This window comes from Panulirus ornatus, chromosome 2 (genome assembly GCF_036320965.1).
Source record: "Panulirus ornatus isolate Po-2019 chromosome 2, ASM3632096v1, whole genome shotgun sequence".
Classification (NCBI taxonomy): domain Eukaryota; kingdom Metazoa; phylum Arthropoda; class Malacostraca; order Decapoda; family Palinuridae; genus Panulirus; species Panulirus ornatus.
In genome coordinates, this window is record NC_092225.1 from 14,738,629 (window position 1) to 14,810,717 (window position 72,089).

Sequence of the window (72,089 nt, forward strand, 5' to 3'; positions counted from 1 at the left end):
GAGAAAAACTGGAGGAAGTAAAGTGTTTTAGATATCTGGGAGTGGATCTGGCAGCGGATGGAACCATGGAAGTGGAAGTGAATCATAGGGTGGGGGAGGGGGCGAAAATCCTGGGAGCCTTGAAGAATGTGTGGAAGTCGAGAACATTATCTCGGAAAGCAAAAATGGGTATGTTTGAAGGAATAGTGGTTCCAACAATGTTGTATGGTTGCGAGGCGTGGGCTATGGATAGAGTTGTGCGCAGGAGGATGGATGTGCTGGAAATGAGATGTTTGAGGACAATGTGTGGTGCGAGGTGGTTTGATCAAGTAAGTAATGTAAGGGTAAGAGAGATGTGTGGAAATAAAAAGAGCATGGTTGAGAGAGCAGAAGAGGGTGTTTTGAAATGGTTTGGGCACATGGAGAGAATGAGTGAGGAAAGATTGACCAAGAGGATATATGTGTCGGAGGTGGAGGGAACGAGAAGTGGGAGACCAAATTGGAGGTGGAAAGATGGAGTGAAAAAGATTCTGTGTGATCGGGGCCTGAACATGCAGGAGGGTGAAAGGAGGGCAAGGAATAGAGTGAATTGGATCGATGTGGTATACCGGGGTTGACGTGCTGTCAGTGGATTGAATCAGGGCATGTGAAGCGTCTGGGGTAAACCATGGAAAGCTGTGTAGGTATATATATTTGCGTGTGTGGACGTGTATGTATATACATGTGTATGGGGGTTGGTTGGGCCATTTCTTTCATCTAATTCCTTGCGCAACCTCGCAAACACGGGAGACCGACAAAAAAAAAAAAAAAGAAAAAAATATATGTATATATGGGGATAAGGGAGAAAGAATACTTCTCACGCATTTCTCACGTGTCATAGAAGGCGACTAAAGTGGACGGGAACGGGGGGCTGGAAACCCTCCCCTTCTTGTATTTTAAACTTTCTAAAAGGGGAAACAGAAGGAGTCACGCAGGGAGTGCTCATCCTCCTCGAAGGCTCAGATTGGGGTGTCTAAATGTGTGTGGATGTAACCAAGATGGGAAAAAAGGAGAGACATGTAATATTTGTTTGAGGAAAGGAACCCAGATTTTCTGGCTCTGAGTGAAACAAAGCTCAAGGGTAAAGGGGAAGAGTGAGACAGGTAATATGTTTGAGGAAAGGAACCTAGATGTTTTGGCTCTGAGTGAAACAAAGCTCAAGGGTAAAGGGGAAGAGTTGTTTGGGAATGTCTTGGGAGTAAAGTCAGAGGTTAGTGAGAGGACAAGAGCAAGGGAAGGAGTAGCACTACTCCTGAAACAGGAGTGGTGGGAGTATGTGATAGAGTGTAAGAAAGTAAACTCTAGATTAATATGGGTAAAACTGAAAGTGGATGGAGAGAGATGGGTGATTATTGGTGCATATGCACCTGGGCATGAGAAGAAAGATCATGAGAGGCAAGTGTTTTGGGAGCAGCTGAGTGAGTGTGTTAGTAGTTTTTATGCATGAGACTGGGATATAGTGATAGGTGATTTGAGTGCAAAGGTGAGTAATGTGGCAGTTGAGGAAATACTTGGTGTACATGGGGTGTTCAGTGTTGTAAATGGAAATGGTGAAGAGCTTGTAGATTTATGTGCTGAAAAAGGACTGGTGATTGGGAATACCTGGTTTAAAAAGAGAGATATACATAAGTATACATATGTAAGTAGGAGAGATGGCCAGAGAGTGTTATTGGATTACGTGTTAAATGATAGGCGCACGAGAGACTTTTGGATGTTAATGTGCTGAGAGGTGCAACTGGAGGGATGTCTGATAATTATCTTGTGGAGATTTGTAGCAGTTTTCAGAAAAGAAGAGAGAATTTTGGGGTGAAGAGAGTGGTGAGAGTAAGTGAGCTTGGGAAGGAGACTTGTGTGAGAAAGTACCAGGAGAGACTGAGTTCAGAATGGAAAAAGGTGAGAACAAAGGACATAAGGGGAGTGGGGGAGGAATGGGATGTATTTAGGGAAGCAGTGATGGCTTGCGCAAAAGATGCTTGTGGCATGAGAAGCGTGGGAGGTGGGTAGATTAGGAAGGATAGTGAGTTGTGGGATGAAGAAGTAAGATTATTAGTGAAAGAGAAGAGAGAGGCATTTGGATGATTTTTGCAGGGAAATAATGCAAATGAGTGGGAGATGTATAAAAGAAAGAGGCAGGAGGTCAAGAGAAAGGTGCAAGAGGTGAAAAAGAGGGCAAATGAGAGTTGGGGTGAGGGTATCATTAAATTTTAGGCAGAATAAAAAGATGTTTTGGAAGGAGGTAAATAAAGTGCATAAGACAAGGGAACAAATGGGAACTTGAGTGAAGGGGGCTAATGGAGAGGTGATAACAAGTAGTGGTGATGTGAGAAGATGGAGTGAGTATTTTGAAGCTTTGTTGAATGTGTTTGATGATAGAGTGGCAGATATAGGGTGTTTTGGTTGAGGTGGTGTGCAAAGTGAGAGGGTTAGGGAGGATGATTTGGTAAAAAGAGAAGAGGTAGTAAAAGCTTTACGGAAGATGAAAGCCGGCAAGGCAGCAGGTTTGGATGGTATTGCAGTGGAATTTATTAAAAAAGGGGGTGACTGTATTATTGACTGGTTGATAAGGTTATTTAATGTATGTATGACTCATGGTGAGGTGCCTGAGGATTGGCGGAATGCTTGCATAGTGCCCATGTACAAAGGCAAAGGGGATAAAAGTGAGTGCTCAAATTACAGAGGTATAAGTTTGTTGAGTATTCCTGGGAAATTATATGGGAGGGTATTGATTGAGAGGGTGAAGGCATGTACATAGCATCAGATTGGGGAAGAGCAGTGTGGTATCAGAGGTGGTAGAGGATGTGTGGATCAGGTGTTTGCTTTAGAGAATGTATGTGAGAAATACTTAGAAAAGCAAATGCATTTGTATGTAGCATTTATGGATCTGGAGAGGGCATATGATAGAGTTCATAGAGATGCTCTGTGGAAGGTATTAAGAATATATGGTGTGGGAGGCAAGCTGTTAGAAGCAGTGAAAAGTTTTTATCAAGGATGTGTAAGGCATGTGTATGTGTAGGAAGAGAGGAAAGTGACAGGTTCTCTGTGAATGTCGGTTTGCAACAGGGGTGTGTGATGTCACCATGGTTGTTTAATAATTTGTTTATGGATGGGGTTGTTAGGGAGGTAAATGCAAGAGTTTTGGAAAGGGGGCAAGTATGCAGTCTGTTGTGGATGAGAGAGCTTAGGAAGTGAGTCAGTTGTTGTTCGCTGATGATACAGCGCTGGTGGCTGATTCGTGTGAGAAACTGCAGAAGCTGGTGACTGAGTTTGGTAAAGTGTGTGAAAGAAGGAAGCTGAGACTAAATGTGAATAAGAGCAAGGTTATTAGGTACAGTAGGGTTGAGGGACAAGTCAATTGGGAGGTAAGTTTGAATGGAGAAAAAGTGGAGGAAGTGAAGTGTTTTAGATATCTGGGAGTGGATTTGGCAGCGGATGGAACCATGGAAGCGGAAGTGAGTCACAGGGTGGGGGAGGGGGCGAAAGTTCTGGGAGGGTAGAAGAATGTGTGGAAGTCGAGAACATTATCTCGGAAAGCAAAAATGGGTATGTTTGAAGGAATAGTGGTTCCAACAATGTTATATGGTTGCGAGTCGTGGGCTATAGATAGAGTTGTGCAGAAGAGGGTGGATGTGCTGGAAGCGAGATGTTTGAGGACAATATGTAGTGTGAGGGGGGTTTGATCGAGTAAGTAATAATAGGGTAAGAGAGAGGTGTGGTAATAAAAAGAGTGTGGTTGAGAGAGCAGAAGAGGGTGTTTTGAAATGGTTTGGTCACATGGAGAGAATGAGTGAGGAAAGATTGACCAAGAGGATATATGCGTCAGAGGTGGAGGGAACGAGGAGAAGTGGGAGACCAAATTGGAGGTGGAAAGATGGAGTGAAAAAGATTTTGAGTGATCGGGGCCTGAACATGCAGGAGGGTGAAAGGCGTGCAAGGAATAGGGTGATTTGGAACGATGTGGTATACCGGGGTCGACGTGCTGTTAATGGATTGAACCAGGGCATGTGAAGCGTCTGGGGTAAACCATGGAAAGTTTTGTGGGGCCTGGATGTGGAAAGGGAGCTGTGGTTTCGGTGCATTATACCTGACAGCTAGAGACTGAGTGTGAACGAATGGGGCTTTTGTTGTGTTTTCCTAGCGGTACCTCGCGCACATGCGGGGGGGGGGGGGGGTATTTCATGTGTCGCGGGGTGGTGATGGGAATGAATAAAGGCAGACAGTATGAATTATGTACATGTGTATATATGTATATGTCTGTGTGTATATATATGTATATGTTGAGATGTATAGGTATGTATATTTGCGCGTGTGGAAGTGTATGTATATACATGTGTACGTGGGTGGATTGGGCCATTCTTTCGTCTGTTTCCTTGCGCTACGTCGCTAACGCGGGAGACAGCAACAAAGTAAAATAAGATAATAAATATATATGTGTGTGTGTGTATGTGAATGGACCTGTGTTTTTTCATGTTTCGTGGTACTACCTCACTAACGCAAGAAAACAGCGATGATGTATGAAAAAAGGTGTCCTAGAAAGAAGTGAAAAATACATGATTTATGTATGATAACTCATTGGATTAAAGAATTTTTTCGTACCCAATTGTTTTTCTTGCTTTAAGACACAGTATGAGGAACAAATGAAAAATACTCCATTTGTGCACACTTTTTCGCTACTTTGTGTACTGTACTTGAAACAGAGCCTATCATGTGTGATCAAGACTTCTATACAATATGTTCATTCCATTCATTCTGTTCAGTGTATATCTCACCCTCCTGAATGATCTGCCCTAATACCTCAGTCTCCCCTCCAACCTTTCATCACCTTTGTCTCTTCATACCGCTGCTTCCTCCAATTCTAACAAGCATTTTCATCATCACTTTTCATTCATTCTCTTCATATGTCTAAACAATTTCAGCACACCCTGGTTGACTAACAGTAAGATTGTGCTAGCCTGTCTGACTGACACACTGTCATTCCTTATAAGATCATCCCATCTTGCACCAAACATTGTCTAGACATTTCATTTCCGAAACATTCACCCTCTTCTTTCCTTTTGAATTCAAGACTCGAAACACTTTATAAAACGTCATTATTACTGTACCTTCAGATATACTAATCTTTGTCTTTACAACTGACCAATTCTTTCAAAGTTTTTTAAATGCAATTAGGACCTTTTCCCCTCTTCATCCTGACTTATTTCAGTCCCCATGGTTTCCTCCACTCCCATGTACAAAATGCTCTCCATTCAATTACTCCCATGTACAAAATGCTCTCCATTCAATTACATCCTCTGCATCTAAACTCCCTCTAGACCACCATTTCTTATGTCCCTGTTGCACCTCATTACATTACTTTGTTTTCACCTTTCTCCTTTTGTACATCCTCCCATACTATGTGATTACCTAAGTGTATTGTACAGGGAGGGAGTTTTACACTCAGGGGACCCCATTTCTTGAACATTCTCAATTATCGTACAACTTGACTTTATGTGTTGTCTACTTGAACCATGTCCTCAGTCATTTATTCCCTTCATCTGAAAAATAAATACATGAAGTTCTTGCACAATTTTATGTTATAGTATCCCTGGTTGCTTTATCCCTACATCTCTCAAAGAAATGATCTGTCATTAGTCTGTTTTAAAAACTTCAAGGTCATCCCTAACTCATCATTCTTTCAAGGTGAGCAAATTTAAAGTTTCAAGCATTCCCCTTAATCCTGGTACCATCTTTGTTGTACTCCCCAGAACCTGATTTAAAAGCAAGTTTTTCCATAGGAAATGTTCATTTCTTCGGGAAATATATTTCACTTAGAATCACGCTGAATAAGATTCTGGGGTCTTGTAATGAAGCTTCAAAATATGTTTTATCTACCTATATCTTTGATGCCCTTTCTCTATGAGAACTCCCTCTGGGGATGAGGGGGTTCACAGCAAAAGTCTTCATAACTTTTGAACTCCAGTTCTGCTCTTTAGCGCCTCACCTGTAACAGGCCACTGAGAGAGGGCAACACTAACGCATTATTTTTAGAGGTTTCTTCTAAAAATTCCTACCAACTACTTCTACCTAATTTGTTTACGTAATATTCCTGCCAAATGTTACAACTTACTACTTTTACGTAATGCTCCCAGCTCGTTTCTACCTCCTCCTCCTACCTAAAGTTCATTTAATGCATTTTGAGATAATTTGCTTTTCATAACTATTCACAAGCTCTCAGCCCTAGAAAGCATTATAGAATATTTTTAAGCTAAAGAAGCATTTCATTTTGTAATACTTCAACTTTAACACATTTTTTTCCTAATAGATAACGAGTCTGGCCATTTTTTCTTGAAATAATGTCCTTGAAAATCTCGAAATAGGTCATATTTAATCAGGCTTAACTAAGCTTGTGGTGTCCAGATGTTGCTTTGGAACCAATTAGCTGTGCATATTACTGAGCTGTGATATAATTCTTGAGTATGTTTCATAATTATTGGCCATTCCTATTTATTTACTACCTGGCAGCCCATGGAAAATTAAAGATTGTTCAATGTTATTTAAAGTAAAGTAGCCTTTCAGTGATATACTACAATTCTGAACAAAAATCCCTTAACAGGTATTTACCTGCAGGGTGAGAATGAAGGCCATAAGGGGAGAGGAATGGGATGTATTTAGGGAAGCAGCGATGGCTTGCACAAAAGATGCTTGTGGCATGAGAAGTGTGGGAGGTGGGCAGATTAGAAAGGGTAGTGAGTGGTGGGATGAAGAAGTAAGATTATTAGTGACAGAGAAGAGGGTGGCATTTGGACGAGTTTTGCAGAGAAATAATGCAAATGACTGAGAGATGTATAAAAGAAAGAGGCAGGAGGTCAAGAGAAAGATGCAAGAGGTGAAAAAGAGGGCAAATGAGAGTTGGGGTGAGAAAGTCTCATTAAATTTTAGGGAGAATAAAAAGATGTTTTGGAAGGAGGTAAATAAAGTGCATACGACATGAGAACAAATGGGAACATTGGTGAAGGGGGCTAATGGGGAGATGATAACAAGCAGTAGTGATGTGAGGAGATGGAGTGAGTATTTTGAAGGTTTGAGTATTTTGAAGGTTTGTTGAATGTGTTGGATGATACAGTGGCAGATATAGGGTGTTTTGGTCAAGGTGGTGTGCAAAGTGAGAGGGTTAGGAAGAATGATTTGGTCAACAGAGAAGAGGTAGTAAAAGCTTTGCAGAAGATGAAAGCTGGCAAGGCAGCAGGTTTGGATGGCATTGCAGTTGAATTTATTAATGAAGGGGGTGACCTGTGTTGATGACTGGTTGGTAAGGATATTTAATGTATGTATGACTCATGGTGCCTGAGGACTGGCAGAATGCATGCATAGTGCCATTGTACAAAGGCAAAGGGGATAAAGGTGAGTGCTCAAATTACAGAGGTATAAGTTTGTTGAGTATTCCTTGGAAATTATATGGGAGGGTATTGATTGAGAGGGTGAAGGCATGTACAGAACATAAGACGGGGAAGAGCAGTGTGGTTTCAGAAGTGAAAGAGGATGTGGGGATCAGGTGTTTGCTTTGAAGAATGTATGTGAGAAATACTTAGAAAAGCAAATGGAGTTGTATGTAGCATTTATGGATCTGGAGAAGGCATATGACAGAGTTGATAGAGATGCTCTGTGGAAGGTATTAAGAATATATGGTGTGGGAGGCAAGTTGTTAGAAGCAGTGAAAAGTTTTTATCGAGGATGTAATGCATGTGTATGAGTAGGAAGAGAGGAAAGTGATTGGTTCTCAGTGAATGTCGGTTTGCAGCAGGGGTGTGTGATGTCTCCATGGTTGTTTAATTTGTTTATGGATGGGGTTGTTAGGGAGGTGAATGCAAGAGTTTTGGAGAGAGGGGCAAGTATGCAGTCTGGTGTGGATGAGAGCTTGGGAAGTGAGTCAGTTGTTGTTCGCTGATGATACAGCGCTGGTGGCTGATTCGGGTGAGAAACTGCAGAAGCTGGTGACTGAGTTTGGTAAAGTGTGTGAAAGAAGAAAGCTGAGACTAAATTTGAATAAGAGCAAGGTTATTAGCTAATAGTACAGTAGGGGCAAGTCAATTGGGAGGTAAATTTGAATGGAGAAAAACTGGGGGAAGTGAAGTGTTTTAGATATCTGGGAGTGGATTTGGCAGCGGATGGAACCACAGAAGCGAAAGTGAGTCACAGGGTGGGGGAGGGGGCGAAAGTTCTGGGAGCATTGAAAAATTTGTTGGTCGAGAACATTATCTCGGAAAGCAAAAACGGGTATGTTTGAAGGAATAGTGGTTCCAACAAATGTTATATGGTTGTGAGGCGTGGGCTTTATATAGAGTTGTGTGGAGGAGGGTGGATGTGTTGGAAATGAGATGTTTGAGGACAGTATGTGGTGTGAGGTGGTTTGATCGAGTAAGCAATGAAAGGGTAAGAGAGATATGTGGAAATAAAAAGAGTGTGGTTGAGAGAGCAGAAGAGGGTGTTTTGAAATGGTTTGGTCATATAGAAAGAATGAGTGAGGAAAGATTGACAAAGAGGATAAATGTGTCAGAGGTGGAGGGGACGAGAAGTGGGAGACTAAATTGGAGGTGGAAAGATGGAGTGAAAAAGATTTTGAGTGATCGGGTCCTGAACATGCAGGAGGGTGAAAGGCATGCAAGGAATAGAGTGAATTGGAACGATGTGGTATACCGTGGTCAACGTGGATTGAACCAGGGCATGTAAAGCGTCTGGGGTAAATCATGGAAAGTTTTGTGGGGCCTGGATGTGGAAAGGGAGCTTTGGTTTCGGTACATTATACGTGACAGCTAGAGACTGAGTGTGAACGAATGTGGCCTTTGTTGTCTTTCCCTAGCGCTATCTCACGGGCATGCGGGGGGAGGGGGTTGTCATTTCACGTGTGGCAGGGTGGCGACGGGAACGAATAAAGGCAGCAAGTATGAATTATGTACATGTGTATATATGTATATGTCTGTGAATGTATATAGGTGTACATTGAAATGTACAGGTATGTATATGTGCGTGCGTGGATGTGTATGTATATACATGTGTATGTGGGTGGGCTGGGCCATTCTTTCATCTGTTTCCTTGCTCTACCTCGCTACGTAGGAGACAGCAACAAAGTATGACATAAATAAATAAATAAATCTTTAAAATACAGATTTTCTTCAAAATCTTAGAACAGATCTTATTTTTCATGTTGAATAAGACAGCAAGATCCAAATTTTGGTTTGGGACTACTTCTACCTAATGCTCCAGCCTAATATTCCTACCTATTACTACTAGTTATTAATCCTGACATTTTGCCAAAAGGCAGGGGTAGCGCATAGTGTTCAGCAGGAAAATCTAGAGTTATGAAGAATGAGCTACGTGTCAAGTGTTATGTAAGATATGGAGAGAATGTATGTTTGTGATCCGAATGCCTGGTTTATGGGATGGTTAGTGACAGCTGCATAGTGAGCCAACACTTCAGTGGTTGTCAAGATCAATTCCTCTGGTCCAGGTAGCTGTCTTTTCTTTCTACTTCATCCACACGTAGACTTTTAGCATTCAGTCCACAGATATACAATTTCTTGTCACATGAAAATACTTAAGTCACATAACTCATTTTTTGTACCTACATTTTCCTGTGGTAAGTGTTGATGTGGTAGCCCTGCCTTCTGGGAAAATGGAAGGAGCAACAGATAGAAGTAGAGAGTAGGAACATTCGGTAGAAGTAATAGGTTACAACACAGGTGGACACAATAGGTAGCAGTAGACAATAGGAACATTGGGTAGGAGCCTTTGAAAACACAGCTAAAGTTGTCTCCTGCCAGTGGCTGTTAAGGGTGAGGAAAGGCTAATAAGTGGTCCTGGAGTTCACCAGTTATGGATACTCTTATACTCCCTAGAGGGAATTCACAAAGGGAACAGGAATCAGAGAGATAGGATAGAAAGCTTGTGCAAGAAAAGTGTTTGGTTGCTTAAGATGAGAGGTGAGCAGGTGAGAAAGGGTAGTTAGTGAGGGAATTATGAAGTAAAGGTGCAAGTGAAAGAGATGCATCTTCGAATTGTTGGATGTGTTTAATGGTAGAGTAGCAGATGTAGGATGTTTTGGTCAGGGAGATATATGTAGTGAGAGAGTTATGACAAGTGGTTTAGCAAAAAGAAAGAGGTAGTGAAAGCCCTCTGTAAGATGAAATGTGGCAAGGCTGCTGGAGTGGATGGTATTACAGTTGAATTTCATGAGAAAGTGGATGACTTGTGTTGTTGATTGGTTAGTTAGGATTTTCAATATATGGATCATGGTAAAGTACTTAAAGATTGGCAGAATGCATGTATAGTGTCACTGTATGCATTCATAGGGGATAGAGGTAAATGTTGAGTGTACCTGGAAAGCTGTATGGAAAAGTTGTGATAGAGAGGATGACATATACAAAGCATCAGATTTGGGAGGAACAATGTGGTTTCAGGAGTGGTAGAGGATGAGAGATTAGGTGTTTGCTTTGAAGAATGTGAGTGAGAATTTCTTAGAGAAACTGATTTGCATGTGCCATTTATGAATCTGAAAAAAGCATATTATAAGCTTAATAGAGATGCTGTGTGAGGGGAAAGCTATTAAATGCAATGAAGTGTTTTAATGAAGAGAGTGAGGCATATGTGCAAGGGGCTAGAGAGGAAAGTGAGTGATTACCCGTGAAGGGGGTCTGCGGCAGAAATGTATGATGTCACCACGGCTGTTTAATGTGTTTTTGGATGGGATGGTGTGGGAGGCAAATGCAAGGGTCCTAAAGAGAGGAGCAGGTATGCAGCCTGCTTTCTGTGGTCGTGGTGGTGGGGGGATTAAGTCAGTTGTTTGCTGGTGATGCAGTAACTGGTGGCAGACTAGTGTATATGCAGAATCTGGTGTATGAGTTTGGGAGAGTGTGTGAAAGAAGAAAGGTGAGAGTAAACATAAATAAAAGCAAGGTTATTAGCAATAGAAAGAGAGAGGTTATTTGGAGTATGAGTTTGAATGGAAGGTTATTTTGAGTGTGAGTTTAAATGGAGAGAACTTGGAGGAAGAAGAGTGTTTTGGATACCTGGCAGTGAAAGAAACCATGGGAGTTGAAGTGAGCCTGAAGGTGGATGAGGGGGCAAAGGTCCTGAGTGTAGTGAGGAATGTGTGGAATGAGAGGTCAACGTCTTTGAGAGAAAAGATGGTATAATAAGTAGCCCCATTGGTGCTGTATGGATGCAAGGCATGGGCTTGAGACGAAAATGCAAAGGATGCAGTCAGTGTGTTGGAAATGAAATATATGAAGAAAATATATGTAAGGAGGGGTGAATGAATAAGAAATATTTGGGTAACGGAGAGGGTTGGTAGTATGTAGGAGAAAGTTGAAAAGGGTGTGCTGTAATGAGTTGGACAGATGGATTGGATGACTGAGAAAAGGATGACTTAAGAGGGCATAAATGTGAAAAGTGGAGGGAACATTGAAAGTGAGGGGAAACCAGGGAGGAAGTGTAAGGTTGGAGTGAAAGAAGCTTTGAATACTAGGCCTGAACTTGTAGGAGGGTGTCAGGCATGCAAGGGATAGAACAAATTGGAGCAATGTAATTTTCAGGGGAAAACTTGATGTCACTGGGATGAACCAGAGCATGTGAAGTGGTTGAAGGAAAAACAGAAAGATTGGTGGGGGCCTGATTGTGGTTAGAGGGCTCTGGTTTCAGTGCATTATACATCACAACTAGAGAGTAGATGTGAGCAAATTAGGACATTCCTTCATATTATGAACACACACAAAAATATGTTCATATTTATAATTATTTGCCGTGTGCCAAGCTTAGGAAGAATTATAGAATGTAGAAAAATAAATTAATTCATAATTATGTGCCCTGTCAAACTTGGGAAGCATTTTAGAATATTACTTATAGTAAAGAAATTTCGGTATGTTATATTCCAATTTTGAAACAGTTTCTTGGCTCTAAAATATTTTAATATTTTGACTCAAAAACTTTTCTTTAAAATTTTGGTACATCACATTTGTCATGCCTGATAACATTCTCAAGCCCATATGTTTCTTTGGGACCATTAGGTTCTGTATTTAAAATAATCATATCTTTAATAAATTTCATTATTATATGTTAATCATTCAGTTCCAACTTTCAGTGCATTAAATATAGTTGGTGTGTGGATGTGAGCAGACGAGGCCATTTCTTTTTTTTTCTTAGTGCAACCTTCTGATGTTGGAAATGGCGAACATTTACGGAGAAATTAAATAATTACGATTTTATGCACTATCTGCCAGCCTTAAAAAGCATTACAGAATACTTAAGGTTATTTTTCAAGGGATAGAAGCTTTCATTAAATTATATTCCAATTCTGAAAGAAATTTGTTTTGGTATGAAAACTGCCTTGAAACTCTTAAATTTTTGAACATTTTGCATAAGAAAAAAAAAAATAATCTCAGCATGGGACATACTTTTCATGCTGATTGTAAGGTGAAAATGGTGCTTTGGGACCATTAAGTTCTGTAATTAAGGTTTGAAATGATTGAGTTTGACACTTCATAATTATTTGCTCTTTACCATCCATCCCATGAAGTATTATAGAATATCTCAGATTTTCTTTCAAAATTAAGAAGCCTTTCATTAAGTTATATTCTTATTCAAAATCAGAATGTCTTTTGGTCTGAAAAATACCATGAATTTCTTGTAATCTTTTTAATAAGTAGAGTAACTTTAAAATTCCAGTATGTTGTATATATGATGCTAAGATTCTGGCATCCAAACTTTCCTGTAGAAGTATTATATTCTGTAATTTTGAGATAATTGCATGTTTAATAACTTATAGTAATCTATTCATAAATATGTACTAGATGTCAGTCTTAGGAAGACTTAGATAATATTTTACATATTATTGTTGTAAAGAAGGCTTTGCTTATATTCCAATTTTGAAAAAAAAAATACCCTGAAATGTTATTAACTTACATGTCTTTTATCGTTCCTCAAAAATTAAATTCCTTCTAGATATAAATTCATAATTTACATGATCAAAATTCTAGAGGCCATCTCTTCCTTTTGGATGATAAGGTCACCGATTAAGCATTGACCTAGTTAAATGTTTCATAAATGTTTATCATTTATAATTATTTACTATCTACCAACCCTGGCAAGCATTATAGAATATTATAGATTATTGTTAATAAAGAAAAAAGCTTGTTATTTTCCAGTTTAGAAAGAACAAGAATTTTTGCCAGGAAAATACCCTACAATTTTAGCCTGTTTTCCAAATATACTTCCAGTAAAATATCAGGATGTCTAATTTTTCATAATAAGATTTCAAGTTACAAACTGTTACTCTGGGATCATTAGGGTCTGTGATAGCCCTTTATGCACATAAGATTTTTCACATATGGGAAACGTTGCTTCCATAAATCACTTGCCTGTGTTTACATCATGAATGAAAAGGTCATCTTCAGCAGGGCCCATCATCTGTTCACCAAAGGGAATACAGTCTCGTCCAGGAACTTTTCACGCTAGAGGAGTCTCAAATTTCCATAAGCAGCCTTGTTGCTCCAAAAGCTCATGGAAAAGGAGTCCTGGAAAAACACGAAGATCTTTTCAAGAAAGGGATCCTGGGGAAATTGCAAATTCAATATCGGATATTGTATCATAATGAAGATATTGTATAATAAAAAGTCAACCAAAAATCATTATAGATTATTTTGATATTCAAGATTTTATATAAGACTTTCATTATGTTATTTCAATGTGAAACAAAGCCTTGACCAAAAAACACCCTGCTTATTTTTGTCCTTTATATTGAACAACCAGAAATCCCTTAAAATCTCAGGACTGATCGTACTAGGTTCTGAAGCCAAATCTTCCTTTATGACGATTTAAGGTCAGGCAGTAAGCTCTGAAATAATGTGTATTTCATGCATATTCGCTCCTCATAATCATTTACAATCTACCGTAATTAGCAAGCATTGCAAAACAAACTTACTCAATATTTAAAGTCAACAGCGATGGTAGATTAATTCAATTGCTTATACACCGGTGATATGAGGCGAACGAGTTTTCTAAATTATTTGTGTTCTTTCATGGAATTATTGTAGCCCGTGTAAAGAGTGATCTACGAGTGTGAGATTTTCCTCTCATTTAAAACATCTTTTACTTAAAAGCGTTGATGGCAGGTTATGGGGTGGGGGAAGTGTTGGATTCCATGATATCTAATACTGTGCAATACCAGTAGGTACAGAAACCTAAAGATAACCTGTCAACTTCATTCGTGAAATTTCTTCATCAAAACATATGCTCCACTTCAAAGTGCCTGAATTCGTTTCGTATAGAAGTTAAAAAGTGAGTCCACATATCTATAAACATGTGATTTAACCTGTGTGGAACACAGATGAACATTGATTCAAGTCCTAAATTCACATAGCCATCAAAACTCGCACAACATATTTGCAAAACTGATTCAGTGCAATGAATAAAAATACTGGCTAAGCTATTTATATATTGTCGACATGCGTACCGAAAAAAGCATATATATTCATTTTATGCCTTCATCACATGTATACGTTTATTTATCAGTTTCATTCATTCATCAAAACGTAGTTAATCCAATTCTAAATCCGCTTAAAAAAAATATACTTTAGTAGTCATCGGATGTGCCCATGTACCCCAATCGTTGTTATCCACAGGTATCCAACGATGTTGAAAAGTACTTATTTTACAACCTTCTGGCAAGAATTTCCAAAAATTTGAACGTATGTTATAATTTTCAAGAATGAGAATTGTTAACACAGATAACAGATACCTTTAATAAGCACGTGATATGTGTAATTAGCTCAACTTTATCAGTTCTCAACACTTGTCACTAGTTGTTGGAAGGTGGCTCGAACAGGTTCACGTGCCGGCCGCTTGTCCAGTAAGGCAGTCTACTCCTATACCACAGTAGCTACAGGATATCATCTTTCCAGTTGCTTCCTGCTCTCTACACGAGATTTTTTCCGTTCCCTAATCCCGATTTTAATTGGACAGCAGGCTCGCAGCTGTGTTAGCAGACCCACCTAGCCGACAATAAACACAGGTATACACGTCTGAGGAAGCGAGGGTTAGGGTTGGTAAACAGACTCGCCCACGGCTGGCAGACCTCCCGTTGGAACCCCGTTGACTGCTGAGGGTTTCTGTCATTCAAACCTGCTGGTCTTTGTGGATTTATCAGACACTTTACCTCTGACAAATTAAAAAGACTTATAATCCACACAGTCAGCAGACAACCACCGCAGCGAAAAGTACTCTCTCTAGCTCTAGCCACCCTACGCGCTCTCTCGCCCCAGCACCTAACCCAAGCCAACCCCGGTTGATATCGACAGCAGGCTCGCCGACAGTCTTTTATCCCTGGGCGAGCTCTTGAGTGCGCGTTGTCAGTGGAAGTTCACCTCAGCGAGACTAGCAGGTCATCCCGGCTGACATCGGACAGCAGGCCGAGATATCGTCGACTCTAAGTCGACAGTTACGTTGGATATGTCTGAGAAGCAGGGGTAGAACTGATATACAGAGACTCTCCTACGGCATTAGGACCTCCCGTTGGAACCCCTTCTGCTGCTGAGGGTTTCTGGCATTCAAGTTTGGCCCTGTGAAATTTTATTCAGACTTCTTTCTCTCTCACTAATTTCTTTATCTTCCGCTGTCGTGTAGGGGCCTACTGGATCCTACGGTGGAAGTAGGGTCTGTATTCGCTCCGAAGCGCCCGGAGTGACGTGCACCTCACTTAGAGTGGGTTCGTGTGCGCACAAAGGGTCAGCAGCAGCCTACCGAGTCGCCGTGGGAGTCTGTGATCGTGCAGAAGCGCCCATGGTTGAGGGTCGTAGGAAATTAGGGCTGTTAGGGGAGGCTCTTCATAAAGCCTTCGAAGTAGGGTTCTATTTCAAAATGGGGGGCTCATGCTCTCCCAACCGCGACTCGTATATACCGGCGTGAGGATGACGGTGGGGACAGCTTGCGGACAAGGAAGATGGAGGAGCTCAAGCAGCTGAATTATCAGTTGAAGGGCAATCACGCTTCCACCGACACCGCCTCCACCTGCATTTCCTCAGAAAACGCCTTCTTCATCCGTGTTTCCTCAGACGACGCTTCCTTCACCTAGGTTTCCTCCGTCGCTGCTCCTCGAGTCTCCTCCGACGATACTTCCCCTGGTTCCTCAGACGCCAGTGGTGACGAGAAGGAGCTCTGGACAAGAGCCGAGAGCAAAAGAGACGTCGCACATCGGGAAACGCAGGACAAGAAGCTCCGAAGGCTCCCGTACCAGGCAACAACTCCCCGGCAGCACTTCTAAAGTACAGGATTGGGAAGGCAAAGGAATCAACCTGCGCGACAGTATTGAAAATAGAAAAAAAAAAAGAATCCCACAAGCCAAATTTACAGTTTGACCGCACTTAAAGGGGGAAATGATAATTCACCCCAAAAATGGACACTCCGCCCAAGCCCAGGAGATCCTACTTGAAATACTCTCCACAGGGTAGATGCCGCAAAGCTCGATTCGGCCTTGAAGGAAACCAAATAGGTTATCCTGAAATATCCGAAAGAACTTCCCCTCGAACGCATCACAAATCACCCCTAAGTTCTAAGAGCAGAGAGGTGCTCTCCACAGGCAGACAAGATCACCACAAGACAAGCAGTGATAATGCACTACGGACCATCGCCAGCCTCCACAGATCAGAAGATTTGGGCAAATACGAGGTACGGCCCTACGTACCAGAACCCCTCCGATGCTACCGTTGCCAAAAATACTTGCACTATCAGAGCAAGTGCACATACGAGGAAACATGTGCTACTATGCCCTAAACACAAAACAGAGCTGTGCTAAAAGAAGCTGCAGGGAGGGGGAAAAATCACGGCCAAATGTCCGAACTGCGAGGGCAAGCACCACACATGGAACCCCACCTGCCCAGAAAGAACAAAACGGATACGAGTCGTCCGACTCCAAAGAACATATTAGCCACCACGACTACATGCCAGCCAACCCCTGCAGGCACCTTCGTATGGGGCATGCAGAAAAGGCACCAGGAACATCAACGGCAGGCTCGGCACACAACAAATACAGGAAATACGGAACAGTTTCCCTGTCTTCCGACCACCTCCCACGTAGCAGAAGCGGACACACACACACAAAAGAATTAACCCAACCGGAACGAAGAAACCTACAAGCACCAAAAGGAACCATCCACGTGTCGGACCTTTCCAGGGTAATGACAAGTTGCTGGGCTACAAGATACAGGCCAACCACCTCTCTGCCTTCATGAGCGACCATCTGGATCAAGTTACAACTCCAGCCCCAGCTCAAGCCTGAGCCCCAGTTACCCAAGAGAAGACGGACCACAAAAGAAAAGAACACCAGGAACGAACAGAAGGTAAAAACTGCTCTAAGAAGAAAACAGTTTCACCCGCACCCGTTAACCGCTGTGTGGTTAACAGGCCCAGCACACCAAAGAGGATAGGACTGGACCACTCCACTTCCTCGGCAGTAGAGGTCATGGACTTCATTGAACCTAGTGAACTGCTAGGTGACACGAAGTCTCCGGACAAGAATGCCGGACTTTCAAGAGGAAGACCACGAAATACCAGCTGTTGCATTGGTACACAGAGCCCAGAGCAGGCATTGCAGCACTTGCTGTACATCATCCAAAGACATCCACCACCTTGATAGACAGATCGTCCAGTCCGATTCCCCCGTCATGTCTTTTGTAAAATTGGCGAGGGAACTCCTCCCCTTGCCTGGAATAAGGGTGGGAGGGATGAAGTGGCGGAGAGCAGGTAGTGCCTTCCTGTTTCTCTGCCGTGGTGCGGGATCTAAGGTACCAACATGCACACGGGAAGGTATTTCTGTGGCCTTGTCTGCGGACAGGCTCTATCAGCGGGCAGCATTGGACAGAAAACCAGCCGACCTCAAAATCTCAAGTGCCGCCAAGAAAGGCACCAGTGCATAGATCATCCAGGCCGGTTCCCCTGGGGTTCTGGAGATGCTCCTCTAACCGGTGCCACGGTGCGGGATCAATGCACACACACACAAGACACACAGTAACCCTACTCCGGTCCCGCAATCTGACACACAGAACCTGCCACCTACAGGCAAGAGCCCTTGTCGTACTGCTGTGCGACTATCAACAACAACAACAATCTCAGTCCTATTATTTTCCCCTGTCGTGGAGGGGCCTACGGACCTTACGGTGAGAGTAGGGTCAATATTCGCTCCAGAAGCGCCTCTGGTGCCGTGCATCTCAGGTTTGTGCACACGTCATGGGTTGCAGCAAACTACTGACTGAGTCACTGTGGGATCTCGTGATCGTACGGGAGCACCCACAGTTGAGGGTCGTAGGAGATAGGTTTTGTTAGGGAGAGATCTTTATGAATCTCCCACAGTTAGAAATTTCCCGCTGCCATGGAGAACTCTTGCTCCCCAAACCGTGATTCCCGCATCCATTGTTTCAGTCCGCACCGAGAACGACGACAATTGATTTGTGCCGATGTCCCCTGTAAGTATATTGTGCACCCTATGTTCATCCTGTGAGCCGTAGCGCAAAAGGATTACAGGGGTCACGAAAGGTCTTAGTCAGACCTCAGTGTGTTGATATTACATATATTACAATTCGTATTTCAGTACATACGTTACATAGTTTCATATGGTAACTTTTACCAAGATGCAAAAAGTGGATACAAACAAAATTTCAGGTATGTTATTAACAATAAGGTGTTGCAACATTTCTCGCAGGGTTTGTTTAGATATATTCCTAAAAGGCACTATTTTTTCACATTCTAAGACATAGTGTTCTAGTTTGTGTCTAAATTTTTTACCACAAACTTTACAATTCACACGGTTAACATCTCCAGTTAAGCAAAGCGCCAATAGTACCTATAGCCTAGCCTTAATGGCAGTTACACCATCATGTAATCTGATGATTTTATTACTTCTTCCAGTACATGTTTTACTTGATACATCTCACTGTGATGGAAAATGTCTCTACTTATGCTTACCTGAACTCGTCTCCGTGCTTCAAAGAGGTCAATTAGTTGTTCTAATTGCAGTTCCGAGGGTTCTTATTAACAACCCAACGTTGTTTCCAACATCACCTTTACTAAGTGCAAGTTTGGTTAAAGCATCAGCTTTGTCATGCTCACGGAGGCCTTTATGAGAAGGACGACGACGACAAGCTTTGGACCAGGAAATTGAAGGAGTTCCGACAACTAAACGACACAAGACGTAATCACCCTGTTAAACAGCGGTGATCCACCGACGCAAAGGATGGATCACAGGAGGAGGATGGATCCCAGTGTACTACAACCCTCAGCCTGCTGGCATGTACATCCACCTCGAGCGATTGATCACTCTGCGACGCTGACCACACTCACGATGATCACGCTCTTCAAGAAGCGTGTGGAGGAGCGGTATGCAAAGGAACAGAAGGCAGATATACCATACATCCAGACGAGGGAACTCTGCATAAAAGACTGTTTTGAGGCCCTCCAAGTTTCCGATGTCGCCATTTCCAAAACCAAGCCCACATCCAGAAAACACAAGGGCCGACTGGTACTACTATACAGCAGAGTGAAGGAAAATTAAAAAGTAAACGTGGCTAGAAAAAAAAAACTACCGGAGTAATATTTGATAACGAAAATCTGCTACTAATGAATTATAGAACGGAATTATGTGATATACCGTACACAGGAATAAACTGTACCCCCGAAATGTAAAACATTATTAAATACTACCATTCAAAGAACTCTCAAAGACATTTTGATAATGGTTAAAATAAGAATGGCCAAAAAAAGAAAAATTGTAGTTTTATTTGTATATAACTGAAATGAACAAGCCATGGTGGCGCGGCCATATACATACAGAGTGGAAGTTGCGGAGTATTTGAAGTGGACCAATGCAAGGAAACGTTCAGCAGGACGTCCTTGAATGAAATGGATTTAAGGGCATCAAGAGTTCGCTTGAAAGAAGAGGGAAAACAGTGGAGGGAGATGAAGAAAACTGGCAGTGTAAGCTATGAAAGATTTGGAATCTGAAAGCCGACAGAAATGAATTTTCAATGGCATCTGACGGAAAAATACTTTTCACTAAATCTCGGTAATTGATTATTTGCTTGTCCTGCACTATTAAAGCAAGAAAGATGTAAAGGTTGATTGATTTCAGTGGAAGTTCATATGACATATAACAAAAATACTGTATAAAAAAGTCTTATAAGATACCATGTACTTCAGATGAATAAAATCCGTGGATTACGTCAATAAAAAGTTAAGGACATTTCTACTATGGTCCATTGTATTGCTCAAATACAAGGCTATCTGGTAAACTAGCCTCTATAACATGCGGAAAACTATGTTCCTTCTGATGAAAAGGAGTTAAAGTAAACCACAATCGTATTCTCGTGTGATTATCGACAACATCTTCATATTTGTATTTCTAATGTGAATCCATAGCTAATTAATCGAGATATGCAAGCAAATCCAGACCTTAGTGCAGGAAAGTGAAACTAGATGGCAGTGTGGTGGGGGTTTTCACTTCTCGTAGGTTGTAAGGACAGTTTGTTGTCTTACTAACGGTAGTGTCTTGTCTTACTAACATTCGTTCTCGGAAAAATAAACATTCCCACACCCCAGGAAGTAATATCAGTAGCAGTGACTGCAGTGTCACGGTGACGACGCAGGTACATACCAAACTACCAGTCATCAGAGAGTCATTGAGACTGAACCTATAAACCACGATGACCGTGCTGGAGAAAATAGCTGACAACATTGTCAAAAAGGCAGACACGAAAGAGGTTTGTTTATTAATAATCTTGAAGTTGACGGAATATAATATGACGTATGGATACCATCGGTACAAAATTGATGTATGTAATACGTCCCCATCGCAGTTAAATGTGAATAACTGATAGTGTCATGCAGTGCTAGTGCAGGGATTTGAAAACAGTAACTGTTGGGAGCTTGATTTCGAGCACAATGTCCTGTTTATTAATTTTAGACGATAAACTCAGACAGTACACCTGAGCAATACTGTTCATCTTGGTCATACCTCGCAATTAAAGCAGCAAAAAATAAAAGAAAATTGAAATGAAAAGAAAACTGCCATGGTTTAGTCATAATTATGTAAAGATCCTGAAGGTCTAAGCACTTCCTGAATATATTTTTGTATTTATTCCATACAATATTTAGTGTACATATTTGTTATGCATACCAATTACTGTACGTCTTTGCTCTGGGTACTGCTCGTCGTCTCTCTTCATAACACAAGTTGCACTACTGCATATCATTGTCTCATACACTTGTAGCATGTTCTTATTCCAAGTATTTACCATTGCATGTCTTTTTTCCCCATCACTTAAGGCATGTTTTTGTTTCATATTAATTACAGTATTTCTCTGCCGGCTAATATTTACCGTAAGTTTAGTTTATGATAGTAGACTGCTTGTATGTAAGAGTCAAAAGACCATATAGCCCAAGAAAATTACCATTAGCCACTGCTTTTTCCATATTTTAGGTTTGCTTTTTTTGTATACCTTTTTAAGAAATGTCAGAAGGTACAAAACATGTACCATATATTTGCATAGTATCCTTAGGGATAGGGGAGAAATTACTTCCCACGTATACTCAGCGTGTCATGGAAGGCAACTAAAAGGGGTGGAAGCAAAAGGCTGGAAATCATCCTCTCCAGTTTTTACTTTTCCAAAAGAAGGAACAGAGAAGAGAGCCAAGTGAGGATTTTCCTCTAAGGCTCAGTCCTCTGTCCTTGACGCTATCTCAGCAACATGGGAAATCCATCCACTTTCTAGCTGTCATGTATGATACACCAAATACCAGATTTCCATACCTAAAGCTGAACACCACAAACCTTTTCATGGTTTTCCCTGACTGTTTGATATGCCCAGCTGTCATAACTTAATCCTCAGAAAGTTGCCCGAGAATTTACCCAGAGGCCTCTTAACTATGAAGATACTGTATGGTATATTTCTACCCTAGAACTTTCATTTCATACTTCTTACTACCTGATCTTTATTGAATTATTTGTACTAACAACCCTATTCCTTTAATGTTTTCAATTCAGCTTCATCTTTACACTTATCTCGCATGACCAGTTCTGAACAGAAAAGCATGTCACTCAGTTTCTTTTTTAATTGTTTTCTTAGTCCCAGAAATTTGTTTAGAATTGCACTAGATTTGCTTTTTATGTGGTATGTTAGTGGATTTGATTTAATTTAAATAAGGTGAAAACTGTTTGCCTCATTTATTTCCTAAATGGACACTTTAAGTTTTGATAGTTTAATTTCTGCCATCTTTCTTGAGAATTTGCCATGTGTGATTTTACTTGAATTATGAACCTTCTTCATGAGCTGTTCATTGACTGTTTATCATTCTAACTTCTCTTTTTTAAACTCACTGTAAACACACTTTATTTTGAATCATGCCTAGTGGATACTCATAACTTATCTTTAGATTTATATTAAGAAATGTAATATTTGCAGGAGGTGAGATGAGATCTTTAGATTTATATTAAGAAATGTGATATTTTCAGGAAGTGAAGATGAGCAGTTTCTGGTCAGAAGGGGGATGCATTTTGTTCTTCATGCGACGGTTTGGATGAATGTTCTGCAGGGTGGCTGCTAAAGAGTTAAGTCTCTTAGCGCCACAGCTTGCTGAGGCTCAAGTCCGACTTATTGGCATTGGTCTCGAAGAAATTGGCTTAGAGGAATTTATGGCTGGCAAGTTTTTTGAAGGAGGTGAATAATCCAAATCGTTATTTGTTTAATCATATGTGATAAGTATGGTAGATCATGCCTAATACTGAATCATAAACTCTCCCTGTGTGTAGAAATGATTAGTTTTCCCTTACAGATTATGCACATAATAACCATAAGTAAATACGCAGAAACTATTATACTTTCCTCAGTAATCCTTGAAGTACAGTTTTGAATGAACTGTGTTGAGGTGGGAGGCTGGCCAAGGTATGATCAGTCCATTGGCTGAAGCAGGGGTAGTGATGCTGTTTCCTGTAGGATGGGATAGCACCAGGGATGGATGAAGGCAAGCAAATATAAACATGAATATGTACATGTATATAAAAAGAGCGTGGTTGAGAGAGCAGAAGAGGGTGTTTTGAAATGGTTTGGGCACATGGAGAGAATGAGTGAGGAAAGATTGACCAAGAGGATATATGTGTCGGAGGTGGAGGGAACGAGGAGAAGGGGGAGACCAAATTGGAGGTGGAAAGATGGAGTGAAAAAGATTTTGAGTGATCGGGGCCTGAACATGCAGGAGGGTGAAAGGCGGGCAAGGAATAGAGTGAATTGGATCGATGTGGTATACTGGGGTCGACGTGCTGTCACTGGATTGAATCAGGGCATGTGAATAGTCTGGGATAAACCATGGAAGGTTGTGTGGGGCCTGGATGTGGAAAGGGAGCTGTGGTTTCGGGCATTATTACATGACAGCTAGAGACTGAGTGTGAATGAATGGGGCCTGTGTTGTCTTTTCCTAGCGCTACCTCGCACACATGAGGGGGGAGGGGGATGTTATTCCATGTGTGGCGAGGTGGCGATGGGAATGAATAAAGGGCAGACAGTATGAATTATGTACATGTGTATATATATATATATATGTCTGTGTGTGTATATATATGTGTACATTGAGATGTATAGGTATGTATATTTGCATGTGTGGACGTGTATGTATATACATGTGTATGGGGGTGGGTTGGGCCATTTCTTTCATCTGTTTCCTTGCGCTACCTCGCAAACGCGGGAGACAGCGACAAAGCAAAATAAATAAATAAATATATATAAATGTATGTATATGTCTGTGTATATGAGCGGATGTGCCATTCATCGTATGTTTCCTGGCTCTGCCTCGCTGACACAGGGAACATCAATTAAGTATAATAGATATAAGTAAATGAATTATATATATTATTTATATTTATTTTTGTATTATACTTAATCATTGTTTCCCACATCAGCGAGGTAGTGCCAGGAAACAGATGAAGAATGGCCCAACCTCTCATATAAACATATATATACATCATCACCCAGACACGCACATATACATACATATACATATCAACATCTACATTCATATACATACACGGACATATATATGTATATACTATTATCATACATAATCACTGTTTCCTGCATCAGCGAGATAGCACCAGGAAACAGACAAAGAATGGCCCATCCACTCATATACACACATATATATATACCCCAGATGCTTCACATGCTGTGGTTCAGTCCATTGACAGCAAGTTGACTCGGTATGCCACATCATTCCAATTCACTCTGTTCCTTGCATGCCTCTCACCCTCCTGTATGTTCAAGCCCCAATCACTCAAAATCTTTTTCACTCCATCCTTCCACCTCCAATTTGGTCTCCCACTTCCCCTTGTTCCTTCCACCTCAGACACACATATATCCTCTTTGTCAATCTTTCCTCCCTCATTCTCTCCATGTGTCCAAACCATTTCAACACACCCTCTTCTGCTCTCTCAACCATACTCTTTTTTTTATTCCCATACATCTCTCTTACCCTGACATTACTTACTTGATCAAACCACCTCATGGCACATATTGTCTTCAAACATTTCATTTCTGGTACATCCACACTCCTCTGTACAGCTTTATCTATAGCCGATGCCTCGCAAGCATATAACATTGTTGGAACTACTATTCCTTCAAACATACCCATTTTTGCTCTCCAAGATAACGTTCTCTCCTTCCACACATTCTTCAACACTCCCAGAACCTTCGCCTCCTCCCTCATCCTGTGACTCGCCTCTGCTTCCATGGTTCCATCCACTTCTAAGTCCACTCCCAGATATCTACAACACTTCTCTTCCCCCAGTTTTTCTCCATTCAAACTTACATCCCAATTAATTTGACCCTCAACCCTACTGTACCTAATAACCTTGCTCTTGTTCACATTTCCTCTCAGCTTTCTCCATTCACACACTTTTCCAGTCTCAGTCACCAACCTCTGCAGTTTCTCACACAAATCAGCCACTAGAGCTGTGTCATCAGCAAACAACAACTGACTCACTTCCCAGGCCCTCTCATCCACAACAGACTGCATACTCACCCCTCTGTCCAAAACTCGTGCATTTACCTCCCTAACCACCTCATCCATAAACAAATTAAACAACCAAGAAGACATCACACACCCCTGTTGCAAACTGACATTCACTGGGAACCAATCTCTCTCCTCTCTTTCTACTCATACACATGCCTTACATCCTTGGTAAAAACTTTTCACTGCTCCTAACAACTTACCTCCCCCACACAGCTCATTCTTGGTAACTCTAGATTTTCCTGCGGTGAGCACTCTGTGCTAGCCCTGCCTTCTGACAAAATGGTAGAAGCAATAGATAGAAGCATTAGGCTGGAACATTTAGATAGGAGCATTAGGTAGAAGTAGTATGCAGAAGCATTAGGTAGACACATTAGGTAGAAGTAGTCAGAAGGAACATTAGGTAGGAGCCTCTGCAAACACTGCACTAGAGTTGCCTTCTATTAGGCTCTGTTAAGGGTGAGGCATGAAGGCTAAGAAGAGGCACGAGTTCTTTGGTTATGGAGACTTTACTGCCAAGGCCACCCCCTGAGGGAGTTCCAGTTGGAAGAGGCATCGAAGATATAGATAGTTAGATAGAAACTGTATTCTTTTTCATCCTTCAGCAGTAATGGTCTTGCTGAAATTGACATTTTGGTTGCAATGTAACCACTTTTAAAGTAAGTTCTGGTAACAGATAGCATATTATAAATGCAGCCCTGTTCCAGTTCTCTTTCATACTAGTTTGTGTGAAAATTACATATGTAATTTACTTTCAGAACTGTACATTGACACTGACAAGAAAAGTTTTAAAGCTCTTCAGTATAAAAAGTTGGGCTTTCTAAACATGGTCCCAGCCCTTCTTTCCCGAGTGGCACGTGAAGCAGTAAGAAAGGTAATAGAAGCAATAATGCTTTTTGCAATTTTATTACATTTGCAGTAGCTCATAGTTATATTTTACTGCACAATTAGATAGCTTCCTGTTGAATGAGAACAGCGGATTATATAGGTTGCTATATCTGATGAGTAATTTTGAACATATTTTCTTTGCATTTATTAGAATGTACAAATTTCAAGGAATGAAATTGGTAGCAGCTAGTTCCACTTAAGTTCAGACTAATGAAGAGATTGTGAAAAGGAAAATTGACTAAGAGGATCCCAGTTTGAAAAGTAAGCATAAGCACTGCCCTTGGAGAAGAAACAATGGTAGAGATTTTGGTTACTGATGTGATAGTGTTGGGAAGAGGCATCCATCGACATTTGAGTTCGAGAGAGAATAAGCAGATAATGAAGGAAGTAAACAGATGTTCTTTAACAGAGGGGATATTGGATTTAAGGCTGCAGATGTTTTCACAAATGGAGAGAGAAAGGGCCTGATCCATTAGCAATGCTGGTAGAGGTGGAATGGATTCCAGAAAACTAGCCAGCCCTTGTCCATCAGAGGCACCATCCCGACTTGGAACCAGGGAAAGCTCAGGTCGGGAAAAATAGGAAAAAAAAATAAGTCACAGTTTGTATGCAGTCATGTGTTACATCTGAAAAGGAGAGATTGTCTGTGGATTGAATGTCAGCAACCCACTGACACATGAAGCCATAAGCCATGGGGTAGTGTGACAACCAGTGCAGTGCTAGCTCACTGCGTGTTCACTGTTTCAGTCACTATGCATTCATATTTGATGTGGCTCATAGGTATTATAACTGGATTCCCTTAATATCATATTTTTTTTTGTTTAGGGCAAGGAGTGGGCAGTAGGAGGTGATATGAAAGGAGATGGATTCCAGAATGGAGGACTGCTAGTTGTGGGTTGTAAAGGAGAGAAAGTTCTCTATGAATTTAAGCAAGAAAATCCAGCTGATCATGCTGAAAACTCAGCTATTCTAAAGGTAAGAGAGAAAGTATAGTATTCTTTTTTATATGATGATGATATGCTAGAATTTATTTTTTTTTTTTTTTTTTTTTTTTTTTATACTTTGTCGCTGTCTCCCGCGTTTGCGAGGTAGCGCAAGGAAACAGACGAAAGAAATGGCCCAACCCCCCCCCCCATACACATGTACATACACACGTCCACACACGCAAATATACATACCTACACAGCTTTCCATGGTTTACCCCAGACGCTTCACATGCCTTGATTCAATCCACTGACAGCACGTCAACCCCTGTATACCACATCGCTCCAATTCCCTCTATTCCTTGCCCTCCTTTCACCCTCCTGCATGTTCAGGCCCCGATCACACAAAATCTTTTTCACTCCATCTTTCCACCTCCAATTTGGTCTCCCTCTTCTCCTCGTTCCCTCCACCTCCGACACATATATCCTCTTGGTCAATCTTTCCTCACTCATTCTCTCCATGTGCCCAAACCATTTCAAAACACCCTCTTCTGCTCTCTCAACCACGCTCTTTTTATTTCCACACATCTCTCTTACCCTTACGTTACTTACTCGATCAAACCACCTCACACCACACATTGTCCTCAAACATCTCATTTCCAGCACATCCATCCTCCTGCGCACAACTCTATCCATAGCCCACGCCTCGCAACCATACAACATTGTTGGAACCACTATTCCTTCAAACATACCCATTTTTGCTTTCCGAGATAATGTTCTCGACTTCCACACATTTTTCAAGGCTCCCAAAATTTTCGCCCCCTCCCCCACCCTATGATCCACTTCCGCTTCCATGGTTCCATCCGCTGCCAGATCCACTCCCAGATATCTAAAACACTTCACTTCCTCCAGTTTTTCTCCATTCAAACTCACCTCCCAATTGACTTGACCCTCAACCCTACTGTACCTAAATATTTATGACATAAATAAATATAATGTTGAAATGTATATGTATGTATATGTGTGTGTGTTGGCGTTTATGTATATACATGTGTATGTGGGTGGGTTGGGTCATTCCTCATCTGTTTCCTTGTGCTACCTCACTAATGTGGGAGACGGCAGTTAAGTATAATAAATGATGAATAGATAAAATATTTCATTTGTTTTTCGATAAATTTATATGTATTTTTTGTATTATTGTTATTATCACACTATTATTATTATATTTTTTCATACGTGGTTGCTGCTTCTCACATTACCAAGGTACCATTAGGAACACATGAAAAATGACCTCATCCTCTCATACCCACTCTCCAGCTGTCATGTATAATTCATTGAAACTAGAGCCTTCTTCTGTCAATGAAGACCTCTCTGTGGTTTCCCCAACCACTTCATGTGCCCTAGTTTAGCCATTTGCAACACATCATCCGCTGTAAACCACATCACTCCAATACGCCCTGTCTTGTGCATGCCTTTCACATTCCTGCATATTCAGGCCCCTAATCTTCAAAGCATCTTTCACTCCCATCTTTTCACCACCTCCTTAGTATCCTTGTTTCCCTTAATCTTTCCATGTCAAACATGTATACCCTTTTAGCCATTCTTTCCTCAATCATTCAGTCATTCTTTCCATATGACTAAACCATTTCAGATTACCCTCTTCAGCTCTCTTATACAATGTCTCTTATAAACGCACATTTTTTTAAACATTTTTTTCTTTTTCTTTTAAACTATTCGCCATTTCCCGCGTTAGCGAGGTAGCGTTAAGAACAGAGGACTGGGCCTTTGTGGGATATCCTCACCTGGCCCCCTTCTGTTCCTCCTTTTGGAAAAAAAAAAAAAAAAAAAACGAGAGGGAAGGATTTCCAGCCCCCGCTCCCTCCCCTTTTAGTCACCTTCTACGACACGCAGGGAATACGTGGGAAGTATTCTTAATCCCATATCCCCAGGGATTTTTTAAACATATCATTTCTAATTGTATCCCCCATCATCTCAAAGCATATTTTCCTCAAACATTTAATTTCCAGCACATTAACGCAATTCTTTTCATTTTTGTCTAACACCTACATCTCGCAGCCATACAGCACTGATGGGCTACCATATCATCACACATACCCATCTTTTCCCTTAGAAACTTTCTCTTCACACATTCCTCAGAGCACCCAAGATTTTAGCCCCCTTACCTACCCTTTGGCTCCATTTGAATACACTTCCAATAATAAGTTTCATTTTTCTGCTAAACCTAATAATCTTGCTTTTATTCACATTTACAATCAACCCTTACAACCATATGATGAATTACCTGATGCTAAGTTTATCCTCAAGAAGAAAAACAAAAGGCAGATCTTACTTAGCTTGATAATAACTTCATTTGAGTAATCTGCTTTGTCTATTTCCTATCTCTCAGGATCACAAATTTCCCAACTAAGCATACGAGATATATTAATAGTAGTAGAGTTACATGAATCAAGCAAATACCCCTTGTCAACACTGTAACCTTTTAATGATATAGACTATGGCCATAGAACTGTGAAGGTTGATGTACGCTGGAGATATGAAATGACTCGAGAGTAAGGATGGACGATACCTAGATGTTTTCTAGCATATTCTTTGTGATTAGCTATTGGCTTTTTGACACAATGAGACAAGATAATTGGTTGAAATTAGAAAGAATTTTGAAAGACATAACTGCAATATCAAAAAATATTTTCCTTGTTTCTAATTTTAGAAGAATATATTTCTGATTGGTTCCATAGGCCACAGTACTGAAAGTTCAGAAAATGACAGATAGAAAAGTAATAACTTTTGAAAGCCAGGTCTGATTATAATTGATTTATTATAAAACATTTTGATATTTGTGAAACAAATTGTAACACCTTACCCATTCTTGTATGGTTTAGCTTTTAGTGAATTTGCTTTGTAAAGATTTTCCTACTTGGAGCCTCTCCATATCTATCCTAAATTGAGAGGTTTTTGGATCAGAAATGAAATGGTCCTTTGGATAATCTAAATTTTCAGAGAATTACCACATTGATGGTATTTGATTCCAGGCCCTTGGATTAGAAGCTTCAGAAGCAGCTCAGAAAGAAGGTGTAGAGGAAGATGGTGTAAATGTAACTGATCTGGAGTGTGAGGAAGTTTGTGCAATGCCACCGAAGAAATAATTTATGTAAGTGTTCTTCTTTCATTATTATTTTTATTATTTCAATCATGCTTTTATACCTATTAATGTATACATTTTTATTGTACACAATCTTTGTCTCAGGTTTATGTATGTTAAATATTATCATATTTTAGAGGTATGGAGTTACTTCAACATTTGTCAGAAAATCAGAATACATCAGCTTTGAACTCATTTTCTTGGCACAAATGATTTTTCTTTACTTAAGGTTTACACAAAATTTACCATAACACCATTTAAATATGGGCACGTTATGAGCATTTGAATAAACGTATTGAAGATGTCATGTGAGTGTTACTCAAATTAATGGTTATGAAGAATTGTATTCATTAAATTTAGTTACTTTTTTCACAGTTTATTTATATATGAAACTCTGTGCCATATGAATATTATTCTAATTAATGGTTGTTAAGAACTGTATTCAGACATTGAATTTAGATACCTTTTCACTGTTTATTTATGTATGAAGCACAGTGTATTGATATTTTTTCTGTCATTGCTGTTCCATATATGTGATAAAAGCTTTTGATAACTTCATTTAAGTTTTTAGTAAGATTTGAATTAGCACTCAATAAAGGAAATGTAGAGGGAAGCATAAGAAAGTTTAAGTTAGTTTTCTCTAAAGACCGTAATTATGAGTAAAAAAATTTGGCTGTGATGTTGGTTTTGAGAATATTTTATTGGAGATAGATAATTAGAATATATTAGTAAGTAGCTCAGTATTGGTAAATGCCAAAACGTCAAGCATTGTACTGTATCTTTTTAGCATTGTGATATTTCAATTCCATGTGTACACTCCATCTGCCCCAAAAGTTTTCTAAGCCTCATGAATAAATGTTAGAAGCATTTTATATGCCGTCCCTTACACAAAACGGTAGCCTCTTAAGCAAAATAGGTATGTTAATGTGAAGGCTGGCAAAAACTATGGTTAATAACACTTGCCACTTGTGCATGTCCACATTTTTTAATCCTCATCACATAGGGTGTCATTACAGAGCATTAACAAGGTATTATGCTGTCTCTTGGGTAAGGATGTGTTTGGTATCTGTTATACTGCATGAAGGCATTTTTGTAGCAGTTGTAATGAGATTTCAGCATTGCTTAGCACAGTATTAGTTCTTCAGTGTTTAGAGGGTCCCGTTGAGGTACACCATATGTCATACATGGAAGTGACTACATTCACAACTGGAGTGCTATAAAATGGGTCCTAGGGTTACTTATGATATATGATATTCATTTTGTTAATGAAACCCCAGCACTACCTTTATGGGGCTCCTGAAGATTTTAACCTGCACCACATGTAGGAGCAAGTTAAGGTGGGCTTCCCTGGGATGGGAAGGCCATCAGCAACACTGAACTCCTTTCTGTTCGCTAAGGATGATGCAGCCTCGTCAAAGATGGCTTTTTGTGTATGTTATTTGTCATTTGTTGGCAAAGCCTGGATACACCTATCCACATATAGGTCATCATAACCTGGTGATCCATCCTGTCAAAAGCAAATATAACAGTGCTGCACATCACACAAAACAGAGCCCACATAAGTCACTGGCTGTCAAGAAACTATAAACATTCAACACCTGCACAATAGAATTAAAAAAAACTTTTAATACAATCTCAATTAAGCATTCTGTACTTGCAGTTCCCCCTTTTTCCACCAGATATGACATTAACAAAACATATACACACTGAATTAGTCAAAAACCAGTGATTAGGCAAAGGGTGAGGAGGAAGTTGCATTCTTCATTAAAGTTTAATCATTTTTATTAACATTATCTTAGGTGCCTGTTAGGTATAAAAAAACTATGTTAGTAAGGTTTCTGTCCAATAGCTACCTCCTCTGATCATAAATGATAAACTGTATCAGTGTTCTCTTGCAGCTATTGGTTTATTAATTACAGTACGCTCTGTTAGAGATTTGTAGCCATATATTAATCACTCCTGTTTCCATTAATTTATGTCAGATTTTTGTCACAAATCTAGTTTTGTTGATATTTTTTAAGAAATTTCATTAATAAACAACTTTTCCTCATAAAGGTTTCCTTTTTCTTAAAAGAATCACAGTTTTGGACTTTTTCTTGCGATCAACAAAGTTTGATTAATAGATAACATATTTTGATCAGTGACAGTTTGTGAAATTGTTGGAGTGAAAGCTTTCTTTTTAGGTTTGTTCCAAATAACATAATTTGGAGAACATAGATAAGGGCCTCCAACAGTGAGGATAACTTTGATATGACAATAAGTAAAGTAATTAGCTGTTTAAGGTTGGACTGTCACATTCACAATTTAATTTTGTTGCGGCAGTTTCATAGATAGTTTAAGAGATTTATGATAAAGCATAAGGGATCAGTTTGGTATTGGTACTGTTCAGTGCACCTCATCTGGATCCTTTAGGCCATCAATTAGGCCATGATCTTGTTACTGAGTTTTGCTTGGCATTTGTAGACACACTGTGACTGAAGGTTTGTAACTCCTTTTGTTTTATAGAAATCTGGTGCTGATTATAAAGACAATAGTTGCAAAGAAAAGCTTTTGCTGTTTGTTCAGTCTGTCATGTAATTTAACATTGTTTGTGGTTCTTTCCAGTGATGATAATCTCTTGTACTTTATGGCTTACGTATATGAAATCTTGTTATGAAATGTGAAAGCAGGATGCAAGATGGAAGGTGTTTGTGAGCTATACTAGGACAAGTGAATATATCAGCTGCTGTATTTGAATATCTCGGAAGATTAAAGCTGTTTTCTCATACCTCTGCATTTGTCATTTCCTCATACAATAAAGTGATATCAAATGAGGCTAGTTAATGTTATTGGGAAACATACATATTTTTTTTTTCAATTTCCCACCGTAGTGAAGTAGTTTCAGGAACAGATGACTAAACCTTTGAGAAAAAATCCCCACTAGGGTGCTCCCTCCGTAACTATATTTAGAAGGAGATTTCTGGCAACCTGTTCTTACCTCTGTTGCCTTCTGTGACACACATGAGGTAAGTGCATGGTATCCTTTATCCCCTCTACGTAGGGATAAGTACATAAATGATTTATAAATACAAAGTACTTTGGACATGGTGCACTCAGAGTGGGCATCTACATGATGCAGTCGGATAATTAAGTTGCAGGAGAAAGACATCATGCTGACTCTTTCTATCCATGACTTAATGTTACATAATTCTTAATTATGAATTGAAAGCATGAGAGATGACATATCAGGCATAAAATGCAATGAGAGTAGTTGGTAGGAATGTTAGACAGTAGCATTAGGGAGAAATATTAAGTAGAGGTAGCAGGTAGAAGCATTGCAAGGGAACTTCAGGTAAAAATAGTGGTTTAGAACATTAGGAAGACATTAGGTAGAAATAGTTGGTAGAAGCATCAAGGAGAAACATTTGGTAGCTGTAGTTTGTATTTTAACTTGTATTTCAACTTTCTAAAAGGGGAAACAGAAGGAGTCACGCGGGGAGTGCTCATCCTCCTCGAAGGCTCAGATTGGGGTGTCTAAATGTGTGTGGATGTAACCAAGATGAGAAAAAAGGAGAGATAGGTAGTATGTTTGAGGAAAGGAACCTGGATCTTTTGGCTCTGAGTGAAACGAAGCTCAAGGGTAAAGGGGAAGAGTGGTTTGGGAATGTCTTGGGAGTAAAGTCAGGGGGTTAGTGAGAGGACAAGAGCAAGGGAAGGAGTAGCTCTATTCCTGAAACAGGAGTGGTGGGAGTATGTGATAGAGTGTAAGAAAGTAAACTCTAGCTTGATATGGGTAAAACTGAAAGTTTATGGAGAGAGATGGGTGATTATTGGCGCATATGCACCTGGGCATGAGAAGAAAGATCATGAGAGGCAAGTGCTTTGGGAGCAGCTGAATGAATATGTTAGTAGTTTTGATGCACGAGACCGGGTTATAGTGATGGGTGATTTGAATGCAAAGGTGAGTAATGTGGCAGTTGAGGGAATAATTGGTATACATGGGGTGTTCAGTGTTGTAAATGGAAATGGTGAAGAGCTTGTAGATTTATGTGCTGAAAAAGGACTGGTGATTGGGAATACCTGGTTTAAAAAGAGAGATATACATAAATATACGTATGTAAGTAGGAGAGATGGCCAGAGAGCGTTATTGGATTACGTGTTAATTGATAGGCGTGCGAGAGAGACTTTTGGATGTTAATGTGCTGAGAGGTGCAACTGGAGGGATGTCTGATCATTATCTTGTGGAGGCGAAGGTAAAGATTTGTAGAGGTTTCAGAAAAGAAGGGAAAATGTTGGGGTGAAGAGAGTGGTGAGAGTAAGTGAGCTTGGGAAGGAGACTTGTTTGAGGAAGTACCAGGAGAGACTGAGTACAGAATGGAGAAAGGTGAGAACAAGGGAGGTAAGGGGAGTGGGGGATGAATGAGTTGTATTTAGGTAAGCAGTGATGGCTTGCGCAAAAGATGCTTGTGGCATGAGAAGCATGGGAGGTGGGCAGATTAAAAAGGGTAGTGAGTGGTGGGATGAAGAAGTAAGAGTATTAGTGAAAGAGAAGAGAGAGGCATTCGGACGATTTTTGCAGGGAAATAATGCAAATGAGTGGGAGATGTATAAAAGAAAGAGGCAGGAGGTCAAGAGAAAGGTGCAAGAGGTGAAAAAGAGGGCAAATGAGAGTTGGGGTGAGAGAGTATCATCAAATTTTAGGCAGAATAAAAAGATGTTTTGGAAGGAGGTAAATAAAGTGCGTAAGACAAGGGAACAAATGGGAACCTCAGTGAAGGGGGCTAAAGGGGAGGTGATAACAAGTAGTGGTGATGTGAGAAGGAGATGGAGTGAGTATTTTGAAGGTTTGTTGAATGTGTTTGATGATAGAGTGGCAGATATAGGGTGTTTTGGTCGAGGTGGTGTGTAAAGTGAGAGGGTTAGGGAAAATGATTTGGTAAACAGAGAAGTAGTAGTAAAAGCTTTGCGGAAGATGAAAGCTGGCAAGGCAGCAGGGTTGGTTGGTATTGCTGTGGAATTTATTAAAAAAGGGGGTGACTGGTTGGTAAGGTTATTTAATGTATGTATGACTCATGGTGAAGTGCCTGATGATTGGTGGAATGCCTGCATAGTGGCACTGTACAAAGGCAAAGGGGACAAAGGTTGAGTGCTCAAATTACAGAGGTATAAGTTTGTTGAGTATTCCTGGTAAATTATATGGGAGGATATTGATTGAGAGGGTGAAGGCATGTACAGGGCATCAGATTGGGGAAGAGCAGTGTGGGTTCAGAAGTGGTAGAGGATGTGTGGATCAGGTGTTTGCTTTGAAGAATGTATGTGAGAAATACTTAGAAAAGCAAATGGATTTGTATGTAGCATTTATGGATCTAGAGAAGGCATATGATAGAGTTGATAGAGATGCTCTGTGGAAGGTATTAAGAATATATGGTGTGGGAGGCAAGTTGTTAGAAGCAGTGAAAAGTTTTTATCGAGGATGTAAGGCATGTGTACGTGTAGGAAGAGAGGAAAGTGATTGGTTCTCAGTGAATGTAGGTTTGCGGCAGGGGTGTGTGATGTTTCCATGGTTGTTTAATTTGTTTATGGATGGGGTTGTTAGGGAGGTGAATGTAAGAGTTTTGGAAAGAGGGGCAAGTATGCAGTCTGTTGTGGATCAGAGAGCTTGGGAAGTGAGTCAGTTGTTGTTCGCTGATGATACAGCGCTGGTGGCTGATTCATGTGAGAAACTGCAGAAGCTGGTGACTGAGTTTAGTAAAGTGTGTGAGAGAAGAAAGTTGAGAGTAAATGTGAATAAGAGCAAGGTTATTAGGTACAGTAGGGTCGAGGGTCAAGTCAATTGGGAGGTAAGTTTGAATGGAGAAAAACTGGAGGAAGTGAAGTGTTTGAGATATCTGGGAGTGTATTTGGCAGCGGATGGAACCATGGAAGCGGAAGTGATTCAAAAGGTGGGGGAGGGGGCGAAAATTCTGGGAGCCTTGAAGAATGTGTGGAAGTCGAGAACATTATCTCGGACAGCAAAAATTGGTATGTTTGAAGGAATGGTGGTTCCAACAATGTTGTATGGTTGCGAGGCGTGGGCTATGGATAGAGTTTTGCACAGGAGGGTGGATATGCTGGAAATGAGATGTTTGAGGACAATATGTGGTGTGAGGTGGTTTGATTGAGTAAGTAAAAATAGGGTAAGAGAGATGTGTTGTAATAAAAAGAGTGTGGTTGAGAGAGCAGAAGAGGGTGTTTTGAAATGGTTCGGTCACATGGAAAGAATGAGTGAGGAAAGATTGACCAAGAGGATATATGTGTCGGAGGTGGAGGGAACGAGGAGAAGTGGGAGACCAAATTGGAGGTAGAAAGATGGAGTGAAAAAGATTTTGAGTGATCAGGGCCTGAACATGCAGGAGGGTGAAAGGCGTGCAAGGAATAGAGTGAATTGGAACGATGTGGTATCCCGGGGCCGACGTGCTGTCAATGGATTGAACCAGGGCATGTGAAGCGTCTGGGGTAAACCATGGAAAGTTCTGTGGAGCCTGGATGTGGAAAGGGAGCTGTGGTTTCGATGCATTATTACATGACAGCTAGAGACTGAGTGTGAACGAATGGGGCCTTTGTTGTCTTTTCCTAGCGCTACCTCGCACACATGAGGGGGGAGGGGGTTGTTATTACATGTGTGGCGGGGTGGCGATGGGAATGAATAAAGGCAGATAGTATGAATTATGTACACGTGTATATATGTATATGTCTGTGTGTGTATATACATGTATACGTTGAGATGTATAGGTATGTATATTTGCGTGTGTGGACGTATATGTATATACATGTGTATGTGGGTGGGTTGGGCCATTCTTTCGTCTGTTTCCTTGCGCTACCTCGCTAACACGGGAGACAGCGACAAAGCAAAATAAATGAATAATAAATAATAGTAAGTTTTTTCATACATATTTGCCATTTCCTGCATCAGCGAGGTAGCATTAAGAACAGAGGATTGTGTCTAAGAGGGAAAATCCTCTTTTGGCCACCTTCTCTGTTCCTTCTTTTATTTTATTTATTCTTTTAGAAAAGTAAACACTGGAGGGGAGGATAAATTTCAGTTTTTCAGGGGAAATGGCATAATAGCAAGCTTTATATCATGTTTGTCTCAAATTTTAGTTCCTGATCATTGGCATTACTGGTTTTACTAATGTTTAATTCCTAGTAAATGTGGTGTAATATACATTCAATTTTCATCACAAATTTGAACATGGAACTGACTCGCCAAATATGCAGTGCATATACATGCTGGCCTAACACTTTTTCTCAGCTATTCATTGTGTCATGCAGTAAATTGATTGTGTTTATCCAAACATAGGGTGTTATTGGACTCTGCCTGCTTGAGCTTACACCTCAAGTCAAAAGTCACCTTTGGTGAGGCTGTATTTTTTGTCAGCTGATGAACCAGATTACAGTCTCGTCAAAGAACTTCTCACTTCAGAGGAATTTGTTCTATCCCTGATACTGAGTGTGGTACAGCCTTAGAGTTATAAATACCCCTGGATCTCAGAGAAGGTGGTCAAGAGGTTATATAATAAAGTAGGAGGGTAAGATGGTTTAACACTTTGAAGTGTTTTGAAAGTTATTCAGTCTGACAGCAGTGGAGCAGTGTAACAAAATGAGGAGGATTGATTTCCTGGTAAATAGCAAGCAGAGCAGTAATTTCAAAAAGTTCCTATTAAGGTCTGTAAAAGAATCCTAGAGAGAATACTAAGCATGTATCATATAAACAGTTAAACAGTAGCACTCTGTGCATACAGATGGCCTGTCCAAGTGTCTAAAGCTCTGTAAGCAACAAAAGAAGAAACAAAAGTGAGCACTATACACAGATTATGAAACATTATATCTATGAAGATAGTAACTGCAGTCATTCCTGCACATCTTTTTTTCATATTGCCAAGCCAGGCATCACTGGAATGGCAACCAAAGAGCTACTAGCAATAAATGGCCTTCCCTATATGAAGCTCTCATAGAAGCTCCTTTTGTGGAGATTTTCTGGATCTTAAATGATGGGAACCAGCTTGCCACTGACATTTGACTGATTCTAAAAGCTCCCAGATTACCCATATTCAGGCAATTTACCAATAGAGGAAATTATAATCACATGGCTTCCAGCATACTGAAACAAAGAAAGCATCCACAACCAAATTAATCATGATGGTTCCATCCCACAAATCACCAAGAGCCCCAAAACCTTCATCTTGTTAGAAAGCAGAGGAGTCATGTACCAAGTTTTACTTTGCCTCTTCACTACATGAAAAATTGATATCAAAAGGTTACTTGTTCAGTAAAGATAAAGGGTTCAGAAGACTGATGCAATAACATTTGATGAGCTCCTCAGGAGGCAAACACAAAACCTATTGGAGTAACATGGCCCTGAGGTTTTAAGGATTCTTTAGCCTGCTATATCAACATGGTAACTATTGAAAGGAGTGGAGTTAAGGAACCTTCACTGGATCCTTAACCCTGACCTGATCTTGATCAACTGCCATGGCAGAAAAGATAAATCAGATGGTTTGCCAAAGAACCTCATAATGCAATTTTGATTGCAGTGAAAAGTAATACTAAACAAATAGTGATTAATAACTACGAAAATTTCATGGCAGTAGAGCTCACAATTACCAAATGCCCAAATTTTCCATCCAGATACCCATATTTACCTCTGGCCAATATATTGCAAATAAAAGACACTTCTTCATATTTTCTAGGAAACCTCATCACATGACGTACCCTACTGAGTCAAAAAATGAAAGTTTAGTTATTGGCATTTGAGTAATCAGATCTTAGCACTTCAGTTGTTGTCAAGTTGCACTCCTCTGACCCAGGTAGCTGTCTTTTCTTTCTGCCTCACTTGCATGTGAACTACTGGCAACACTTTACTCACACTGCTCATTCTTCGTAACTAAATTTTCTTGTGGTTAGCACCATGTGTTAGCCCTGATTTTCCAACATTCATCAAAACAGGAAAGAATGGTAATCCTGGTCAACAGATAGTATCACTTAATTTTAACAGAAAAACAAGAACCAATATGCATCAGCAACCACCTTCTCAACTTAGGTGGATGAATTGGAAAAGATTTAGAATTGAACTCAGAGCCTTAAGTTACTAACATATGAACAATAAAGACAACAGCTGCATACATAAGACAACAACACTTTGTGCAACAAGAACAGTAGCGCCCTGAAAACAGAATGTCTTCATCATCATGGATATTCACATTCACCCTCTTAAATACTAACAGAAATTAATCTAACCTGCACCCTCCCATCACTCTGTATGGTCAGCTACTCACATTCACCAAAACTCCAACCATACTGTGTTTCACAATAAGACACATGTCATTCATTCTCTACACCACAAAGGCCATAAACAAGCACGTACCCTCAGAACACTTGCTGATCCAAGATTTGGACTAGAAAAAGATTAGTATCCTTTGCAAACAATTGATCAGCTCCACTATCAGTCATATCTTGCTTGCCTGGTCATCCACCTTGTCAAAAGCAAATATGACAAAGCTGCAAACCATACAAAACAGAGCACTTAGAAGAATCACTGGTTGCTAGCCACCACAAACATTGAACACCTGTGCAACGAAACAAAATTCTTACAATAAAATCTTATCTCAGTGTGCTTGGTACTCACTTATTTGCAAAAGTGCACCCTCTTCAGCTTACTCAACTACACTGTTTTTGTTAACACACCTCTCTAACCCTTTCATTATTTACTCTATCAAACCACCTCACACCACATACTCACCTCAAACATTTCATTTCCAACACACCCTCCTTCCTGTACACAGTCTTGTCTATGGTCTATGCCTAACACCCAAATGATAATGGTGGGACTACTATACCTTCGAACTCAACCATTTTTGCCCTCCCAATAAGGATCTCACTTCCATTAACATGGTTCCATTTGCTGCCATATCCACTACCAGGTGTCTAAAACACTTCACTTCCTCCAATTTTTCTCCATTCAAACTCACACCCCCAACTAACCTGTTCGTCTACCTTATATCTGTGATGGCTGCTGTTCCCTCCTGGTCATGGCAATAGAGTCTACATAACCAGTGAACTCCAGTTCTGCTTCTTAGCCTTTAGTGCCTCACCCTTAACAGGCCACTGGCAGAGAGGAACTCAAGTGCAGTGTTTGCAGAGGCCCCTACATAATGTTCCTGTTGAGTACTTTTACCAAATGCTCCAGCCTAATGTTCCTACCTATTACTTCTTTCTATTGCTCCTACCATTTTGCCAAAAGATAGGGCTAGCACATAGTACTGAACACAGGAAAATCTAAAGTTACAAAGAATGAACTGTTTAAGTGTTGTCGAGTGTTATGTTTGACAAAGAGAGATTGTATGTTTGTGGACAGAATGCCAGTAGTCCACGTGTGGGTAAGGCAAAAAGAAAAAACCACTAGCTATCTGAGTTAGAGGAGTGCAATTTGACAACTACAGAAGTGCTGGCTCACTACAAAGTTGTCACTAACCCACCCAATACCCAGGAGGGTTGTACTGGTAATGTAACTCCCTGGTCACTGGCTGCCTCCCAGCTACTACCTATATATCCTGTCCCTAAACTCTGCTAAACCTAGTAACCTTGCTTTTATTTACATTTACTCTCAACTTCCTCCTTTCACACCATTCCAAACTCAGTCACCGACTTCTAAAATTTTACACTTGAATCTGCCACCAGTGTTGTATCATCAGCAAACAACAACTGACTGACTTGCAAGCCCTCTCATCCCCTATAGATTGCATACTTGCTCCTCTCTCCAAGATCCTCACATTTATGTCTCTCACCACCCTATCCATAAAAAGTTAAACAACCAGGGTGACATCACACACATCTGACACTTACCAATCTTCACTTGGAACCATTCACTTTCCTCTCTACCTACTCGTAAACATACCTTACACCCTTGATGAAAACTTCTCACTGGTTCTAGCAGTATTCCTCCAACACTGTATGTTCTTTAGACCTTTCCTAAGGCATCTTTATCAGCCCTATAACATGCCTTCTTCAAATCCATAAGTGCCACATACAAATCCGTCTCTGCAAGTATTTTCACACACACATTCTTCAGTGCAAACACCCATCCACACATCCACCACTTTTGAAAACACACTGTTCCTCCCCAGTCTGATGTGAAATATGTAGGCATTTTTTTCTCTTGAAAAATGTTTGTCGAATTAAGTACTTCCTGCCTCTATCTCAAAGAGGGTTAGGATGAACGTTGTTTCTTATTGCTTGATTGTAAACATTTCCTGCACTGTACAATCTGTTGAGACAAATGATGCGCACTTTTTCTTATGTATTGTAATCACAAAATACTCCTGTAAGTAAGGTCTAATTTTCTTTCACAAAATTTGCAAAGGGATTCTATGAAAGTTTTAAAGCCAACTATAACATAAAATATGTGCCGGGGGTGATTTAAACTCTTATTTGCATTAAGCTTATGTATATTTAGTCTCTTAATCAAGGTACATCATATTAAAGCTATGTCTAGATTGCAATATGCATACATTCATTTTAGTGAACCAAAAATACAAGTGACAGTTCCATCATGTCTTATTTATACTGTTATTCGATATCAATAAATTTGTATTAATCTGATCAGTTTCCTTAATTTAGCTAGAATTCTCATAGGAGGGCTGCTTGTACATAGCTCAGGTTAGTAGATCATAGGCTTTAATATATATCACTTTTCCCACTCATTCTTCATTAATATGGAATGCACCTCTAGTGGGGTAATAATAAGTTCCTCAACTACATGAGTGTAAACCTTCTGAAAATCTGAAACATGATATAGTCTACATAATATCAACTTCCAAATTTTCATGATAAGAGGGTTCAAAGCCATGTAGCTGAAGAGTGTAGCACTTAGTATAGTTCTGTGTCTGTAGATGAGGTTGAGGATATGTATGAATGAAATGAGAATCTGTACATACCTGATCCACCCCAGTGGAATTAGGAATGGAGGTAATGATGATAAATAGAATAATACTTGTAGCATGATCAGAGTTACAGTAATTTAAAGATTCTTGAAAATTATAATTCATCATTCTAGTGCCTTTTACATCAATTACTCTCTTAATATTGAAGCTGGTCCAGTAAAGATGTAAGGCTGGATTTAAAGTGGAAAGGCAATGAATCTATGAATGGGAGGATGATATGACAGGAAAGCTTTTTCAAATCAACTTGATGATTTCTAGATAAATATTGGACATACGTTTAATTGAAAAAAGAAATGGGTTAAAAGAAATTCATTATCACAAAATTTTTATATCTTCAGCAAGATGAGGCTGATTCTAATGTAAAATTAAAAATGGGAAGGAGTTTCTCTTCAATCTTAATTGTCAAAATATTCATGCCGAAAATTTAGTGAGAATGGAAGAGCGTTTGTAGATTATTCAACTCACTGTTTAGAGTGAATGACTTGGAAGAACATGTTAAAACAGTATCTTACCAGATGGGTTTGATGAATTTCAAAATTATCAATAAAGTTCATGTAGTCTCAAGAAGGTTGGTAAGCACAAATATGAGACAGATTTCCTAATAATTATGGTAGCCCCACTCTATAGTTATTTCCATTGAAATATGAAGTATTTATAACTTTTTTATGGCAAATGACAGAAAATGTCAAAATCACAAAAGCAGGGTTACCAGAGTGAGGCCAGACCTATGGGCATTTCTCAAAAGTGGTGAGAAACGTTTTTGCAATGTATGCTTTTAGCAACATAAAAAAAAATTCATCATACTACATAACCTGAGGGCATGTATGAATATGTGAGGCAGTACAGTATGTACCTATTTATACCCCAAGATAACAGAAGTGGCATTACAGACATAGATATTTCTATCACTTACATCTTTTTGAATAATGATGGGAATTTATATACCAATTTTTTTTTTTTTTTTTTTTTTTTTTTTTTTTTTATACTTTGTCGCTGTCTCCCGCGTTTGCGAGGTAGCGCAAGGAAACAGACGAAAGAAATGGCCCAACCCCCCCCCCCATACACATGTACATACACACGTCCACACACGCAAATATACATACCTACACAGCTTTCCATGGTTTACCCCAGACGCTTCACATGCCTTGCTTCAATCCACTGACAGCACGTCAACCCCTGTATACCACATGACTCCAATTCACTCTATTTCTTGCCCTCCTTTCACCCTCCTGCATGTTCAGGCCCCGATCACACAAAATCTTTTTCACTCCATCTTTCCACCTCCAATTTGGTCTCCCTCTTCTCCTCGTTCCCACCACCTCCGACACATATATCCTCTTGGTCAATCTCTCCTCACTCATTCTCTCCATGTGCCCAAACCATTTCAAAACACCCTCTTCTGCTCTCTCAACCATGCTCTTTTTATTTCCACACATCTCTCTTACCCTTACGTTACTTACTCGATCAAACCACCTCACACCACACATTGTCCTCAAACATCTCATTTCCAGCACATCCATCCTCCTGCGCACATCTCTATCCATAGCCCACGCCTCGCAACCATACAACATTGTTGGAACCACTATTCCCTCAAACATACCCATTTTTGCTTTCCGAGATAGTGTTCTCGACTTCCACACATTTTTCAAGGCTCCCAAAATTTTCGCCCCCTCCCCCACCCTATGATCCACTTCCGCTTCCATGGTTCCATCCGCTGACAGATCCACTCCCAGATATCTAAAACACTTCACTTCCTCCAGTTTTTCTCCATTCAAACTCACCTCCCAATTGACTTGACCCTCACCCCTACTGTACCTAATAACCTTGCTCTTATTCACATTTACTCTCAACTTTCTTCTTCCACACACTTTACCAAACTCAGTCACCAGCTTCTGCAGTTTCTCACATGAATCAGCCACCAGCGCTGTATCATCAGCGAACAACAACTGACTCACTTCCCAAGCTCTCTCATCCCCAACAGACTTCATACTTGCCCCTCTTTCCAGGACTCTTGCATTTACCTCCCTTACAACCCCATCCATAAACAAATTAAACAACCATGGAGACATCACACACCCCTGCCGCAAACCTACATTCACTGAGAACCAATCACTTTCCTCTCTTCCTACACGTACACATGCCTTACATCCTCGATAAAAACTTTTCACTGCTTCTAACAACTTGCCTCCCACACCATATATTCTTAATACCTTCCACAGAGCATCTCTATCAACTCTATCATATGCCTTCTCCAGATCCATAAATGCTACATACAAATCCATTTGCTTTTCTAAGTATTTCTCACATTTCTCATATACCAATGTGCCACTAATATAAACCACTCTGCTATCCAGTGCAATGATCTTTAACTCTAATCAATAAATGAATCAAATCTTACATTGGCATTGTACTAAAAATGGTTGATGTGAAGGCTGAGTTCAACAGTGATTAACAAAGTCACTTTAATATGATTTAATCCTGTCCTTTCTTTCATTATTACTCTAGTAACAGTATTTCAGCAAACCTTTACATCCACGCTGGCTGAATTTTGACCATCTGGGATTAAATAATTCAAAAGTTTTGAACTTTACAAATTCATAGACACATAACTACAAATGGGCACACTAGAAACATAAATAAAGAGGAACTGATATTGAGAACATGGTAAAGAACCCAAAGGTGGGAGGTAATATGGTAAAAGATTGTAACAAAAACTGCACAGCTAGAATGGCACATAATTATTTCCCATTAATTTCTTACTACTTTCTAAATAATGTCAGTGTATTAAATATTCTATAAAGTTTATGAAGGCCTAGTGCAGAAAGAGACACTATCACACAAAGGAAAATATGTTTGAGTAAGAATTTGAGAAGTTTTTGTGGTTAAAGGTCACAAAAAGGGGCTTCTCTATTATATAAAGGCAAACCTTTCTTTGATAAAGGCCTTTCATCATATAATTATGTTTTTATTTTTCTAATGGACAACCAGCACTTCACAATATGACCAAAAAATGTACACTCTTTAGATAACATTTTTCCTCTGGCTTTTCAGCTAAAAAGCTAAAAATCATGAAATAAAAGAATATACACTTTATTTTTAAACACTTACCCACCCCTCTTGGAGCTCTACAATATTGAAATTATTGTCATTACTATGCTATCAATTTTTGATAACTTTCCTCACCAAATCCATGTAAGTATATATAACCAAAATACAGTATTTAGAATGTTTTACCAGTTCTCAAACTGATCAACCCTACGTTTCGTATTTCCTTTGCGAACTTCCCGTAGTGTTCTGTACTTGGTCTTACCTTCATTACTATTCTTGTTATGAATCTTGTCTAAGGTACTCATTCCTTCTGGCTTTTGATCCAATAACAAGGACAGCTTCACTTCCTGCATGCAAGAAATATAATGCAAACTGATACATACAGAAAACTATAACACATTACAGTTATTTGTTTTTGAAACATTAATGGTTTATGAATAGAAGGGGTATGAACTGTTCATCATTATGTGTGACTCTGGAAACAAAAAACAGAAGCAACTGGAAAATGAATACCATCTCACCACTATTCAAGACAAATTAAGCAAAAGAAAATACTTACAACCACCTTTAGTTTCTTCTTGCACCTGATACCATTCATTTCACAAATATACATTTGTCAGTCTTTCTGAAGTTATTTTTCCAAGTATCCATATTGAAGTTGGACACAGTCTTTCCATTATCATTTACTATCTTCAATCATCCTTCACCCAATTCACATCTTTGAACTTCTCTTTTTACTTGGTATACTTTCCTGAGGCTCCACCTTTCTAAAAACTAACCATATCTCTACATTTAATCTTGTTTACCTAATGTTCACCACACATACTAGGTGTTACACCACAAGTGAAAAGTCACCTTTGGTGAGGATGTATCATTATCATCTGGTACATTACGCTGTATCCTTATTATAATGAAATTAATTTCCATGGGGATGGATCAGATGCAAATAACCTTATTGTCTGAGGGGTACATGTACCTTTTTGGTGAATAAACGCTAGAATTAGGGTCACCATCACTTACCCCACAGGATGACAAAATTGCAGGGATATCTAATTTCCGTGGGTACATTTCCAGTTGGTTATCTCCACGTGGAAACCTTTAAAAACTTTTCCAATATTCTCCTCTCTTGCTCCATGGATTTTCACCCGATAACAACTTAAACTGCATCACAACTTGCAACCAAAGGAACAATATCTGATTCAATTTGACCACAGCAGAACTCTGTAACCACTGTACTCATTGCCTCACTTTATATAACTGATTTTGTTTAAATCCTATAATTCTTATCCTTTTCTCCTATTCAATACCTATTTACTTTTCAAGCTCATTTGTTACTGACATTACCAGAGATGTTTATTCAACTGTTACATTCTTAATATATTGTAGATGTATGAAAAAAATTAAAGTGCATTATTACCTATTTGTGCATATAGCATGTTAGTTTTTCATTTATGGACCTCATCTGTTACCAATGATCTTTCTGTGGAGAATTGCCACAAGGTTGCCTTTGATGAGTGCAACCCAATTATAATTTTCTGGGCACTATATGTATTTGGCTGAAGACATGAACAAATTGTTTGACTTCATAAGAGTGATGTTTTATAATGAGGAACACATCAGACACTCACAGTTTATGAGAAAATTTGGCACTTATAGAAAAAATTATATGAAACTCTAATCAAGTTTTATGCAACTTTCAAATTATATTTAGAATTCTCCAGTTAGGCTGTCATTTGATCTGAACCCACGTGAAGAATAATAAATACTCCAAATTTTTCAAATACAGGATCACTAATTTATGAAACACCAAATCAAGGGGATCCTACAGCTAACTGTACCTCTATAAGCAATGAAAATTTTCTGAAAACAAAGTCACATCAACTGGTTAAATTTGTGGACTAAATGTAAACGGTTCACAAGACTACATTTACTTTTGACTCAGTTTTGTTGAGCAACTCTTGATCACAAACTTATCTAAGCTGATCATTTTTATTTATAGTCCTTGGATCCTACCATGGCCACAGAAAAGCTGTGCTGATATTTCTTGAAAGGCTCTGATTACTTCTCAAATTAAACTGAAAAAATCAGGTTAAGAATCATCTAGTGAGGTACAAATTCCCTTAGTGTGCTTCTTCATGATCACTGATTACAACCTGGGGTACCTAGGTTGAAATACATCAAAATAAACAAAGCATTTGGATGTGTTTTTTTAATGCACATCTAGCAATCTGTTTGAGAACAATACATCATGCCCATGATGCATAAACAAGTGGCTACATCAGTAACATTAACATTACTCTAGATGTGGCATAATCTGTTCTTTTTCTATCCAGCTTCATTGCATTCTGTGGTTGTGTTTGTATATAATGACAAAATTTTGTTATATACAACATCTAAAAATTCCTTAATCTTTCCAAATTGTTGATTTGTTTTCTTTTGATTACTGGACCCTTTCCTAAAATACCCTGATAAAACACTGTGATCATTAAGCCAATTGTCAATGTTTCACAAATTTTCTCTCACATTATGGATATTAATCATGATGATTTTTACATTTGTCATGATGAATTTTTAAGATATGTATAAAAGTACTGTCTCAACAAATGATGCAGTACATCAAGCAAGAATGGTTACTTAGAGTGAACCCTAACACTGCTTATTGTTTCTATCAACCAGGACCTAATTTGGTCTCAATCAAAGAAAACTGTGCATAACTTAATGGAAAGAGTGAAATTAAAACACAAATGCATTAATAACATTCTTACCTCAAGTAATTTCATTCTCCTAATAGCAGAAAAGTCTTCCCGGGTTGATTCCTGTGGTTCAGAATCCATGCTGACTTCTTCTAAGGCATGGGATGCAGCACTGGGGGTTGCACTTCTTGAAGTACTGTTGCTTGAAGAACTCTTATCCCTTCCATCAAACCCATTGTATGAACTTTGCTGTATTGTAGCTTCTACCCTCCTGACTTCTCTTTCCTTTTCATCTTCACTTTCAGAGGAGGAGGAGGAGGAAGACTGTCTAGATACTCTGGGTGCAGTAGAGGCACTGAGAAGGGCCAATGTTGCTTCCTCCTCTTTACGCCGTGCTTCTTCAACCTCTGCCTATACAGAAACAATATCAATCTTTAAAAACCCTTTTACATATATCACTTTCCCAATATCACATCTCAATGAACATATCTCATCTGAAAGTATCTAGTTCAAACTTCAGGCTGCATCATGTTACTTGGTTATAGATATCTTGTGTTCACAAAAAGATAAAGTAAAAAGGTTTCAGTTTACCTTCCTCAAACCCACTGCAAATATGAGAGGATATGCCCATGTGTGTCTTGTGCTTTTGGGAACAGAACAAAGAAAGTCGTGTGGTACTGTAATATACACGATAACAAGACCCATTAACAAAGAGATGAACTATGAAAGGACTTCATAACATAGTCAATCAGGAAATAAACATATTGCACTACACACTGTGAGTAGGTCAGACAATGTTTATGACCAGCATCTGGGACAGAAAACCTAATGCAACATGACATAGGTTTGTATGCCCTGCAATCTATAATGACTTCTTGCTTACTCGTTGCCTTTGTCATTTTGTTTGTGAGAAGAGAAAAAATGCAATGTTAGTATAGGTACGAATACTGAATTCACAGACCACTCTTTCCTCTCTCCAGCTTCATCTTCCTTACATAGATTTTGTTTATGAATTAAAAATGTTAAGGCTTGAACAATTTCAATCCCCTTCTAATGGAAGTACAGTAAATCCTTGACTTAATGGACCCTGACATAATGAAATTAACAGATCTAATGGACTGATATAACGGACTGAATTTAACTCTCATTTGTCCTCTTTTTCAACCCCTGCATCTTCCTCTTGATCTCCTGCCTTTTTCTCTAATACATCTCCCAATCATTTGCACTCCTTCCATTTTTCTTTCACAGAAAACTTTTCTACTTCAACTACATTTCAACTAGGTTACATTTGATTTAACTGACTTTCGGCATTAATGGACACCCCTTCCCCTATTAGTCCGTTGAAATATATGATAATCCTTCAGTTATCAGAAAATACCCCATCAATTATGTGTGCTGTATACTGTGTCAGGCATGCTTTACAAGCTCCATGACTAGTGACAATCCATGCTGTAAGTCATCCATGAAATTCATAAAAACAAAAATGTGCAGAAAGTCATGCATTACAAAAAAATTACTGTTTAGTGTATGTAATGACTACCTACAAAGAAAATTATGATTCAAAAAGTAACATCTGGAACCACCAAATAAGTTTATCAACCACCTTTGAAGCTAGTGATTTTTCAAAAAGTAACACCTGTTACTATTGTATTTAGAATTCTTTGGTCCCTGTGAAGGAAATTACACCTCTGAATAAATTAAAAATAGCATGAAATAAATGACTGCTAATGGGTCTCTATGGCATTACATCAAAACCCTTAATGTCTATAAGAAAAGTAATGTGCTACATGGGAGGTCATGAAAATATAAACAGATTTTTTTCATATCTATGTTAATACCTGAAATAAGAAGACCTCTTTAGTGGATTGAAAATCATATTAGTAGGATGGAACAGGCGACACACCAGAGGTGCCTCTTCTAAGTGTGTTAGAGTAACCAGTGGCATGTCGCAAGACTTGGTCTTACAGTTGCTGTTATTCCTGATTGATATCATTAAGTCAACAGAAGGACCAAATTCTTACTTGAATACATTTGTGGATGATGCAAAAGTCATGAGAAGAGTAACAAGTGACCCAAAAAGGAACTTGGGTATGTTCCAAAATTGGTAAGATACATGGCTGATGAATTGCAACCCAAGCAAAAACTAAAAAAACAAAGATGGGTCACAGATGAAGACGGTCTTGAATATGGCTATAATCTGACAGGAAATCACCTTCATGGATCTCTGTGAAAGAGTCAAAGGGGTCAACATGGTACCTTAGCTATTACCAGAACACGTTAGACCTCTTTCAGCAAATGGTCCTGCGTAACTATAAATATAAAAAAATGAGACTTCTTAAGGAGGTAGATTCTCTGCTGGTTATCATTTGATATGTGTTAATGTACATAAATAAGCAAATGTTCAGTAAGACATATTATCTGCTGGGTGATATCTAAAATGTACTAAAGACATAGATAAAGAAATGTTCAATAAAAATTTGCTACTTATAACAGACCTAGATTAGAATATATGTCTCAATATGGTTAGCGCAGTTACAGAAACCTAAATATCTAATAGAGGTGGTCCATAGAATATTAATGAAGACTGGTGTGTGATATGAGAGCTGAGCCCATCAATAATTCAAATGACAACGTCCTCAGTGAAGTTCTGTGAAAAATGCTAAGAAAGTACAGTGAGTTCATAGCAAGAATCTAATCAAGAAACTTAATCTAAAAGATGTCTGATTTCATAGAATTAGAGCTGTGGATGAATGGAATAAGTTAAGTGATGAAACTGCAAGCTGTATACATCAGGCTAAAAAGTTGTTTGTTAGTAAAAAAGTTTCAAGAGATGGCACCCAATCAGAATAGGATTCCCTCCTTGTTGCTGTACTGATGTGTAATTATGAGTAAATGATTGATCATCTCTAATCTATTACTTCACAGATTAATAAGATATTAATAAGAATAGCAAAGCTTAAAAACACTAACAGCAAAGAGCAGATATGGTAAATCTAATGCTTAAATGATGACCAATGGGAAATACAGATAATATATCACTAATGGAAAATTCACCAATGAATTCAATATAGCCAACATCTTTATAAAAATCACCATTGCACTGTTGTAAACAAACACATCAGTAAATTCCTTACTTTAGCTCAGTTATCATGTAGCATGCTCAAAGCAATACTTGCAGAATTAATAGAGCTAATTTACAGTGAAAGGCTGGAGGTTTTAAATTCCTCCACCTTGGAAAAGAGAAAAGTGAGGAGTGACATGATCACAACCTTTAGGTTTTTAAAAGAGATCAACTATATGGACAGTGAACAGTTATTTAAGAGATGTATGGATAGAGCAACGATAGGACATAACATGAAATTAAGTAAGAAACTTGTTATAGTAAAAAAGTGGTAAATGAATGGAAATGAATGATTGGGGACATGAATTTAAGAGACTGAATGAAAGTAGAGAATGACAACTACTTTTAAGGGACTGATGAGATCGAAAACAAAGTGGGATGAGTTCTAGTACCATAACATTAGCCAGCTATATAAGTTTGTTACAACAGTGTTGTTTTTAAGCAGAATTTCTCAGACCATCCTTGGAAAACATTACAGTCATCAGTTCTCCTCCACATTAAGGTAAACTGACAGTGAGTGAGAGATCTTTATATATCATCAAGTGCTCAAGGTGATTTTAAAACCCTTCCCTGTCAACTTTGTATTATGCTTTAAAATAATAAATGACCTATATTGTCCATTACAAAATGCCATATCACAATCTTCTACAGCAGTCTTACAAAAAGTGAGTATTTTCCTTAGCAGATGAAGTTTAAAGTATTTCTATTCACATTTCTTTTAAACAGCTGAAATATACTAAATACTATAAGAAATTGATTATAACATACCTGAAGTCTCCTTGTTTCTTCATCTTTGATATTGACCTCTTCTTGAATACGCTGAACTTCCTCTTGTTTGGTCTGGATTTCCTCCTCAAGCCTTGCCTTTTCCCCTGCTTCCATTTCCTTAGCCTCCTCCAAACGTACCATCATTGCTTGCAGCTCTTGTTGCTTTTCCTCCAGTTGAATCTTGGCAGCCTGCAACTCTTTGAGTTGTTCTTCTAAACGACGAATTGTTTCCTGAGCTTCATTAAGCTCTTTTTGACGATGATCCATTTCTACATGCATCTGTGTAAGACGTACTTCATACTCTTTCTGCCTCTTTTCTGCTTCCTCACGTAAGGACATCTCACGAGCAAGTTTTTGTCTGTTAAACAGCTATTTTGTAGTTTTTATATTTAGCAGTTAAAAAATATCACACTATCCTGCTTACATCATAATAATCATAGCACATACCTCTAATTTCTTCTGCGGTTAATCCCCTTATAGATCAAACACTTACTCAAATTCAATATTCCATGAATACCTTCCTTTCTTCAACTATCCCAGCATCTGTACATTCATGATGTCATTTACTAATATTTCTAGAGTTAATATATACTCACTCAGTAATTGTGATTCATATAAACTAAGTTAAAGTGACTGAAGGGAAAAAGTTATTTTTCTATAAAATGTTGAGGCTTAAGCATTTGAAAAAATGGACTAACCTTCATAACAATGCCAAGAAAATGCAAAGCTTTCAACCACTATTTCATACAAAGCTAATTCTACCAGGGTTTGTTGACAAGTATCTCCCCCACACTGCCTGTTTAGCTGTATATGCTCTGAACTTATCATACATAATAGCTAGTGTTGCTAATCCTATTCTGAGTTCAGAAACAAACTGTCAACTTAGTAAGAGCCAGGATAAAGGAAAACTGTCATAAAGACAAGTATATCTACAACAGATTGAATACCTAATAAGTAAATTTTTTGTCAAAGATATGCAGCAAATCCTACTGACATATGACCACTGCTTCTTCACTGCTCTGTCTTTTTCCCTATATTTCAAAAGCAAAGTAAAACAAAAGTAAAGAACAGAGTTTGTTTAGTAAAGATGAGAAGGCATATAGAATTAAGATTCCAAACTGAATCAGTATTTGTATGAGGTACATCTTTCATAAGTTAAATGAAGCAGATTGCTTGACTATTTAAAAGTGTACAAATTTATTAAAAAGGACTCACGTTGCACGTTTCCTAGATTCCTTTTCTTCTCTTGCTTGAATCTTCATTTGCTGAACTTCAATTGTGTCAGCTTTACGACGACGTACATATAGGTTGTGGTTTCCTGTACAGAGAGCCAGAATAGTCTTGTTCACTCTTACATGGGATGCAGTAAAGACAAAGTCAGGAGATTTCTTTTCAATGGGCTTGATGACAAATTTTCGGTTGTGGAAGGTTATGTTGCGAATTTCAGCCCATGGGAACCCAATCTTAGGCGTAAGCCTGTTGAATAGATAATGAAGATATGTTTATTATGTGGATGTAAAAGAGCACACTGACAAAGTGAGCTGGAAAAGATTGTGTAGTACATTCGGTAAGAGATGCAGAGGGCATTTTTAATTAACACACCAAAGAAAGACTACAAACCACTTTAGCAATAGCACTGCAAAATGTGCTCAAATTAACTTTAACCATGATGTACTGGATCCAGAATTCTGAGAACAATATTGGGTGTGCAGCAAGATGACTGTAAGAAATGACACCATAAGGATACGGTGGTGCTCTAAGTGCAGTCTGATCAAAAGAGATGCCCTGGATGTGCTGATATGGTTCAAGCATATGGAGAGGATGGGTGACAAAAGACTGGCTAAAAAATCTATGCATCAGAAGTGGAAGAAGCTATGGACAGGGGTAGACCAAGAAGGAGATGGGATTATGGAGTGAAAGGGCCTTTAAGATACCATAACTTGAATATTCAGGGAAGATAAGAGGCATGTATGGGATAGAATGAATTGGTCTGATGTGGTATACAAAGGATGATGTGCAGTCACTGGGTTGAACTAAGGCATGTGAAGCAGTCAGGGGGATTTGGCTGTGCATGGTTTGCCCTAGTTTCAGCGCATTATACATGAAAACTAAGAGTGGATGTAAGCAAATATAGCCATCTGTTCTTGGTATTGCCTGGCTAAGGTCAGAAATGGCAAACAATTATAGAATACATATTTTCTATCCTCTAAAATGATATTCTATTTTAAACTGTCCGTTAAGAATATCATACTTGTTTGACAACTTACAGGTCATTTCTATCAAAGACATTGATTCCAAGAGCATCAATACCAAGGGCAAGCTTTGTGCCCTTCTTGTTCTCAATATCAAAGTAGTTGACACCATACATTTCTGTGTCCTGAGCCAACTTCAGGTACTCCAACATGGCCTCATCTCTGCAAGCAGTAAAATTATTAGATGCAAAGCAAGATAATGTCTGCGTTCACAGCTAAGTACCACTTGAGTACAAACACAAGAACAAGGGTGAGAAAAATCTAAAATTCCATAAATTTATGCCCCTGGATGCCTAAGCAAGGACATAGAGAGAACAGTCTAACTACTTATGTTAACATCCCTGGGAATGTAGAAAAAAAAGGAAACAAAAGAATATTTGAGAATCTGGTAAGAATGATATCCTTTTACCACTTGCCAAAGCTAGCCCATTTGAATATTTCCATAAACATTTGTAACTGTATTTCCACTTGAGACCCCTGACCTGACCCATAATCTTACCTCATCATACTCTTGTGCTCCTTGTGCCATCTGGTGATCTTCTCCTCCCATGCCTCACGTGTCAGTTTGTGCTGCTCCATAACTCGCTGAGGTAGGAGCCGATCATTGGCTAAAAAGCCTGGCTTATGATATTCTGGTTCAAAATCTCCATATTTGACCTGAACAGCATAAGAGGAGAGCAGCACTGCAGCATCAGGTGGACAGTAGATGTCATCACTCAGGATAGCATTTTTCACTTGCAAGTAGAACATTCGCTGAAACATTATTGATTCATCAAGTTTTGATATTCACCAATCAAAAATTCATATACAGTATTAAAAATGCTTCACAACCACTCATCCTTATAATCCTTAAATATCCCTGGGGATAGGGGATTAAGAATACTTCCCACGTATTCCCTGCGTGTCGTAGAAGGCGACTAAAAGGGGAGGGAGCGGGGGGCTGGAAATCCTCCCCTCTCGGTTTTTTTTTTTTATTTTTCCAAAAGAAGGAACAGAGAATTGGGCCAGGTGAGGGTATTCCCTCAAAGGCCCAGTCCTCTGTTCTTAACGCTACCTTCGCTAATGCGGGAAATGGCGAATAGTTTGAAAGAAAGAAAGAAGAAAGAAAGGATAGTAGTGGGAAAGCTGACAAATTAGAGTCATATAAGGGAGAATAATTGGGGGTATACTGACAGATCTCATGAATGAAAAATTTAAGCAGAGAGTGTGCAAGAATCACTTAGAAATACTCATCCCAACAATAAAACATGATTGCAAAACCTAACTATACACAGGTCAGGTAAGGCAAAAAATATAGTAGCAGAGATGAATTATCTGCTCACTGCGAATGGAATCAGGACTGATAAAGTGAAGAATGATGTGAGAAGGTTATATGATGTGAAGCAGTCATTACAAAAGAGCACGGAGGAAAGTCATAAAGGATGGAAAAGTTGAACAGAGCATAAGGTAGATGGTACAATAATCAAGAAGATATATTGTAGTACAGAAGATGGGACACAAAGGAAAGGTAGATCAAAAGAGAGATGGGCAGATGTAATAACTGATTAGAGCTGGGGATATTTTATATTTTCACAGGAGTGATTGTGGACCAAATCCAATAGAAACATTTGTATGTATTAAAGTGGTATGAATGGAAACTTTGGACTTATATAACAAGTCAACTGAGTGTGCAGAGTGAAAATTTAGGAAGCACTTCTATAAGTGTGAGAGTTCATTTTTCACTTTAACACAGTATGTACAGGTTGAGAAAATATGTGAGAGATGTTGAAAAGGCTGTACAAACCTGATCTACCTTAATAAAGTAGTATTTGATTAATGATAATACAGACAAACAGCCAGATATAGCTCACAGGGTGCATGGCTTTACTTTACAAAATGTTTAGTTTCATCTCAAGAATATATGATGGGTTTGTTTGATATGCACTGGTGGAAAATATTTTATTACTAAAGCTCTTGATTTTAGAGATACAATTCACAGCTCAAAATCAATTTGAATGGAATTGAATTAACATCAGGTGGTGAGTTTATGTACTTGGGAACGATAATCAATAAGGATGGTGGTGGAAAACCAGTTGTTGAAGGTAGTCATGAAAGAAACAAGAATTAGATATGTAATGAGTTTTGCCAAGTATAAGAATTAAAATGTAAAGAATGCATAAGTATGGCATGATGGACTGCCTTTCTCAAATCTAATGGATAAGAAATTGTAATTTTCCTTGATCTAAACAAATGAAAATAAAAGCAGAAAAGGTAGGTAGAAAATTTACGTAGTTTAGTTGGGATTAAAGAACATCAAAAAGAAATCAGAAAAAATATATGGTATGAACAGTGAAGCATTTGTCAGGACATATGGATGAAAGCTTATGATGCTATGGACAAGCAGACCATAAGGCAGATAATGAAATGGTAAAAATTTATGGTATCGGAGGAAGTTTCAAGAAGAGATAAGTGGACCATGAATGACACAGATAGATATACAGGGTGAACTACTTAGAGCTGTTTCATATATGGATGCCATGGTAATAACTTCTGATCATGAGCAGTGGTGTGTTACATGTGGGGATGGGGATGGAGCAGTGATTGGAGAGGGAAGAGAGTTAAGGATCATGGGTACACAGATAATCAAAACTCCGGCTTTCTAACACCATGACAGGATCAGTTTTGCATATCATTCTCTTTTTTTAGTTCATAGTCTCTCAGTTCTGCAAAATTCTTTATTCATTGTTTTATTCCTTAACAATAATGATTTCCTTCCCCTACATCTCTATACCTTAGTATAAAGAAGACAATAATCCTCAAATGTAACACAATGTATGAAATCAATGATCAGCCTTATTATCAAATTATAAGTTGCAATCATAAGCCATTTCTTTTCTAAAGCATTATAAGGTAAAACATTCAGCACACTTCTCTATTCCAGGCTCCATATGAAGTTGAGGCATTGTATTTACCTCTTTCTCCAAGAATAAGCCAAATTATGTTATCGAATGAATGACCGTGACAGGCGTCTGATTGTGGGTAAAATTGAAAAACTGACTGGAGATGCAATTCTTACTAATGAATTAATTTTATGTTGTAAGCAAATGCATGAGAATAAAAAAAGCGTAAATGTCTAATCTATTATGTTACACTGTACAAAAGCTACACTGTTCATTTTTTATTTCAAAATAATTTTATCTTAATGAACACCAAATTTTTTCTAATTCTTTATCAACTTGATTCTTCATCATATTCCTTGCTTTTTGAAGCTCTATCCTCATACTCTTCTCCATGAATACTGAAAACTAATGAAATTAACAGATAGACACCATAACAGACATTATGAATGTCAAGTTAAAAACCATGTAAATTGCTTCTCACCAGGGTGACCTCCTGAATGATTTCTTCCCCAACATCTTCAGGATAGAATTTGGCACGAAATTTGAACTGTAGAGGACTTTCATGTTTACTACCAATTTGTGGTAAAACCTGCAAGAAAAAAAGAGCATTAATTTTCTGTAAAAAAAAAGACAATATTCAATAAAACTCCTTTCCTCCATTGCTACAAGTGACCTTTAAACATGGTCCTATGTGAGAAAGACTATTTTATGACTTAAAACTTGAAGAAAAATCAAAGCTTCTATTTGATGATGGTGTGAAGCTGGTGGCAGATACCTATTCGAAACTGCAGAAGCTGACTTCTGAATTTGGGATGACATGTGAAAGAAAAAAGTTGACAGTAAATGTGAATAAATGCAAGGTTATTAGGTCTAGCAGTGAAGAGAGATAAGTTACTTGGAAAGTGAGTTTGAATGAAGAGAACTTGGTTGTGGATATAGAATAAATTATATGGACAGTGAGTTTGAATGAAGAGAACTTGGAAGTGGATATAGTAGCAGATGCAGATACATCCATGATAGCTGAAGTGAAACATATGGTGGGTAAGAGAGTGAAGATCTTAGGCACACTGAGAAATGTGGGGAAAGAGGAGTCATTGTGTATAAGGCCAAAGATGGATATGTTTGATGGTATAGTAGTCCCACTGGTGTTGTATGGATATGAATTGTGGACCTTAGGTTAAAATGTACATCGCAGGGTGAATATGTTGGAAATAAAATGTGGTGCAGTGAGGTTTGGTGTGTGAAGAGGGTTGATCAAATAAGAAATGATATCATAAGAGTGAGGTGTGGTAGTAAGTGGGGTATGTATGAGAGACCTGAAATGGGTGTCCTGAAATGGGTGTGCTGAATTGGTTTGGCATGAGGAGAGGATAATGTGTTGGGAATAAGGAAAAGGGAGGAGGTAGTGAAGGAGGTGGAAGAATGGAGTGAAAGATGCTTTGATTGTTTGGGGCCTGAAAATGCAAGGGGATATAAGGTATGCAAGGAATAGAGAGAATTGGAGCAGTGTGGTACACAGAGGGCAACTTGATGTCAATAAAGTCAATATGAAGCTGTCAGAGGAAGCCACAGGAAAGTTTATGTGGCCTGGAGGTGGACATGGGGCTCTGGATTTGGAGCATTACCTATGACAACTAGAGATGGGACATAAGTGAATGAGGCCATTCTTTGACTGTTCCTGGAGCTACTACTTTAATGTTGGAAGCAGCAAACAAACATGAAAGAAAAGAATATACTGTTTGGGGGTGCAGTTTTGTCCCCCTCCCTAAATCAATCACTGAATCCATTAAAATTTTTTAAAAACCAAGACAATTTCACTTACTACACCAGCCTAACAAGAAGTGAACATTTTACAGATTGCCAAAAATCACCATACAGATGCTCATACACTAAGAGCAGGTAAACACCAAATGGTTGGTACATTTGTATAAATACCAGATTGAAAATAAATATTTTTCAAAAGATATTAAGGGTCTGATAAGATATACCAGTACATGAGGCCAAAGATAAGAAAATCTATATTTTCAACAGCTCAGAGCATACTGTCAACTGCTGATATTTTCTTCTCTATTAAATCTACAAAAGAATGATGATCAAATCTCATTACCTACCTTTTTGTCAAGTACCAGCCATGTGGTGAAGCCCTTATTGTCGACAAACTGGAGGCCAAAAAACCAAACCTCACGGAGGCCAATGGTACGAACCACCTGTTCGAACAGCTGCTTCCCCGTTGTTGTGGGTTTGATGGCAAACTCCAACTCTGCATCCATGGTAGTGATCCGGACATTCAGCTACGGAAAGAAAAGGTTGTGAGAACAATTTGGAAGGAAGTTCAAATAGGCAAATCACATTTGGGGAAAGGAATACTGAGAAAAGAAATGAGTTTGAGAAAGCAAGAGGAGTGAGGGCCAACTGAGGAAGGTGGAAGAGAAAACAGAGGAGGAAAGTGCTACTCAAGCATAGCAAATGGGAATGAAAAACAATTGAAAAGAATAAGTGGGACTAACATAAGGATACTGGAATGTATGATGGGGACATAAGGTGGGCAAGATGGGAACATAATGGAAGTAAGATGGGGATGCAGGGGTAGTAAGATGGGGATGCTGAAGAATAAAATGGCAGTGCACATGGAGTAAGATATTCCCAGAACATGGGAGTATAGATATGCAATTGGTGAAGGTAGCAGCTGTGGTGTCAGAAAAGGATGTGCTACATAGACAAAAATAATGATAATCATCACAATAATAATAATAATCTTTTCCATCTTTTACATATTGAAATTCCAGCCTCTAGTTCCCCCACCCCCACCTTCTATGACACAAGGAACAAGGTGGAATTCTTTCTTTCCTACCCATGGGATAAAGGATGATCCTGCACAGGGTAAAAGAGGTATCAGAACGGATGGTGTGGATGTTTCAAACACCAGGTGAACCTTCCATCAGAGAGATTAGAGAACAGTATAAAGATAATTCCAAGACTAATACAACCAGGAGCCCTTCTTTAAGGAAAGTGAAATTCTTTTGGATCCTCTGATAAAATAGCTAAATGGTATAGTGTAGTGGTCCTGCAACCAAAATTTCAGACAACCATGTTTACAGAGGAATGCACAACTGATACAGATTACAGGCCGAAAATACCCCTCTTCACAGACAGATCAGGAAATGAATGAAGAAAATGACTTCCTGAAGAATCAAAAAACGTGTCCAGAATCCATCCCAGAAGAACGCTAGTAGTGTAGCTGACAACGTCTGTCAGAATTCTAAGAACAGCACACTGGCTACAACAACTACATCAAGACATGGCAACTCAACTACATGGAATATCTGGCATGCAACAACCAGCAGCCTTTTCGTTGGTTTTCAAACAACGAACCAAGCTACATAGAAAACAAACATTCCCACATCAACCGGTTTATTAATTTCCACATACTGAATTTGGAACATACATCACAGGTGTTAGCGGAAGTGTCACCCACAGTGATGCAAGATGATGGAGTGAATAAGTTCATAGAGGAGAGAGTTATAGGATCACAATTATTACCTGGTCACTCATCAAAATCGTGCTTAGGACTGATGTTTGATAATTGATTGAAAAAGTTCACAGGGGTGACAAACTTACGTAACTAACATAATATTTAATACTTGGTTGTATAGCCTTTACGCCTAACAACTACCGTCTACCTCAGCAAAACTCCAGCCTCAGCCAAAATCCACTGTCCCAACCGAACTCCACCATTGCTCTTTCAGCCAACCTCCAATGTCTCCCTAAGCAAACCCTCACTACTCCCCTCAGCTTCCCCCTCAAGCAACCTCCATCACTCCCTCAGCCAACTTTTTCCATGGGTAATCCTTTCAACCATCCTCCACTACTCCCTTTAGCCGACGTCCACCACTCCTCAGATGACCTCTACCACCTTCCTCTGCCGACTCCTGATAAGCTCAGTTTTGCGGGCATTACAGTGTGGCCTGATTACATCAACACAATAACTATGTCACTTCCTGGAACTAGGATCGTTGATGCCTTGAAAAAGATGGTTCAACCGTTTAGCATGAGCACCTCGTTACGACCCTTGAGCCTTAGGTGATCATACCGAAAGGTTGCACCGTCGTGCTTGAAGGGTCGTACTGTGGTGTTCAAAAGCCGTACCCATATACCAAGGGTAGTACCGTCGTGACCAGGGATCGTGCTGTCATACGGAAAATGCTATCAGTGGGAAAAACTGAGATTTGTGAATCTCACTGATAATAGTCATATCCAGGCCAGGATAGTGTTCTGCCTCAGGGCAAACGCCTCTCTCCTACGCTGGCGAACAGCTTGGCGCAGAATTCCAGCAAAAGTCTAGGCTGGTGAACAGTCTAGTGCAAAACCTCAGCGAACTCTTGCCAAACCAGCGTGTGACGTAAACGTCTTAGATATAACTTGGTTTTGCATCACTGGGGATACGGTTCCAGACCCTCCTTTACAATTATCATGGGAAGGCGACACACATGGCAAGACACTCGACGAAAAGAGTTATACAGTATTTCAGGTTCGTCCATTCACACTTCGTGATTTCCCCATAATGTCGAACACATGCTTTCCAAAGTCGTTCACAAGTAGCATCACTCCTCCCTCATTTTGCCCCAATTCCACTCATCCCCCCCACCCCCATATTATTATTTTTTTTTTACGTTTTTGGTGCCTATTAATGTTCTCCCCTTCCTTCCACTTGTAAGTGCAAATTAATGTTCTCCCCTTCCTTCCACTTGTAAGTGCAACTTTTTTCTTCTCTTATTGTAAGTGCTTGTGGAATTTATGCAACAAGTGAGCGTGTATTAAACAACCCGGAAAGGTTGTTTATAAACAAAGAAGTCTTCTTCCTCCCTTCCACATCTTTCATGATTTCACTGTGTATCGTTCCACATATCTCATGATCTCATTTTGTACCTTTCTACCGTTCCACTTATGATCTCACTTTGCAACAGTCCACCGTTTCACATGTCTCTTGATTTCAGTTTGTACTTTTCTACCGTTCCACTTACCACATGATCTCAATTTGAACCGTTGCACATGTGATCTCACATTTTACCGTTCTACATCTGTGATCTTTGTACCGTTCCACATCTCAGCTTTTCATTCAAACATATTGGAATATTTATGTTTTACACCTTTGTTCATTCTCAGCATTTATCCTCCATTGGGGTTTTCAGCCGTATCTACCAGTCCAAGAAGACTCGGAATAAAGGGTTGACCTACAAAATTCTATCACAATATGTGGGAAACCCCAGGTCAACCCTCTCGAACCACACACACACACACACACACTACCTTTACCATAAACTTATCAGTGGTGCTCATGTGTGTGTCCCCTTTTCTCTGTACCGCTACCAAGTATACTTAGGGAGTATCTAGTGCTGAGAATATGTATCCACAACACCCTTATTCATGGATACATAGACACACGATATGTATCGCTTCACTTTCTTTTTTTTTTTACCTGACGAATACACGTTTGTTAAGGTCATTTATAAATCAGTCGCATTAGAATGCCAAATCTGATAAGGCCTTACATATTTGTACAGTCAACCATCAAGCATCCGACATCTTATTTAACATATCCGGCTGCTGTACTCCCCAGTATATCTGAACTACATCAAGCCACAGACACTCCCCAGTTCCTCAAAATTAGTGAATCATTTGTAATCATATTCATCTGCGGAAGTTATATGAATCATACCAACTGATTCATTCTTCCACGGGGCAACTTCAGTGGATGTATAAAAAAAAAAAGTCCTTCACTGTGGGTTTGGAACTAATCAGCCAACTATGTCGTGTATATCAGGCATCAGTCATAGCGTTATCTTATCTTAGAGTGGTCGAGGATATGCCAGAATGGTCGCCTACAGTGAACCACAGCTCCGACCCACACACACAAACCATAGAATTTGCTCTGTAAAATGTCCTGTACTATGTATATTTATGTCACTTATGTGCTTATCCAAACCTTAGAAGTATCCATCCCCACCTTGAACTTAAGCTCTTTCGTGGTTAAATATCTAGTTACCTTTACGACCACCTCCCCCAAATTCTGTATTTTCTCAACTGTATGATTTCAGCCGAATGGCTGCCTGACTTCAGGATACCGTTCTTTATTTATTTGTCTTCATTTACACACACACACACACACACACACACAGGCTTCCTCTTTCTCTTCTTTTTTCCTTCTGTTTCCTTTTCGTTTATTTTCCTCTTCCTATTCTCTCACTCGTTCCTCTACTTCCCCTACCTTCCTCATCAACGTGTTCATGTAACCTGGCCCAGGCAGTGTGGCTGTGTGCGCACGCATCCAAGACGCGTACCCGAGGTTTGGTAGCCACGGAAAAAAATGACTTCTAATTCCTCTTTGAAGTACAACGTCTTTGTTTCCTAATTATGAATGAGGAAGACACTGTGCAAAGGACGAGAAGCTGTAGATGGAAGAAAATTAAAATAAAAGGAAGGTTCAAAGGAAAAGACGAGAGACTAAAATCTTATAGTTGCCTTAAAGTGTATAATTATCAGCGAGCGTGTAGAGCAACCGACGTATAACACAAGATTAAGATAAGAAGGACTTCCTTTTGGAGTACAGTGTATAAAGCGTGGTTCAAGACCATGGATTCGAATGTACAGCGTATATGTGTTGCAAGAGAGACGAGATAACGGTCAATGATATGAAGATCAGGCTTGGCCCATCTTAACTCAAGGAGAGTAGGCAGACTCGACCCCTCATAAGTCATCTCGAGCTGGGACACAGTCTAGGGTCGTAAAATCCACCTGGTGCCACTTACGCTCCCGTACCTAAAGCATCCCAACACCTCCAGGTCCTCCCAGATTTAATCTTAGTCAAATCCTCTTGTCTCAATGCACTCATTGGAACTATTTCCCCTACAGTAAGATGGGGTGGGACGAAGGGCTTGCAGAGCACTGAAACGGTTAGGAAAGACATAGGTCGGCTACTGTTTTTTTTTTTTATTACCTATATACGGCGCATGCGCCTGATGACGTCGCTCTATATGTATTTGAGGAGCGGGTGAAGTACTTTAAATGAGAGGGTGTAGTGGTATGGGAGTCAAGGAAAGAAACATATACCATACCTATCCTTAAGAAGGGAGATTAGACATTTTGCATCAAGATACTAGCCAAGTACCTTTTAACAGTGTCGTCTGTAAAACCTTGAAGAATATAATCAGAAAGGAAGTGGATGATCACATTCAATGGAGAAACTACCAATGTAAGAGACAACGTGGATTTAGAGAAAATAGGTCTTTCTCAACAAGTCCTTTAGACTTTTATGATTAAATTAGCCCTTTTTAGAGAAGAAATAGATGGGGGGGGGGGGGGATTGTATGGTCTCGGACTGCCAAAAAGCATTTGACAATGTCTCATGCAAGAGATTGGTAAAAAAAAAATGATTAATCAAACGTACGTGGGAGATTTCTTCGATGGATCGAAATTAGTCGAAGAGTTGTTATTATGTTATTATTCTGGATTGTAAATGATTTCCCAGTAGGGCTGGATTCATGTTTGCCTTATGTATGCAGATAATGCTAAAGTCCTGAGATCAATAAGGAGTGAACAGGAACTGCGCCAAATTACAAAGGGACCCAGATACACCCTAGGCCTCCCCGGGCATAGTTAATGAATAAGAGAGAGGTTGGAAAACCGGCCGAAAGCATGATGGTCCCTGTATGTTGTAAATACTCCATTTCGTGAGTGGCTGCGATTCTACTCTCGTTTTCTATTGTAACATTATCACAATCTTATTATGCAGTGAAAGCTTACCCCCACCCCCTCCCCCGTCTTCCGTGACACTGTTTGAGAAACCGATAAAGCTACACACACACACACACACACACACACACACACACGTAGTGTACGGCACTGTACGAAAAAAAAAATGCATCAAGGACAAAACAGAACAAAAATAAGTGTTATGGTGTTATATCGCCTGGCTATGAACTTGACCAACAATAGTAAAAAAAAATTATATTGGAACCTTACTTACGGTTTTCGGCATGATGGCGGATGAGTTGATTCAGGAGCAGCAAGGAAAACCTGTAAGAAAATACAGTTGTCAGTGTAACTGTACCCCCACTACACCTCACCTACGCCTATACATTACATTGGATTATCTTCAACTGGGCTAAGTGATAGGATGTCGTTAACCAACACTCGGGTGTAAGTGATATCAAATATGTCTTAAAGCCAGACCAAGATTGTGATCACACTTAAAATCATACGATACTTATGCAGTTCAGATGATAATAGTATTGATAATAATAATAATAATAATAATAATAATAATAATAATAATGATAATAATAATAATAATAATAATAATAATAATAATAATAATGATAATAAGGAACAGAGAAGGGGACCAAGTGGAATTCCCTCTCAGGCTCAGTCCTCTGTTCTTCGCGCTACCCCGCTAACGCGGGAAATGGCGAATATGTATGAAAAAAAAATGTTATACAAACTGTTACGTCTCACTCTGCTGTCTAGAGACTGCGTACATTCGCATGTTATTTCCCTCCCAAACGAATTACAAGGCTAATCGCACACATCCTAGTAAATTACAAATAATTAACTTTTTCTATGCCTAAAAATAGAAACATCCACTTTTAAATGCAACGGTAAGTGGACGGGAGATAAAAGATGAACAACTGGGTTGGCTGTGGGTCGACTGTCACGCCAGGATTCAAACCCAGGCGGGGCCCGTCCATGAATCTCGGTCGGCAACACTACACACAACAGGACAATGACCAATGTGTGTTAAAACGAGGTGCTTATCGCAAAATTTATATAGATAAAATTGATTATCTTATTTCATCAAATATCAAAAAACAAATTAGTAGAGGTTAGTACAATATACTGTTTGTTACTTTTTTCCAGCACACAACATGGAGTGTTGACAATTAGGATAAGTGAAATCGTTTACTCGAGATGGAGCTTATGATCAACACTTATATAGATATAACGGGTACGCACTTGACTGGCTCCGTCTCTTCTATTATGAGTCAGATTACATATTTCGTTTAGCAAGTTATTATCTAAACCAAATCAGGTAAGGGTTGACAAATGCAATTCACCGATCACAGCCCTCGGTATGGTACATCGGAGTCATTAATAAGCCAGTTGACCAATGGCAGCTAGTTTTTGGCTGTTCTAAGCACTTGAGTTGAAGCTTAAATAGATCCTTATTTTCACGAGATTTCCATACAATTGGCAGATGATTTTTTTATTCTTTTTTTTTTTTGACTTTCCAAATATGTATCATTCATAAAAAAAAAAGTCGGCACTATAGAAAGGACTGATTACATAGCTACATCATCGACTTAATTGTCAAGTATTAAGTGCATAGTCCTACAGAGTACAACATCAGCAGCAGGCAGGAATTTTCAAGCCGCGGCCGTTCATAGTAACAATGGACTGAGACTACGTCACGTAAACTCTAAAAGTGAACGTGGGCACTGGATCGTAGGTACCCTTGAAAAGCTCAAGACGCGGTCCCTGGGCCATGCGTACCATAGTGGATGAAAACCCATAATGTACCCTTTGAGGGTGCATATCTCAGCCTGAAAAACTTTTGTGTGCAACTGATTAACCGATGAAAAGTACGATTTGATGTGATGGACACCGGTAGACTGAAATATATTTTGTTTATAGTTATAAAAATTTTCATGGATGGACAAGCGCTAATAAAAGGCTCTTACTTTTTTTTCTTTAACTGAGAAGGCACAGGCAACTAAGGCCTTAATCAAGGCCATCTCATTAACGCTATATATATATATATATATATATATATATATATATATATATATATATATATATATATATATATATATATATATATATATATATCACAGGGGATAGGGGAGAAAGAATACTTCCCACGTACTCCCGGCGTGTCGTGTCGTATATCGCAAGCCTAAGCCAGGTACCCACTTCATCGACCAACCCCTAAGGGTGGATGAACAGCTGGGTGGACTGTGGATCGATTGCTGCAACCAAGATTCGAACCTGTGTGCAACTCTGGGCGGCCCGTGAATGCGTCAAGGCAAGGAACGCTAACTGTTACACCACGGAAGTCCGAAGGTATTCAGAATCGATGGCCATTATCAGCAGTGCTCTTCACTTCGAAATGATAAGTATTTCCGAGACATTATTACTAACAGGGTTATTTCTTAGACGTCTGGATCGAACCCTAGCCATCTTCACGTAACCAGTATTGATGTGCTATCATGAGTTGACAAATCATTTTCTATGGTCAATCGCCTGTCTCTGGTTGTGAACCAAAACCTTTCAAAAGATGAAGTACCTAAACCTGCTAATCAGAAGTGCAGACAAAATATTCAAAGATCTAGTGAGTTACAGTATCATATTCCATCGAGATGATCGCCATCATAAATTCAGTTCATAAGTACCTTAGACTCCAATGCATAATAACAGACGCTTGTCAACTGAGGACCCATTGATGAACCATCTTCTGTTCATTGTCTGTCGTCATTAGGAAATCAATGTCCATAGTTATCTGTCACTCGGTGTTGCATACGACATGCACGGGAAGTGAAGCCGCATTTTCTTCGTCATTGAAGCAACATTTTTTTTTTTCAAAGAAACTCCCAACATTGTGGTTGATGATGGAAGATAATGAGAGAAGGTAATGGACAACAAAGTATGGGAAGAGACAAATGGATTCACACGAAAGGCCTGACGGCAATATTTTAATCTTTCCATCCGCCTTGCTCCCCCCATCCCCTTCTATTTTCCTTAAGATTTTTATATCGTAAAAGCTCTATTTTTTTTTTTTTTTTTTGCTCTGAATCTTAGGCTGAGTTAGTTGAAGCCGCTTTGATACATTTTATATGGACTAGCCATAAACCAGGAGCGGGAGATTGGTTGTCAGCATCGTGCGGAATGTTTACTGGCAGTGCTATGGCTTTCCACTATTTCGGCGGCGCCCCGCCCTGCCTTGATTATATTACCTTGCAATTACTTGATATGTATATCAAAGATGGAAACAAATGCGTGTGAATTTAGTTTTTCAACCCTGTTTACTAAATTTTTTTTTTCTCGCTGAAAATTGTTTGCCTACTTTTCGATTTATTTTTCTTTCATGTTTCTTTGTCTTCCATTTATTTACAGTGTTTACGTATAACGTAAATCCTCATGTTAATACGGCAGTTTAAAAAATAATGACATAAAACGAGAGCAGAGAAGGACTCCGTGACAACAATTCCAACGCAGATCAAAATACCTACCTATTACCCTGCTTAGGACCAATACAATTATCTTTCATGAATAAATCATTTCTTTATAGACACGGTTGCTTCATGTTACAGATCCGCCACCTTTTCACGAATCACCTGAAGATTTGCTCCCCACTTTTTCATTTCTTTTTTTTAACCTTGCCTTACGACATTACGTTTAGTTAGGTTAGGACAAACCTTCCTCCCTTCTGTAGCAGCAGCAATAGCAGCAGTACCATGAGACCTAGGCAACGCCCTTCTCCTACAGCAGCACCAAGAGACCTCTTTTCCTATTCCTGCTCTAGCAGAAGCAGCTCCCCCATGAATGAGCTGCTCTTCTCTGCACATTATATAGCATCATCGTTACTCGCGTTTCTGTTTGTTCTCACAATACGATAGAGTGGTGGAGGGTGGGCCTCTGAGCTCCTGAGTCAACCATGATAAAAATCACATTCCTGATTACATAGATTCAGATTAATTGATTACCACGAGCAACATATTTGATGAAAATGCTAGAGGCGTTGTCACTAGCACTTTTCTTCCGTGTACTTTCTCATTTCTGCCGTTTTTTCTAGCGTAATGCGGCTTTTTTTTTGTTTGTTTGTTTCTTTTAGTCTAACGAAAAATATCGTTTTCGCTTGAAAACAGTTCCGCATTTCTTTTTCTTTAATCAAGATTGCGTCTCTTCCCTCTGTTGGAAAAGTAAAACCAACCTCCCGCTCCCACCCCTTTAAGTCGCCTTCGACTCGCAGTGAAATACGTTTGTCGTGCGTAAGGTGGGCAGGGGACAGGTTAGAAAGGTTTGTGAGTGGTTGGACGATGAAATGAAGGGGTAATGTGAGCTTGATGGGATTTGACCGGTGTAGACCCCGTTGCCCATGGATGTGACACGAAAGTATTCGATTACTTGTAATCGAAGTAATTTCTCTATCAGGGGCGATCATATCCTAACCGTTAGCGTTCTCGACTACCACGCAAAAGGTCCTGGGTTCGAATTCTGGCTGTTGGGGGTTTTATATATATATATATATATATATATATATATATATATATATATATATATATATATATATTCGCCATTTTCCGTGTTAGCGCCAAGAACAGAGGACTGAGACTTAGAGGAAATATCTTCACTTGGGGCCCCCTTCTCTGTTCTTTCTTTTGGAAAATTAAAAACGGGAGGGGAGGATTTTCAGACCCCCACTCCCTACCCTTTTAGTCGCCTTCCACGACACGCAGGGAAGCATTCTTTCTCCCCTATCCCAAGGTAAATATATATATATATATATATATATATATATATATTAATCCCTGGGGATAGGGGAGAAAGAATACTTCCCACGTATTCCCTGCGTGTCGTAGAAGGCGACTAAAAGGGAAGGGAGCGGGGGGCTGGAAATCCTCCCCTCTTGTTTTTTTTTTTTTCTTTTTTTTTCCAAAGGAAGGAACAGAAAAGGGGGCCGGGTGAGGATGTTTCCTCAGAGGCCCAGTCCTCTGTTCTTAACGCTACCTCGCTATCGCGGGAAACGGCGAATAGTATGAAAAAAAAAAAAAAAAAAAAATATATATATATATATATATATATATATATATATATATATATATATATATATATATATGCTCGTAGTAACCCATAACGCCATGATTTTTATCAAAACGTCAAGGTTCTGACGACGTGATCCTAATCTACACAATGAGGACCATAGCTGGTCCCCCCTTGTGAACCTATTTGATTGTGTGTATCTTATCTCTGGTTACCGGTAGGTCACCAGCAGCCCTTGCGTCGCCCTCTGGCCTCTCAACCACAGCGGTTCCCGGGTCTCCCGTAATGCCAGGTATTGAAATGGAGGATCCTCGTCGTAGTAACTCGAGTTTCCAATGTCTTCTGCAGTTCATAGTTTTGGGGTCTCGAAAGAAATTTCTACCAGTTCTGTCGAGGACGATAGCTAATGGTGATGTCATGATGATGGTTATTATCATGATGGTTAGTGACAATGACGGCTGAGGGTGTCATTGACAATGGTTGTGTCATGATAATGGTTCAGGGTTGTCATACTAGTGGATGAGATTGTCGTAATGAAGGTTAAGGATGTCATGACGATAGTTAAGGGTATAATGATGATAATCAAATGTGTAATGATGATGGTTAAGGGTGTCATGATGATGATTAAGGGTGTCATGATGATGGTTAAGGGTGTCATGATGATGGTTAAGGGTGTCATGATGATTAAGGGTGTCATGATGATGATTAAGGGTGTCATGATGATGGTTAAGGGTGTCATGATGATTAAGGGTGTCATGATGGTTAAGGGTGTCATGATGATTAAGGGTGTCATGATGATTAAGGGTGTCATGATGATGATTAAGGGTGTTATGATGATGGTTAAGGGTGTCATGATGATGACTGAGGGTATCATGATGATGGTTAAGGGTATCATGATGATGGTTAAGGGTATCATGATGATGATTAAGGGTATCATGATGATGATTAAGGGTGTCATGATGATGGTTAAGGGTGTCATGATGATGATTAAGGGTATCATGATGATGATTAAGGGTGTCATGATGATGGTTAAGGGTGTCATGATGATGGTTAAGGGTATCATGATGATGATCAAGGGTGTCATGATGATGGTTAAGGGTGTCATGATGATGGTTAAGGGTATCATGATGATGATTAAGGGTGTCATGATGATGACTGAGGGTATCATGATGATGGTTAAGGGTGTAATGAAGATAGATGAGGGTGTCATGATAGTTGAGAGCGTCATGATGATGATGGTTAAGGGTGTCATGATGATGACTGAGGGTATCATGATGATGGTTAAGGGTGTAATGAAGATAGATGAGGGTGTCATGATAGTTGAGAGCGTCATGATGATGATGGTTAAGGGTTTCATGATGAAACTCGAAAAAGAAACAGCCATTCGCCGTCTCGCTAGACACAATTGTAATGAATCGTTTTTTTTATTTTTTTTTCGATATATCGCATCACATTCATTATTTGGTCTGTGTTGCTATAATCGGGTATTGAGTCAACTGACTGATGCTTTGACACGATTACCAGTGGTTTTCAAAACCGTCTCACCTGTTAATCTTACGACTTCTTCACATGTGACTGATGATAGGTAGGTTGTACTGTCAGTGCCTTGGTTTGCATGCTGCTGCATATGCTCTGCAAGGACTGTATCATACTCGGAAAGTAACTCAAGGATACCATTTCTTGGTGGTTCAGTGTACTCACCATCCCAGCAAAAACTAGACCATGCACAACCATATTCATAATGATACACAATCCGTTTCAGTATATATTTCGACAGAAACCTGTGTGATCATCATTTTGGGTGCATACTTCGTGATCAATCGGGCCAACTGCTTTTATTCGCTTGGTGAATTCAACCACCAAATTGCAGGGAAATTTTCACCTTTCCTCTGTTGCCAAACATTGCAACAATCTGTTACTAGAGGTCCTCGTCCAATACCTAATTTTTTTTTTTACAGAAAAAGCAATACACTATACCCTAGGCCAGTTGCAAGAGAATAGCATAACTAATCATGATATACCTTGTCACTATTCGGATGTCTGTGAGCAAATAGTTGAGAAGCAGAGTTGCGTTTTGCTTTTTCAGTAATATGCTGCATTGATTTGTTGGTCATTACTCTGCAGTAGGCCTGACACATTCCTTTTTGTCTAGAAATCTATCTATTATCTCGTATGTCGTTTTCGTAGGCCCTAATCCACTACCAGCCTAGAATCATTGTCGCCCGATTTGCGAACTTACTTGTTCTTGTGTCTGGTGGCTGTATTGGCCAGCTGTATTCCCATCTTCACTCAAGCGTTCTTGTTACTGATATTGTTCTGACCGTGATGGCCACTTGTACCTATATCTGCAAGCATTTAAGACTGCTGAATGTACTGGCCATCTACATCTCCATCTACACCCAAGTGTTCCTGTGACTAACAGTGCTGACCGTCATAAAGTAAATGCAAGTTTTTGAGGCTCCTGACCCGGAGAACATTTCTAGAACTTTGAAATATCGCGT

At 39.4% G+C, this 72,089-nt stretch overlaps 2 protein-coding genes across 2 annotated transcripts in view; one reads left to right on the top strand and one right to left on the bottom strand.

The window, feature by feature from the left end:
- The first annotated feature begins 20,528 nt into the window (after positions 1–20,528).
- Positions 20,529–32,824, top strand: LOC139753598 (prostamide/prostaglandin F synthase-like). Its single transcript, XM_071670224.1, has 5 exons — positions 20,529–20,789; positions 22,541–22,745; positions 25,845–25,960; positions 26,800–26,949; positions 29,948–32,824. The coding sequence occupies exons 2-5, from the start codon at positions 22,610–22,612 to the stop codon at positions 30,059–30,061; spliced, it is 516 nt and encodes a 171-aa protein (XP_071526325.1). The 5' UTR covers positions 20,529–20,789; positions 22,541–22,609; the 3' UTR covers positions 30,062–32,824.
- A 12,145-nt stretch (positions 32,825–44,969) lies between these two features.
- Positions 44,970–72,089, bottom strand: part of LOC139753587 (moesin/ezrin/radixin homolog 1-like) — a 29,092-nt gene continuing 1,972 nt past the window's right edge. The window contains exons 2-10 of the mRNA XM_071670215.1: positions 64,799–64,848; positions 58,887–59,066; positions 57,257–57,364; positions 54,396–54,649; positions 53,912–54,058; positions 52,860–53,120; positions 51,645–52,002; positions 47,828–48,166; positions 44,970–45,409 (exon numbers count right to left, since the gene is read on the bottom strand). Of these exons, the coding sequence (XP_071526316.1) occupies positions 45,245–45,409; positions 47,828–48,166; positions 51,645–52,002; positions 52,860–53,120; positions 53,912–54,058; positions 54,396–54,649; positions 57,257–57,364; positions 58,887–59,066; positions 64,799–64,810 (1,824 nt within the window). The 5' untranslated portion in view covers positions 64,811–64,848 and the 3' untranslated portion in view covers positions 44,970–45,244. The remainder of the gene's footprint in view (positions 45,410–47,827; positions 48,167–51,644; positions 52,003–52,859; positions 53,121–53,911; positions 54,059–54,395; positions 54,650–57,256; positions 57,365–58,886; positions 59,067–64,798; positions 64,849–72,089) is intronic.

Coding starts and splice junctions, on each gene's coding strand:
- LOC139753598 (XM_071670224.1), top strand. CDS start 22,610: ATGTTCTGCAGGGTGGCTGCTAAAGAGTTAAGTCTCTTAGCGCCACAG. Junction 22,746..25,844: donor TGGCAAGTTTTTTGAAGGAG/GTGAATAATCCA, acceptor ATTTACTTTCAG/AACTGTACATTGACACTGAC. Junction 25,961..26,799: donor CACGTGAAGCAGTAAGAAAG/GTAATAGAAGCA, acceptor TTTTTTGTTTAG/GGCAAGGAGTGGGCAGTAGG.